The 72,089-nt window shown below is 43.0% G+C and overlaps 4 non-coding genes and 1 pseudogene across 4 annotated transcripts; 3 read left to right on the top strand and 2 right to left on the bottom strand.

Annotated features, from left to right (window-relative positions):
* Positions 1–15,946: 15,946 nt before the first annotated feature.
* TRNAN-GUU (transfer RNA asparagine (anticodon GUU)) lies at positions 15,947–16,020 on the top strand. The gene has a single exon. It is a non-coding gene; the product is annotated as a tRNA-Asn (tRNA).
* Positions 16,021–17,379: 1,359 nt separating this feature from the next.
* On the bottom strand, positions 17,380–17,452 carry TRNAV-CAC (transfer RNA valine (anticodon CAC)). Its single transcript has one exon. It is a non-coding gene; the product is annotated as a tRNA-Val (tRNA).
* Positions 17,453–20,812: 3,360 nt separating this feature from the next.
* On the top strand, positions 20,813–49,284 carry LOC126071375 (uncharacterized; annotated as a pseudogene).
* Positions 49,285–59,117: 9,833 nt separating this feature from the next.
* TRNAK-CUU (transfer RNA lysine (anticodon CUU)) lies at positions 59,118–59,190 on the top strand. Its single transcript has one exon. It is a non-coding gene; the product is annotated as a tRNA-Lys (tRNA).
* Positions 59,191–69,515: 10,325 nt separating this feature from the next.
* TRNAN-GUU (transfer RNA asparagine (anticodon GUU)) lies at positions 69,516–69,588 on the bottom strand. Its single transcript has one exon. It is a non-coding gene; the product is annotated as a tRNA-Asn (tRNA).
* Positions 69,589–72,089: the final 2,501 nt, after the last annotated feature.

The raw sequence follows: 72,089 nt of genomic DNA, 5'->3' as shown, positions 1-72,089 counted from the left end.
AGGGAGAATCAATAAGAATATGTTCTGACTACTCAGCAGAAACCATGCAGGCAAGAAGGGAATGGGACGACATATACAGAACACTGAAGGAGAAAAACTGCCAGCCAAGGATCATATATCCAGCAAAACTCTCTCTGAAATATGAAGGCGAAATTAAGATATTTACAGACAAACACAAGTTTAGAGAATTTGCAAAAACCAAACCAAAGCTACAAGAAATACTAAAGGATATTGTTTGGTCAGAGAACCAATAATATCAGATATCAGCACAACACAAGGTCACAAAACAGAACGTCCTGATATCAACTCAAATAGGGAAATCACAAAAACAAATTAAGATTAATTAAAAAAAAAAATACGCATAACAGGGAATCATGGAAGTCAATAGGTAAAAGATCACAATAATCAAAAAGAGGGACTAAATACAGGAGGCATTGAACTGCCATATGGAGAGTGATACAAGGCGATATAGAACAATACAAGTTAGGTTTTTACTTAGAAAAATAGGGGTAAATAATAAGGTAACCACAAAAAGGTATAACAACTCTATAACTCAAGATAAAAACCAAGAAAAACGTAACGACTCAACTAACATAAAGTCAAGCACTATGAAAATGAGGATCTCACAATTTACTAAGAAAAACGCCTCAGCACAAAAAAGTATGTGGAAAAATGCAATTGTCAACAACACACATAAAAAGGCATCAAAATGACAGCACTAAAAACTTATTTATCTATAATTACCCTGAATGTAAATGGACTAAATGCACCAATAAAGAGACAGAGAGTCACAGACTGGATAAAGAAACACGATCCATCTATATGCTGCCTACAAGAGACACACCTTAGACTTAGAGACACAAACAAACTAAAACTCAAAGGATGGAAAAAAGTATATCAAGCAAACAATAAGCAAAAAAGAAGAGGAGTAGCAATATTAATTTCTGACAAAATTGACTTTAGACTTAAATCCACCACAAAGGATAAAGAAGGACACTATATAATGATAAAAGGGACAATTGATCAGGAAGACATAACCATATTAAATATTTATGCACCCAATGACAGGGCTGCAAGATACATAAATCAAATTTTAACAGAATTGAAAAGCGAGATAGATACCTCCACAATTATAGTAGGAGACTTCAACACACCACTTTCGGAGAAGGACAGGACATCCAGTAAGAAGCTCAACAGAGACACGGAAGATCTAATTACAACAATCAACCAACTTGACCTCATTGACTTATACAGAACTCTCCACCCAACTGCTGCAAAATATACTTTTTTTTCTAGCGCACATGGAACATTCTCTAGAATAGACCACATATTAGGTCATAAAACAAACCTTTGCAGAGTCCAAAACATCGAAATATTACAAAGCATCTTCTCAGACCACAAGGCAATAAAACTAGAGATCAATAACAGAAAAACTAGGGAAAAGAAATCAAATACTTGGAAAATGAACAATACCCTCCTGAAAAAAGACTGGGTTATAGAAGACATCAAGGAGGGAATAAGGAAATTCATAGAATGCAACGAGAATGAAAATACTTCCTATCAGAACCTCTGGGACACAGCAAAAGCAGTGCTCAGAGGCCAATTTATATCAATAAATGCACACATACAAAAAGAAGAAAGAGCCAAAATCAGAGAACTGTCCCTACAACTTGAACAAATAGAAACTGAGCAACAAAAGAATCCATCAGGCACCAGAAGAAAACAAATAATAAAAATTAGAGCTGAACTAAATGAATTAGAGAACAGAAAAACAATTGAAAGAATTAACAAAGCCAAAAGCTGGTTCTTTGAAAAAATTAACAAAATTGATAAACCATTGGCTAGACTGACTAAAGAAATACAGGAAAGGAAACAAATAACCCGAATAAGAAATGAGAAGGACCACATCACAACAGAACCAAATGAAATTAAAAGAATCATTTCAGATTATTATGAAAAATTGTACTTTAACAAATTTGAAAACCTAGAAGAAATGGATGAATTCCTGGAAAAACACTACCTACCTAAACTAACACATTCAGAAGTAGAACAACTAAATAGACCCATAACAAAAAAAGAGATTGAAACGGTAATCAAAAAACTCCCAACAAAAAAAAGCCCTGGCCCGGACGGCTTCACTGCAGAGTTCTACCAAACTTTCAGAGAAGAGTTAACACCACTACTACTAAAGGTATTCCAAAGCATAGAAAATGACGGAATACTACCCAACTCATTCTATGAAGCCACCATCTCCCTGATACCAAAACCAGGTAAAGACATTACAAAAAAAGAAAATTATAGACCTATATCCCTCATGAACATTGATGCAAAAATCCTCAACAAAATTCTAGCCAATAGAATCCAACAACACATCAAAAAAATAATTCACCCTGATCAAGTGGGATTTATACCAGGTATGCAAGGCTGGTTTAATATCAGAAAAACCATTAATGTAATCCATCACATAAATAAAACAAAAGACAAAAACCACATGATCTTATCAATTGATGCAGAAAAGGCATTTGACAAAGTCCAACACCCATTTATGATAAAAACTCTTACCAAAATAGGAATTGAAGGAAAATTCCTCAACATAATAAAGGGCATCTATGCAAAGCCAACAGCCAATATCACTCTAAATGGAGAGAACCTGAAAGCATTTCCCTTGAGAACGGGAACCAGACAAGGATGCCCTTTATCACCGCTCTTATTCAACATCGTGTTGGAAGTCTTAGCCAGGGCAATTAGGCTAGACAAAGAAATAAAAGGTATCCGGATTGGCAAGGAAGAAGTAAAGTTATCACTATTTGCAGATGACATGATTATATACACAGAAAACCCTAAGGAATCCTCCAGAAAACTACTGAAACTAATAGAAGAGTTTGGCAGAGTCTCAGGTTATAAAATAAACATACAAAAATCACTTGGATTCCTCTACATCAACAAAAAGAACACCGAAGCGGAAATAACCAAATCAATACCATTCACAGTAGCCCCCAAGAAGATAAGATACTTAGGAATAAATCTTACCAAGGATGTAAAAGACCTATACAAAGAAAACTACAAAGCTCTACTACAAGAAATTCAAAAGGACATACTTAAGTGGAAAAACATACCCTGCTCATGGATAGGAAGACTTAACATAGTAAAAATGTCTATTCTACCAAAAGCCATCTATACATTCAACGCACTTCCGATCCAAATTCCAATGTCATATTTTAAGGGGATAGAGAAACAAATCACCAATTTCATATGGAAGGGAAAGAAGCCCCGGATAAGCAAAGCACTACTGAAAAAGAAGAAGAAAGTGGGAGGCCTCACCTTACCTGACTTCAGAACCTATTATACAGCCACAGTAGTCAAAACAGCCTGGTATTGGTACAACAACAGACACATAGACCAATGGAACAGAATTGAGAACCCAGACATAGATCCATCCACGTATGAGCAGCTGATATTTGACAAAGGACCAGTGTCAATTAACTGGGGAAAAGATAGCCTTTTTAACAAATGGTGCTGGCATAACTGGATATCCATTTGCAAAAAAATGAAACAGGACCCATACCTCACACCATGCACAAAAACTAACTCCAAGTGGATCAAAGACCTAAACATAAAGACTAAAACGATAAAGATCATGGAAGAAAAAATTGGGACAACCCTAGGAGCCCTAATACAAGGTATAAACAGAATACAAAACATTACCAAAAATGATGAAGAGAAACCGATAACTGGGAGCTCCTAAAAATCAAACACCTATGCTCATCTAAAGACTTCTCCAAAAGAGTAAAAAGACCACCTACAGATTGGGAAAGAATTTTCAGCTATGACATCTCAGACCAGCGCCTGATCTCTAAAATCTACATGATTCTGTCAAAACTCAACCACAAAAAGACAAACAACCCAATCAAGAAGTGGGCAAAGGATATGAACACGCATTTCACTAAAGAAGATATTCAGGCAGCCAACAGATACATGAGAAAATGGTGTCGATCATTAGCCATTAGAGAAATGCAAATTAAAACTACGATGAGATTCCATCTCACACCAGCAAGGCTGGCATTAATCCAAAAAACACAAAATAATAAATGTTGGAGAGGCTGCGGAGAGATTGGAACTCTCATACACTGCTGGTGGGAATGTAAAATGGTACAACCACTTTGGAAATCTATCTGGCGTTATCTTAAACAGTTAGAAATAGAACTACCATACAACCCAGAAATCCCACTCCTAGGAATATACCCTAGAGATACAAGAGCCTTCATACAAACAGATACATGCACACCCATGTTTATTGCAGCTCTGTTTACAATAGCAAAAAGCTGGAAGCAACCAAGGTGTCCATCAACGGATGAATGGGTAAATAAATTGTGGTACATTCACACAATGGAATACTACGCATCGATAAAGAACAGTGACGAATCTGTGAAACATTTCATAACGTGGAGGAACCTGGAAGGCATTATGCTGAGCGAAATGAGTCAGAGGCAAAAGGACAAATATTGTATAAGACCACTATTATAAGATCTTGAGAAATAGTAAACCTGAGAAGAACACATACTTTTGTGGTTACGAAGTGGGGAGGGAGGGAGGATGGGAGAGGGTTTTTTTATTGATTAATCAGTAGATAAGAACTGCTTTAGGTGAAGGGAAAGACAACACTCAATACATGGAAGGTCAGCTCAATTGGACTGGACCAAAAGAAAGAAGTTTTCGGGATAAAATGAATGCTTCAAAGGTCAGCGGAGCAAGCGCGGGGGTCTGGGGAACATAGTTTGCGGGGACTTCTAAGTCAATTGGCAAAATAATTCTATTATGAAATCATTCTGCATCCCACTTTGAAATGTGGCATCTGGGGTCTTAAATGCTAACAAGCGGCCATCTAAGATGCAGCAATTGGTCTCAACCCACCTGGAGCAAAGGAAAATGAAGAACACCAAGGTCACACGACAACTAAGAGCCCAAGAGACAGAAAGGGCCACATGAACCAGAGACCTACATCATCCTGAGACCAGAAGAACTAGCTGGTGCCCGGCCACAATCGATGACTGCCCTGACAGGGAGCACAGCAGAGGACCCCTGAGGGAGCAGGAGATCAGTGGGATGCAGACCCCAAATTCTCATAAAAAGACCAAACTTAATGGTCTGACTGAGACTGGAGGAATCCCGGCGGCCATGCTCCCCAGACCTTCAGTTGACACAGGATAGGAACCATCCCCAAAGACAACTCATCAGAAATGAAAGGGACTGGTCAGTGGGTGGGAGAGAGACGCTGATGAAGAGTGAGCTAATTATACCAGGTGGACACTTGAGATTGTGTTGGCAACTCTTGTCTGGAGGGGGGATGGGAGGATAGAGAGAGAGGGAAGCTGGCAAAATTGTCAAGAAAGGAGAGACTGAAAGGGCTGACTCAAGAGGGGGAGAGCAAGTGGGAGTAGGGAGTGAGATGTATGTAAACTTATATGTGACAGACTGATTGGATTTGTAAACGTTCACTTGAAGCTTAATAAAAGTTATTAAAAAAAATAAAATAAATAAAAAATAAAAATAAATAAAAAAAAAAACACTTGCCATTTCAACCCTCAGTGACAGTGCTTAGGTTCACCATGTTGTGGAACCATCACCACTATCCGTTCCCGAAGGTTTTCATTACCCTTAACAGAAATCCAGTGCCCCTTAAGCAGTCATTCCTGCCTTTTCCCTTCCACCTGCCCCAGGTAACCATTAGTAAACTTTGGCCTCTATGCATTTGCTGTTCTAGAGATTCCAAGTAGGTGGGATCATATAATATTTGTCCTTTTGCGTCTGGCTTATTTCATTCAGCATAATTTTTATAGGTTCATCCATGTCTTAACATATATCAGAATCTCCTTTCTCTTTACAGCTGAATAACATTCCATTGTATGGATATACCACATTTTGTTTATCCACTCCTCTGTTGATGGACACTTGTGTTGTTTACACCTTTTGGCTATTGTGAATAATGCTGCAATGAACATTGGTGTACAAGGATCTGTTTGCATTTCTGCTTTCAATTCTTTGGGGGTATATACCTAGTAATGTAGGTGTTGGGTCATTTGGGAATTCTATGGTTAACTTTACTGAGGAACCATCAAATGGATTTCCACAGAGGCTGTACCATTTTACAATCCCACCAGCAATGGGTGAGGGTTCCAATTTCCCACATCCTCAGCAATGCCTGTTTTCTGGTTTTGTGCCAAAAGGTTGAGCATTCGACTACTAACTGAAAGGTTTGTGGTTGGAACCCACGCAGAGGCGCCTCGGAAGGCAAGTCTGGTGATCTGCTCCTAAAAGATCCAAAACTCCAAGTGTTGCCATCTAGTCAATTCTGACTCATTGCGACCCTACAGGACAGAGTAGAGCTGCCCCATAGGCTTTCCGAGGCTGTGATCTTTACAGAAGCAGGCCGCCACATCTTTCTCCCACAGAGTGGCTGGTGGATTCAAACTGCTGACCTTTCAGTTAGCAGCCGAGTGCTTTAGCCAGTGCACCACCAAGTCACAGCCTTCAGAACCTTATGGATCAGTTAGTTCTGCACTGCACTCATGAGATGGTCATGAGTCCTAATCGACTCCATGGCAACTAACACCAAGTGGGGGAATGAATAAGGAGTAATGACATTGAACATCTTTTCATGGAAACAGGGATCATTTGTCTGGAACACCAGCTCCCTTAAAGGGGCCACCAAGGCGCTGGTCCGAAGCCCCAGGGTGAGAGCTTTCACAGCTCCTGGGCTGTGGGTAGCTGGAGAGCCCGAGAGCAGCTTAGGTCTGAAAATGGAAACTCTAGCGAACTTAGGGTTCCTGAAGCCCGGCGGAGCACCCCACCCCACCACCCCCCGAAGTCCTAGCTTCCGGGATAGGCGCAGAAAACTAATGCCTAAGGGAAGCCACAGACTCCTTTGCCTGAAGGGATTGTTGGTGTTTTCCCCGAGGGCTTTCTCCAGCACTTTGCTGCAGGCAGTTGAATTACAAATGTAGTCGAATTTCGTGTGTTGCAAGCTAAAGTACGTGGAGACTGCAGGGTTTACGATTTTCCTGGACAAATTCTTAGGCTAGCTCAGTCACGTGGTTTCCGTAGGGTAGTAGTTATCACGTTAGGCTCAGGCGGGCAGTGTCCCTGTTTAGAAGGCCGGCTAAAACAGGTTTCATTCCTGAAGGGTTAAGCGTTTGCCAATAGCCTTTAAGGAGAAAAAAAAAAAAAAAAAGGCAGAAGACTTCATTACGGAGTACCTAAGCCAGACCTCATTTCTCTGTGCTAAGTCAGATGGGAAACCAGGACACAATTCTCATCTGGTTCTTGGGAGGCTGGGCACCAAGCGAGACATGCCTTATGTTAGTTTTAGTTCCAGAGAGTTCTAAAGGTTCTCTTTGTTCTCTTCTATCACCTGAACCTTCTCCACAGGCTGACACTGAAGAAGAAAACGGCTTCAGGAAGCACGGAACGAACCCTTCAGGCAAAGGAGACTGAGCCTCCCGATATGCCCTGGCTTAGGGTTCCTCGCCTACCCTCGAAACAAGGACCATGGGGCCCCACACACTGGATTTGAGATCTCACATCAAAAGCAAACTGAAATCACAGGAACAAGAGAAAGAGATAACAAAGAGGCGTTAAAGCTAAGTCTTGAGAGAAATGACCAGTCAAGGCAAATGCAGTGAGCCCTGGTTCGCTTGGTGCTTAACGAGGCCCTTTCCAGGACTTTGCTGCTGGCAATCGAATTTCGAAATGGGATTGAATTTGGTACACTGAAAGTCACGAAAGTTCAAGAAGGCCGCCGTAAAGTTTTCACCAATGTTCCTTAAGTTATGTGAACTTCATGGTTTCGGTAGTGTAGTGGTGACGACTTTCGCCTCACACGCGAAAGGTCCCGGGTTGGAAACCCGGCGGAAATAGTTGCTTTTTTTACTCCTCAGAGCCCATTGCTACTTTTTCCCATTGCTTTAGATCTAGAATCAGACTCGAGTCCCAGTAAGTCCCAGAGGGAAATGCACAAACTGTGATGACCCATAGGAAGGTGCAATACCACCAGAAGTACTGCAAGATTTTTGCCACTTTATATGAACCTAAATCCTAGGGTTAATCTATGAAAATGGATCCTAAGGGAGTAGAAGCAGGGCGGAAGGAATATAGTGATGGATACGGCTAGGTTTACCGATTGATACAGGTGCACTAGGTAGAAATTCTGGAGCCACCGTATTAGTTTGAACAGCTGTCAGCAATTCTGCATTGTTCACTTGAACCAGTTCACTGAAAACCTGCACCCAGAGGAGGCCTACAGTAAATGAACTTGAAATGGCACAACGTCTTTGATACATTTCTTGTAGTGGAAAATATCTAAAGCCTTAGGGGGATTAGAAATCTGCAGTAAATTTACCATGTAAGACATGTTCATTCGCCCACATCTATAGCCCCAGGTATTATCAGGAAGACATAACCTTCAACAAGTCTGTGAGAAATATACTTATAGGAACTGTCCTTGCATCCTCCAAGCATTCTGTGGTGGCGATTTTATGAAGGACGGTGGGATCCGCTGCCATTTCCTGGGATTTCTGAAATTAATGGGAGTGTCTTAGTCAGGGTTGTTAAAAGACACAGAACAAGCGATTATAAATAGATAGCTAGATACCTAAAGGTGATTACAACTTTTTTATATTCATAAAACCATAGACCCAACTTGATTTCCAAAGTATATGGAAAGGGTTAAATAAATAATAATACCAAAACCAAACCTGTTGCTGTCCAGTCGATTCCGACTCAAAGCGACCCTATAGGACACAGTAGAACTGCCACACAGGGTTTCCAAGGAGCGCCTGGTGGATTCAAACTGCTCACCTTTTGGTTAGCAGCTGTAGCACTTAACCACTACACCACCAGGGTTTAAAGAAATAATAGTACCAGTACGAAGTGGAAAAAATTAGAAAAAAAACTTGTTAGTCAAAAGCAACTCCGATGATTCCTTTCTTTCAATCATTACTGAGTTCTCAGTTTCCAAGCAAAGAGGATAGAAGGCTAACTAAGTTGCTCTCTGCCTTTATATAGTAAGATGTAAGGAGCAGAAGCTCTGGGGACATCTTAACATTACAAAATCTCAGGCGTGTCCCGGGGTGAGCTCAGAACCACCAACCTCTCGGTTAACAGCCAAACGCGCTAACCGATTGCGCCACAGATAAACGTTTTCTTTTCAACAAGGAGTGAACGCCTGTGAAGCGCTAGGCGGTGCCTGACGCTTTCTGCGGAGCCAAAAGCGCAAAACCTCGGAAAACCCGGCAGGTTGGGGCGACAAATCCTGGTGTTGTTCGCGTTGAAATCAGTGCGTTTGGGTGAGTCTGAAGCTAGGAGGGCAGCCGAATGGCCTTCGCCGCTCCTTGCCCCTCGTCCGCCTCAGATGCCAGCGACCCCCGGAGACCCCAAGGTCTGCAACCCCCGCCTGAGCCCAGTGGGGTCCACGACAGGGCTGCTCCGCCTTCGGCCGCCCGCCCGCCCGCGCCCTGGACGCCCCGTGCTCTCCTCGGTTGCGGTCGGTGGGGCGGGAGCGCGGAAAATAAACGGGGAAAGGGGATTGGTGAAGAGGAGTGAAGGAAAGCCGGGAGGCGTAGGGGAGAACCAGACGTCCAGGAGGCCTGTGCAGAGACTCAGGCGAGGTCCTGGGGAGGAGAAAATGGTTTTTAAGGTGTAACACAACGGGGAAGGAGGAGCTGAGAGACGGCAGGAAATGGGAGAAAAGCGGAGCACCTGTCGCTGTTCCAGAACAAAACAGTGTGAATGTTTTCATGTCAATAAAGTTTAAGAAGATCAGCGAGGGCGGGTAGATTTGTGGTGCGCCATGATGGTATAGTGGTGAGTAGTCTGCCTTGTGGTCGCAGCAACCTCGGTTCGAATCTGAATCACGGCAGTATCTGGTACATGTTTTGTCACGTACCGGCGAGCTTCAAATGGCTTGGTTTGCATTTCATTCCCGCACTGCATTGCTCCCCACCTGCGGCTAGAAGACAGCAAGCCTTCCACCTAGGGGTCAGAAGGACAGGAACCTGACAGTGAGCATACCTGGAGCCTGGTCTAAGGGAAACCTTGCGTGAGCCCCATATCCGGGCAAAAGGTGAAATGCCTCTCACTCGGCTTTAGAAGCACCTGCCACTGTTGAGATGGTGTGGTCATAACCGTTTTCCTGGTAAAGGTATTTCAAATACCCGCTGGGCTTTTTTACACGAAATCAGAATTTACTTTTTTTTTAAATAGTTTTTATTGTGGTTTAAGAGAAAGTTTACAAATCAAGTCAGTATCTCACACAAAAACCCATATACACCTTGCTACACACTGCCAATTACTCTCTCCCTAATGAGACAGCCCGCCCTCTCCCTCCACTTTCTTTTCGTGTCCATTTTGCCAGGTTCTAACCCCCTCCACTGTCTCATCTCCCCTCCAGGCAGGAGATGCCAACAGAGTCTCAAGTGTCCACCTGATTCAAGAAGCTCACTCCTCAGCAGCATCCCTCTCCAACCCATTGTCCAGTCCAATCCCTGTCTGAAGAGTTGGCTTTGGGAATGGTTCCTGTCTTGGGCTAACAGAAGGTCTGGGGACCATGAACTCTGGGGTCCTTCTAGTCTCAGTCAGACCATTAAGTCTGGTCTTTTTACAAGAATTTGGGGTCTGCATCCCTTATCCCACTGCTCTCCTAGTCCCTCAGGGTCTCTCTGTTGTGTTCCCTGTCAGGGCAGTCATCCGTTGAAGCCAGACACCACCTAGTTCTTCTGGTCTCAGGCTGATGTAGTCTCTGGTTTGTGTGGTTCTTTCTGTCTCTTGGGCTCATAATTACCTTGAGTCCTTGGTATTCTTCATTGTCCTTTGGTCCAGGTGGGTTGAGACCAATTGATGAATCTTAGAAGGCTCCTTGCTAGCGTTTAAGACCCCAGAAGCTGCTCTCCAAAGTAGAATGCAGAATGTTTTCTTAATAGACTTTATTACGCCAATTGACTTAGATGTCCCCTGAAACCATGGTTTCCAAACTCCTACCCCTGCTATACTGGCCTTAGAAGGATTCAGTTTATTCAGGAAACGTCTTTGCTTTTGGTTTAGTCCAGTTGTGCTGACCTCACCTGTATTGTGTGTTGTCTTTCCCTTCACCTAAAGTAGTTCTTATCTACTAACTAATTAGTGAATACCCCTCTCCCTCCTTCCCTCCCTTCCTCCCTCCTCCTCTAGTAAGCATCAAAGAATAATTTTTCTCTCTTCTTGAAATAGTGGTCTTATACAATATTTGTCCTCTTGCAACTGACTAATGTCACTCAGCAAAATGGCTTCCAGATTCGTCCATGTTATGAAATGTTTCACAGATCCATCGCTGTTCTTTGTGGATACGTAGTATTCCACTGTGTAAATATATCGTAATTTATTTATCCATTCATCCATTTATGGGCACCTTGGTTGCTTCCAGTGCTGCAGTGAACATGCGTGTTCGTGTAAAGGTTTTATTCCTCTAGGATATATTCCAAGGAGTGGGAATGTTGGATCCTATGGTCGTTCTATTTCCAGTTTTTAAAGGAAGCACCAAATTGATTTCCAAAGTGCTTGTACCATTTTCCATTCCCACCAGCAGTGTTTAAGTGTTCCAGTCTCTCCACAACCTCTCCAACATTTATTATTTTGTGTGGTTTGGATGAATGTCAGCCTAGTTGGAGTGCGATGGAATCTCACTGTAGTTTTGATTTGCATTTCTCTACCGGGTAATGATCCTGAGCACTTCTTCATATATCTGTTAGCTACCTGAATGTCTTCTTTAGTGATGCCTGTTCATATCTTTTGCCCATTTTTTCTTTGGGTTATCTGTCTTTTTGTAGTTGAGTTTTTGCAGAACCATGAAGATTTTAGACATCAGAAATGTCACAGCTAAAAACTTTTTCTCAGCCTGTAGGTAATCATTTTACTCTTTTGGTGAAGTCTTTGTATGAGCATAGGTGTTTGATTTTTAGGAGTTCTCAGTTATCTTGCCTTGGCGATCTGGAACCCCCACACCCTTCTGGTTCAATCTGCAGAGACGCTTAAGGCTGAGCTGTATTCTGAACCCTGCCAAGCACACATGTGTGATGCGAAAGGGCGCACTGGGTGAGCTGTGGTTCCCCTGGGGCCGGCTGCTCTTTCTGCTCCTGTAAGGGAAGGACAACTGGCCCCTTCATCCTGTCCAAAAGAACATCAAAGGGACACCAGGATAGAATAGCAGTGAATCCTTTCCTCTGGGTGGGCAGGGGAAGAGGTGCAGGAGACAGATCAAAGAAGGAAGGAAAGGAAAAAAAAACATGTTATGAAATTTCCTGATCTAAAGCTACAGTGAAGTCAGAGTCCTCTGGAACTGGGCCCTCAGTAGCTGGGGGCAGGGGAACAGGTGATTTAGTCCACTTGTATCCCTGTCTCCAGTTTGAACCAAAGCAGAACAAGGCCAAGCACTGCATCCTGCCTTCCAGTGAGCAGGCAAGTCCTTGCCTTTCCCAGAGTGGGAACACTTGAACTTTGGGTGTGAATGCAACATGGTAAGCACTGCACCAAGAACACCAACTGCTGGAAGAAAGGGCACGATTTTCCCAACCAGTGGTTTTTGTTCGTTTGTTTGTTTTTGCTTTTTCTTTGTTAAAACTTAACTTTCAAAGGATGAAAATGCTGAGGTGCATGAAGTTTAACACACCTATCCAGGCCATACAAGGGCTGAATCAGATTCCTAACCCAGAGCCTGCGTTCTTGAACACAGATTAGACTAGGCCTCTCCAATTCTGTTTCAGTTTTTTTGGGGTTTCTCAGCTACAGAAAAGGAGAGAGAGAATGTCAGAGATGGAGGGGTAATAAGGGGGAGATGGAGGGACACATAGCTCCTGTAGCTGTCAGAGAGCAAAGCGGGTAACTATTGTGAATGTTTTTGCAATATAGAGAAGATTCCTGTGAGGCCAAGACAAGCTTATTGTGATCAGGAGAGGAATCTGAGATGTCAGAGATTCAAAAATTAAAACAACAATGGTAAAGTCCCTAGAAGAAAATTGGGGAGAATACATTCACCATCCTGGGGTAAAAAGATTTTTCTTAGAGAACACAATATGCCTTATACATAAAGAAAAAAAATTTTAAGATACATTAGATTTCATTGAAATTAAAAGTTTCTGTTCATGAAAAACCACCTAAGAAAATGAAACGGCAAGCCACGGACTGGGAGAAAATATTTACAACATGATTATCTGCAAAATGACTCAAATCTTGTATACAGAACTTTTAGAGATCAGCGATAAAAAGTCAACTCAAATAACAGTGTGCAAAATATTGAATAAACTTTCTCCACAAAGAAGGATTTCTAAATGGCCAAAAGGCTGAGGAAAACAAGACCCATGTCATTACTCATTAGGGAAACACAAATTTAAACCATGAAAAGGTACCCTTACAAACCCACCAGAATGGTGCATTTAAAAGGCAGAGAACACCAAGTGCTGACAAGAATGTGGAACAACTGCAACTGGCTTTGCTGGTGAGAAAACACACTAGGGGACAGTTTGGCAGCTTCGATCAAGGTTAAACTGGCACCTATCCTTTGATCCAGCAATTCCAGTACTTTAAGGGAAATGGGTGCACGTGTCCACACAAAGACTCAGGTGAGCGTACTCATAGGAGCGTTTTCACAATAGCTGAAACTGGAAATAGCCCAAATGTCCATCGACTGTGGTTTACTCACACATTGGAATAACATCAACAATACTACAATGAAGAAGTGATAGACGAACAACATAGACATATCTTGAAAACATAATGTTGTGTGGAAAAAAAGAAGTAGAATCAGACACAAAAAATGTGCGTTCATTCATGTGCATTTCAAGAACAGGCAAAACTAATCTCTGGTGAGAGACCTCAGAAGAGGGATTAATTAAACCGGGAGGGGGTAGGGGATGGGGATTACCCAGAAAGGAGCTCCTTGGACCTTGGTGGGATGATGGAAACTTTCTGTAACTTGATTACATTTGTCAAAATTCAGTAATTGTTCACTAAAGATTTCTGTATTATTGTTGTTAGGTGCTGTCGAGTCGGCTCTGACTCGTACTGACCGTATGCACAACAGAAGGATACACTGCCTGGTCCTGCACCATCCTTACAATCGGTATGCTTGAGCCCATTGTTGCAGCCACTGTGTGAATCCACCTTGTTTAGGGTCTTCCTCTTTTCTGCTGGCCCTGTACTTTGCCAAGCATGATGTCCTTCTCGAGAGACTGATCCCTCCTGATAACAAGTCCAAAGTATGTAAGATGCAGTCACGCCATCCTTGCTTCTAAGGAGCATTCCGGTTGTACTTTTTCCAAGACAGAGTTATTCCTTCTTCTGGCAGTCCGTGGTATATTCAATATTCTTCACCAACACCACAATTCAAAGGCAACAATTCTTCTTTGGTCTTCCTTATGCATTGTCCAGCTGTCACATGCATATGATGCAATTGAAAATACCACGGCTTGGGTCAGGCACACCTCAGTCTTCAAGGTGACATCTTTGCTCTTCAACACTTTAAAGAGGTCCTTTGCTGCAGATGTACCCAATCAATGCAGCGTGTCTTTTGATTTCTTGACTGCTGCTTCCATGGCTGTTGATTGTGGATCAAAATAAAATGAAACCCTTGACAACTTCAATCTTTTCTCTGTTTATCATGATGTTGCTCATTGGCCCAGTTGTGAGGATTTTTGTGTTTTTTTTTTGTTGTTGTTGTTGAGGTGCAATCCATATTGAAGGCTGTGGTCTTTGATCTTCATTAATAAGTGATGCTCATACACTTCAATAATGTACTGTTAGCATAAAAACTGAGGGACAAGCGGTGAGGGACATGGCCCGCAAACGGACTATGGCAGGAGGTTTGGATTTTACTGTAAACGCTTTAAAAGTTTATTCTGGTTTCGTGTACAAAAGCCCAGCTGGTATTTGAAATACCTTTACCAGGAAAACGGTTATGACCACATCATCTCAACAGTGGAAGGTACTTGTTAGGCTGAGTGAGAGGCATTTCACCTTTTGCAGGTTTCCCTTAGACCTGGCTCCAGGTATGCACGCTGTCGGGGTTCCTTCCCTTCTGACCTCTAGCTGTAAGGCCCGCTGCCTTCTAGTTCTAGGCGCAGATGGGGAGCGATGCCCGTGCGGGAATGAACTGCAAACCAAACGAAGCGCGCCAGTGAGTGACAAAATTAGCGCCAGACACTGCCGTGACTCAGATTCGAACCGAGGTTGCTGCGGCCACAACGCAGAGTACTAACCACTATACGATCACGGCGCACCACAAACCTGTCAGCGCTCACTGGTCTTTAAACTTTTTTGACATGAAAACATTCACACTGTTTTGTTCTTGAACAGCCACAGGTGCTCTGCTTTTCTCTCACTTCTTGCCATCTCTCAGCTCCTCCCTCCCCATTGTGCTACAGGATAGAAACCTTTCTCTCCTCCCCAGCACCTGGCCCGAGTCTTTGCACCTGCCTCCTGGAGGTCTTGTTCTCGCCCACGCCTCCCTGCTTTCCTTCGCCCCTCTTCACCGCTCCCCTTTCTTCACTTATTTTCCGCGCTCCGGCCCCACCTACCGCAAATGAGGCGAGCGGGGGGCTTCCATGGTGCGGGCGGGCGGGCGAAGGCGGAGCAGCAGTGTCTTGGACCCTATTGGGGTCAGACAGGGGTTGCAGACCCGGGATCTCCGGGGGTCGCAGGCATCTGAGGCGGAGGAGGAGCAAGGAGGGGCGAAGGCCATTCGGCTGCCCTCCTAGCTTCAGACTCACCCAACGCACTGATTTTAACGCGATCAACAACACCATTTGTCACCCCAACCTGCCGGATTTTCCGAGGGTTTGTGCAGGTCGTACTGCAGAAAGCCGCTGGCACCGTCCGGTGGCTCAAAGGCGTTCACTCCTTGTACAAACAGGTGGGGTTACCTGTGGTCTCTGTGGCGCAATTGGTTAGCTCGTTTGGCTGTTAACCGAAAGGTTGGTGGTTCGAACCCACTTAGGGACGGTCCCCAGGTTTTGCACGTGTTAAGATATTCCCAGCGTTTCTGCTTCATAAATCTTACTAGGGAAAGGCAGAGAGAAATGGTAGTCACCCTTCTGTCCCCTTTGCTTGGAAACTGAGAACTCGGAAATGACTGAAGCAATCATGGGACTTGTTTTCGACTAAGAAGTTCCCCCCCCCATATTATTTATTTGTAGTGTTATTTATTTAAGCCCCGGTGGAGTAGTGGTTGGAATCCCTGGTGGCGTCGTGGTTAAGTGCTACGGCTGCTAACAAAAGAGTCGGCAGTTCGAATCCGCCAGGTGCGCCTTGGAAACTCTATGGGGCAGCTCTACTCTGCCTATAGGGTCGCTATGAGTCGGAATCGACTTGACGGCCCTGGGTTTCTGGTTTGGGTTGGTGTAGTGGTTAAGTGCTACGGTTGCTAACCAAAAGGTCAGCAGTTTGAATCCACCAGGCGCTCCTTGGTAAACCCTGTGGGGCAGTTCTGTGTCCTATAGGTTCGCTATGAGTCCGAATCGACTCGACAGCAACGGGTTTGGTTTCAGCATGATTTATTTAACCCTCGCCATATACTCTGCAATTTAAGTTGCTTCTATGCTTTTATAATTACAAATAAAGTTGTAACCACCATTAGTTATCTAGCTATCTATTTATAATCCCTCGTTCTGTTTCTTTAGCAACCCTCACTAAGACTCCCATTAATTTGAGAAACCCAGGTCAATGGCAGGGTTCCCACTATCCTTCATAAAATCGCCACCACAGAATGCTTTCAGGATGCAAGGACAGGTCCCTTAAATGTATTTCTCACATACTTGTTAAAGGTAATGTCTTCCTGACCGTACCTGGGGCTGTAGATATGGGTGAATAAACATGTCTTACGTGATAAATTTCCTGTAGCTTTCTAATCCCCCTAAGGCTTTCGGTATTTTCCTCTACAATAAATGCATCACAGACGCTCTGGCATTTCAAGTTCATTTACTGTAGGCCACCTTTGGGTGCAAGTTTTCAGTCAACTGCTTCAAGTGAACAATTTAGAATTGCTGGCAGCTGCTCAAAACACAGTGGCTCCAGAATTTCTATCTAGTGCACCTATGTCAATAAGGAAACCTAGCCGTATCCAACATTATGTTCCTTCCGCCCTGCTTCTAACCCCTTAGGATCCATTTCCACAGATACACCCTAGGATTTAGGTTCATATAAAATGGCATAAATCTTGCAGTACTTCCGGTTGTATTGCACCTTCCTATGGGTCATCACAGTTTGTGCATTTCCCTCTGGGACTTTCTGGGACTCGAGTGTGATTCTAGATCTAGAGCAATGAGAAAAAGTAGCACTCTGCTTTGAGGAGTAAAGAGCAACTGTTTCTGCCCGGTTTTGAACCGGGGACCTTTCGCGTGTGAGGCGAACGTGATAACCACTACACTACAGAAACACCCGGAAAAACTCTATGCTGCTCTTCTTTAACTTTTGTGGCTTTCAGTGGACGAAATTCAATCCCAGTTCGGAATTCCACTGCCAGCAGGAAAGTCCTGGAAAGGGCCTCAATAAACACTGAGTGAACCAAGGCTCACTTCATTTGCCTTGACTGGTCATTTCCCTCAAGGCTTAGCTTTAATGCCTCTTTGTTATCTCTTTCTCTTGTTCCTGCCACTTTCGTTTGCTTTTGATGTGAGAACTCAAAGCAAACGTGTGGGGCCCCACTGTCCTTGTTTCGAGGGTAGGCGAGGAACCCTAAGCCAGGGAATATCGGGAGGCTCAGTCCCCTTTGCCCAAAGGGGTCGCTCGGTGCTTCCTGAGGCCCTTTTCTTTTTCAGTGTCAGCCGGTGGAGAAGGTTCAGGTGATAGAAGAGAACAAAGAGAACCTTTAGAACTCTCAGGAACTAAAACTCACATAAAGCATGTCTCGTTTGGTGCCCCGCCTCCCAACAACCAGATGAGAATTGTGTCCTGGTCTGCCATCTGATTTAAAGCAGAGAAATGAGGTCTGGCTAAAGATGCTGAGTAATTGGAAGTCTTCTTGCAGTTTTTTTTTTTTTTTTTTTCCTTCTTCTCCTTACAAGGCTATTGGCGAACACTTGTCTATCCGCAAAAGAAAACCTGTTTCCGCCCGGTTTCTAAACAGGGACCTTTCGCGCATAAGGCGAAGGTGATAAGCACCGCACTTCGGGAACCAGGTGAGTGAGCTAACCTAAGAATTTGTCCATGAAAATTGTAGGACCTGCAGTTTTCAAGTACTTTGGCTTCCAGCACAGGAAATTCAACTACATTTGAAATTCGACTGCCAGCAGCAAAGTGCTGGAGAAAGCCCTCGGGAAAAGCACCAACAATCCCTCAGGCAAAGGAGTCTGCAGCTTCAGTTAGGGCATAATGTAGTTTTCTGCGCTTTTTGTTTCTTATACGTAAAGCTAGGACTTTGACAGCTCATTAGAGTTTCCATTTTCAGAACTAAGCTCCTCTCGGGATCTTCAGCTCCCCACAGCCCAGGAGCTGTGAGGGCTCTCACCCCGGGGCTTCGGACCAGCGCCTCGGTGGCCCCTTTAATGGCGCTGCTTCCATGAAAAGATGTGCAATGTTATTCATCCCCCCACTTGCTGGTAGTTGCCATGGAGTTGGTTCCGACTCATGGCGACCACATGAGTGCAGTGCGGAACTGCCCCATAGGGTTTCAAGGCTGTAATTTGGTGCTGCCGTGGTTAAAGCTCTTGACTGCTAACTGAAAGGTCAGCAATTCGAATCCAGGAGCCGCTGTGCGGGAGAAAGATGTGGCAGCTTGCTTCTGTAAAGATCACAGCCTTGGAAACCCCATGGGGCAGTTCTACTCTGTCCTATAGGGTCGCTATGAGTCAGAATCGACTGGATGGCAACGAAGCGCCTCTGCGTGGGTTCCAAACACAAACCTTTCAGTTAGTACCCGAGTGCTCAACCATTTGGCAGAAAACCGGAAAACAAGCATTGCTGAGGATGTGGAAAATTGGAACCCGCACTCCTTGCTGAAGGAATTGTAAAATGGTACAGCCTCTGGAAATCCGTTTGGCAGTTCCTCAAGAGTTAACCATAGAATTCCCAGATGACCCAACACCTCCACTACTAGACATATACCCCCCAAAATTGAAAACAAGAATGCAAACAGATATTTGTACACCAGTGTTCACTGTAGCATTATTCACATTACCCAAAAGGTGTAAACAACCCAAGTGTCCATCAGCAGGTGAATGGATAAACAAAATGTGGTCTATCCATACAATGGAATATTATTCAGCCATAAACAGGAAGTTGTGATACATGTTAAGACATGGAAGAACCTAGAAAAATTATGCTGTATGAAAGAAGCCAGATACAAAAGGACAAATATTATATGATCCCTCTTACTTGGAATCTCTAAAATAGCAAATGCGTAGAGAACAAAGTGTATTAGTGGTTACCAGGGGCGGGTGGGAGGGAAAAGGCAGGAAAGATTGCTTAAGGGGCACTGAATTTCTGTTAAGGATGTGGAAAAAGTCTGGAAATGGATAGTGGTGATGGTTCCGCAACATGGTGAGCGTAATTACTGTCACTGAATTGTGCACATAAAGTGGTTGAAATAGCAAATGCTTTGTTATCTATTTTATCACACAGGCACACACGCAAAATGATCCACACGTCGGATCCTCCCAGGAACACCAGAACCCTCCCTCCAGGCCCTACCCTGCACTTTCCCTGGGGTCTGACCTGCACTCTTTCCTCAGAAGCCCTTTTGCCTCAGCTCCTCCCCTCTGTCCCCTCTCTGACACTTGTGCAGTCTCTTGTTCTGTGCCACTCAATTTCAGTCCACTACTTTAATCGCACCTTCATGTTTTAGCTGCACCTTAGCAAAGGCTGAAACATGCGTCTTAGGGCACTTGGCTCTTTGAAAATATCTAACAAGCAACACAGGCCAAGCCAGCCTTGAAGACCTGCATTGGATTCTTTACAGGGGCAGAGAAGAGCGGGCTACTGGAGAACCACAAACTCATGGCGTGCGCCCCCGCATATCGCACACCTGGGCAGGGCCCAGTTCAAGAAACGGAAAAACAGCGATTTTGAAGATTCTCTGCAGACAGAACCCGAAGGGAGTTGGTTTCTTGACCTCGAGAGGCCAGTCGAGCAAGGGGTCTCAAGCATGTCCCAAACTTCCCAAGACAGGGCAGGAACAGGCTGATTTTGAGGGACAGAGCCAAATAAAAGGGGGCAAAGGCAGCCCAACCCCAGGCCTTGCAATTAAGGGTCTCGAACCCTAAGATCTGAGCGAGCGGAGGGCCACGCCTTAAACTGATCTCCCGCCTTTATCAGAAGAGTCCTTCGTCCAAATTCATAGCTCAGGAAAGGGAGGAACAGTATAGACCAACGTCCACATTTGACGGACAAAAACCCAAAAGGTCTACTGCGTTCGAGTCTATTCAGACTCATAGGGAGCACAGTAGAACAGCCCCAAAGGGTTTCCAAAGATGGGCTGGTGGATTCCAACTATGGACTCTTTACATAGCAGCCTGAGCTCTCAACCACTGTACTACCATGGAGAACACGAAAATTTCCTAATAATTAGATGTGGAGTGTGAGGAAAAGACCTGCGCCAAGGAGAGCTTGCACTTTTTGCCTGAGCATATGAAAGGAAATCAACAAAGATGGGAAAAAGGCAGGGGCAGCGGAATTTCGGGGGAAAATCCGGAGTTCAATAAGGGGTCCGGGGGTCCTGGTTCAAAGAGTTATTCATCCAGACTGTCTCTGTTTCTGTATCCATCTGAACCCTTTTCGATGTTGGAGTTCTTGGGCGCACATGCTTGGCCGTCTTCCCACCCTGGGCACCTCCTCCCTGCAGGCTCGTGCCCTTCGCTGGACCCCAGCCACCGTCTCTTCACACGCTGCCACCGCGCAAAGGCACATCTCTATGTCAGGTCTGAAGTACGGCGGCGGGGAAGAGCCAGTTGACTCCGAAACTTGCAGAGACCTAACAGCCCTGGGTGTGCTGCAGGCTGACTGGCGTTTTGGAGAAGACAAGGAGGAAAGGGCCTTGGGGGACGATCCCAGGAGCAGAGGGTAGGCGTCCTGGCTTCCTGAGTTTGGTGAGAAGAGATGTACTATCTGGAGGAGGGGGATTACACCAGGCCATGCAGGTCCCTGGTGGTCTAGTGGCTAGGATCTGGCGCTTTTACCACCATGACCCGGGTTCAATTCCCGGTCAAGGAAATTTGTTTTGCGCCCTCTCTCCTCCGCCTTGTTTGATGCAGAAGAGTCCCAGAATTGCCCAGGCTTGGAGAGGTGAGAGGCGATGAGCAACTGTTCAGCGGCTTGGAGCTCCCAACAGCTGTATCTTGCCCTTGGCCACCAGGAACCTTCACCGCTCCTGTGGTCCTCATCTTAGAAACCTAACCTTTCGCTCTCAGAATGTTCATCTCCAGAGAACAAAGTAGAACCTGTGACAAGAGCTCCAAATCTCCTTTTTCAAAACAATTCCAAACATAAAATTGAAAGAGTAGTGACTTTATGCTTCACGCATTTACCAGTGAACATTTTCCACATTAGCTTTGTCCATCTCTCCATATGTATGTATTTTCTATTCCATTTCAAAGTAACTTGCAGATATCTCAGGATCCTTTGGTTACTCCTTTCCTTTGGCAATACCCCTCTAAACCAGCCTCTTGGGGACTTTTCCTCTTTATCCTCTCAAAGAGGTCCCTCTTGCTCCTTGAGCATAAAGTCTCAGGTGTGACCTGGAGCCCCTCCAGGAATTACAAAGACTCCAATCACTGGGAAAATCTCAGGTGTTTAGAGATTCTCTCTCAGAAACCAGGGAAAAAGTCCAAATCCTTTGAGTAAAAATTAATTGTACACTCCACAGACATGCTCATTCGCCCCTACTTTTATCCCCTGGAAAGGTCAGAAGACACTACCTTCAACAAGGCTGTGAGAAATAGATCGTACAGAACTGTTTTCACATCCTCAGAGAACTCTGTGGTGGTCATTTTATGAAAGACAGTGGGAACTGCTACCATGGAACTGGGATCATTGAAATGAATGGGGATGATGGGAAGATGGGATTGGAAGGGTCAAGTCACAACATTTAACCTTAAAGGACAAGGTGACCTCAGTTACTACATTGAGTACAAAGCTCAAGCAGTAATCAGAATGGTCTGTCCCTCAAAGCTCTTTGGCATTAACTCCCTGGTTGGTGTCTCTAGAAACACAATAGATGGGCAACCTATTAAAGTCTTACTTGATTTGCATAAGCAGAAACACACTAAGTCTGGTGAACATAGTCTGACTTGAATCACAGCAAGAGACAGTCACAGACCCTCAACAAATTCACAAGCACAGAGCTCTTTGAATGAAAGAGAGGTAGATCCCCTCAAGGAAGAACCTGTTTATACAGTCAAAAATCAATTCTCTTAGGGTTTTACCTAAATGGCGTATTCCCACCAAAGTTATCTGAGTAGGATGACCTCCCAGTAAATATTATTTTATAGCAGAATATTTGGAATTTACACCATAATAGTATAAGTACTCAGGTGTGTTATTAGTTCATTTTCATAAGCAAAAAAAATATTTTAGAAGGGTTGCCATCAGGGTTGATCATCAGTGAAACTAGAGTGAGGCAAGTTTAGAATGTGAACATCTATTTGACTTTGACTATCATGAGATTTACCTTTCCTAGGAAGGAAAAGTAGATTAATGTGTATTGAAACAGGACTTAAAATTTTTAGAGGAGTAGATAAAATTATTTATAGGTTGTTTTAGTTACCAATTGGGAAAATTCTTAAGGTAATCACTGGGTTGGTAATGTGTGGTGGTTAAGGTTGTGTGTCAACTTGGCTGGGCCATGATTCTCAGTGGTTTGGCATTCATGTAATGATGTAATCTGGCAGCTATATAGTGATGTAGTCATTCTGCATGATGTGATGTGACATGATAAGCCAATCAGAGTTAAGGGGATTTTGTTCAGAGGTGTGGCCTGCATCCAATATATGTATAGATGTTTTGCCAAACCTTGCTTGCTTGCTCTGGATCCTGCATCTAGCTGGTCATCGTTTGACGTTCAGTTCTTGGTACTTTAGCCAGCAGCCTGCCACCTTACCTGCCAATCTTGGGTTCATGAGCCCTTTCAGGTACGTGAGATGAGAGAAGCCTCCAGCCTGATGTCTGACCCATGGACTTGGGACTTGCTATCCCATACAGCCATGTGAGCAATTTCCTGGAGATAAACTTCTCTCTTTATACCCATATATACCTATATATGTATATATACACACACACAGTTATGTATGCATACACTCACACACACACCCCCATACACATGCTTCACTGGTTTTGCTTCTCTTAAGTATCCAGCCTAAGACATTTGGTGCTGAGAGTGGCTCCAGGGGAACAGAATCATAAGGATGAGTTTTCTAAACTGGTTCTCAAGTCTGACTAGTCCTAAAAAGTGCTGACGACTCTACCTCCAGTAGTAAAGTGGGTGCTGTTAATCCATGGCATGAGGTGGCAATTTTAATATGCCAAATATCAACAGAAATAGATCATGTATTGGTGAGAAGCGAGGCTCTGGGTGATCACACGTTTCAAAATTTTCCACAGTTTTGTCAGAATGAGAAGTACGGAAGCTGGTTGGTTGGTCCTCCTTTCATTAGATGAAGTGATAAGAGAGAGGAGCTCAGGGCTTCAGAGTTACAGTTCAAACGCCATAAAAAACACCTCAAAGTTGCAACTTGCTTCCTGAAAGAAAGCCTTATTTCTTGTAGTAACAGAGCTGATATTGCCAAAAATCTAACACAGAATCTTACTGTAAGAGTGGCTGAATTACAATGCCAATGAATTCCCAACTTTGAAAGGTGTCTGAAGTTAAAGTGAGGGCATTGATTGAGAAGAAATGGGACCCTACAGGACAGAACAGAGCTGGCGCATAAAGTTTCCAGGGAGTGCCTGGTGAATTTGAACTGTAGGCCTGTTTTGTGAGGAGACTTAGCACTTCAGCACTATGCTACCACACTTTGCATATTAGGTATGGGAGATAGGAAATAACATCGAAGATAGGGTTTTTTTCCCCCTTAATTGTGAAATATAAGAAAAGTGTACAGGTTTCTGCTTTGAGCCACATTGGTGTTAGAGAAAATGGTATTTACTGTTCTACCTTAAACCACTAGAAGACAAGACAAAATATGTGAAATAGCTCTTTGGAGGCACTGTACCACAGGAAGTATATGACAGAGCTCAGACTAAGGCAGTAACAGTGTGTGTTTCCACCAGGCTGAATGGAAAGAGCATCTAACACATGTGGCAGGAAGGAGAGTCTTCAGAAGGGTAATGCCTCAATACCCTGTCCACATTAGCCTAGAATGTTCTGAACTTGCCCCAACAAAGCTTAAAAGCAAGCCTGGAAAGAATGAAATTGTTTGCAAGTCACTTCACGGCATCCCAGAGCAAAGTCCTAAAATATTTAAAGGAGTATATGAAGAACAACTTTTTAGTAACCCTGATGTAGGAAAGCATGATCCATAAGCATGAGAAAAATCAATTAACAGAAGTAACAGATGACAGAATCAGTAGACAAGATATTAAAACAGCTATTATAAACACACTGTATAGGTTCAGAAAAATGGAGGAAAGCATGAGCTTCATGAGGAGAGAAATAAAAAATAGAGATTCAAATAAGTCCTGTTGGACTTCCTGGCAGCCTTTGTGACAGACTACATCTTGGTTCCAGCAACCTCTGTGAGGAAGTCCATCTTGAATTCTAACTTCCTGTGCATTTGATTTTCATAATCCCTCTCCTTCTCCTGGAAATCTCAACCCATCTAATGAATAAAGATAATGCCTTCTCCCCTCCCCCAAAAAACTTTTATAAGCCCCAGGATCTCCTTTCTTCATTGAGAGACTTGAGGCTGAAAAAAAAAAAGCTAGGCAGAAATCCCTCTCCCTCTCTCCTTCCGGAGCCTTTTACTTTCTTTCTGTCCCTAATAAACCTTTGCTCGTGTGGAACCTCTGAGCCTCTCCTGGTCATTCCTGGTCACGCAGGGCTTAGTCCTGAGCTGGGAAGCCCTGCCCTCTAACAATTTCTACAGATGACACAAACCCCAGAACCTTTAAAGAGTGATACATATGACTACATCAAAATTTCAATTCAAAAACAAACGACAAACTTTAAAAACATTCTACATAACAACGAAATTATTTCTCTTTTCATTGTTCCTGTTGTTAGGTGCCACTGAGTCGGTTCTGACTCATAGCAACCCTACTTAAAACAGAATGAAACACTGCCCGGTTCTGTGCCATCTTCACAATCGTTACGCTTGTGCCCATTGTTGTAGCCACTGTGTTAATCTGTCCTGTTGAGGGTCTTCCTCTTTTTCGATGACCTTTTTTTAGTATGTATCTTTATCAAAGTAATATATGCCCAAAAGTTTGTTATGAAAAACTGTAGTCCCCTGATCCCTTTCTACATTTCCTGTTCTCCAGAGAAAACCACTTTCAACTCATATAACCAATTATCTGGCTATTTCTCTCTTTAAAGAAACATTGTTACGCCTTGATTTTCCAGTCTACCCCCTGCAGACAGCCTGCAAGGTGAAAAAAGGAGTGCATCTGAGTTGGTGCCTGCATCAACTGCTAGTCAACACCAAGGGAGCCAAAAAAGTGCTTCACTTGACTTCCACTCAGTTGCCAACGGATTTAATCCACCTCACCCCTCCACACTATGAAAGGAAACTTTGCAAGAACAAATGCCAGGCAAGCTGCTTTGAGGTTTATCGGTGGAACAGAGTTTGGGTTTTCGGGCGGGTCAGGAAGGGATGGGATCGCTCCTGAGTGAGGAGCGCGGTGGTCCACACCCAGCAACTGAAACTGCTGCCATGAACGCCCAGTTCCTCTGCTTCCCCTCCCTACTTTCTCATTTTTTCTTCATTCTATTCTCCCCTTTGTTTTTTCCTGTCTCTTCTCCTTCCTCAGGTATTTTCTGAGGGTTTCTGGAATCTCAGTTTCTGAGGAGGAGAGAAGAGGACGAAGGGACAGGCTGCGAGGCCTAAAAGGCCGCGGGGAGCAAGAGGGAGATCTGGAGCAGCTCAGTGCTCTGCGGAGCCTGGGGCTCCCCTCCTGCTTCTTCTAGTCTGAAACCTTTCTGGCTCCTAAATGACCATTAGGAGGGGGAGACGGAAGAGGGTGTCAAGAGTTTCATTCAGTAAAGAGTTAAAAAAAAAAAATTAAACACTCTGTGTTCAGAGTCCAGAGGGCTCACCATTACGCCATGGAACACCCTGAGAAGTTGATCACTGCATCCCAACACCAGGCCTGATTTCCATTGCTGTCCAGTGGATTTTGACTCGTACCTATGAGTATCGCAGTGAAAACCCAGACCCAATAACACTACTGTCAAGTTGATTCCAACTGATATATATGACTATCTCAAAAAAAAAAAAAAAAAAAACAGCAAATCCGTTGCCATCAAGTTGATTACAACTCATCTCGATAACCCAGACCCAGTGCCGTCGAGTCAATTCCGACTCATAGCACCTTATAGGACAGAGTAGAACTGCCCGTAGAGTTTCCAAAGATCTCAGTGGAGGTGTGTAAATACTAATTTAGCATCCATAGTTTTCACAGACTAATCTCAAGGCAGTCCTCTGTCAGACAGGACTTGAGTACGGTTGACCTGTGTGAGTGGGCTTGCTTTCTCTCTGCCTTTCTCCTTTTATTGACTTCCATCATTTCATTCAGAGCCCTGGTGGCCCACTGCTTAAGAGTTTGGCTGGTAACTGAAAAGACTGGAAGTTTGAATTCAACAGTTGCTCCTTGGAAACCGTATGGGAGCAGTTCTACTCTGTAATATAGGGTCACTTTCAGCTGGATGGATGGCAAAAAAAAAAAAAAAAAAAAAATCATTCATATCTCAGGAAATGAGGTAAAATTCACTTTGGGTTTAGGGCAATAGCACAGCTCTTTAAGTCTCCATCATAAACCACAAACTCTGCCTCATTTGCCAGAGTTTCCTGTCCCAAGGTGAAATTTCTTCAAACAATAGTGTTATTTCCTTTTCTCCGCCTTCACCCATTTCTCATTGCCCAGGGAGGGCAGATGATTGTCAGGGCAGGACTTGGGACTTTGTGTGTCCCTTGGGCAAACAGCTCCATTACACTCCAAAGCCACCACAGCTTCCTAAGTAGAGTATAGAAAGGTGTGTCAGCAGTGGTTTATCTGGAAGTGGGTTCATGAGACAGGATAACTTTCATTTTCTTCTTTATACACTTCTTTTTTTGTAAGTTTTCTTACAACAAGCATCTATTTGTCAGATTTACAATAAAACAATTAACAATGCTTAACATTTACACACTTAGACAAACCAGACTAACCTCATCTGCTGTGACTCATAATTGATCACATGCTCTTGAGGCTGTAAAGACAGAGGTCCGACACTTATACAGCCACAGTCTGTTTTCTAAGAGCTTGGCCACGTCCATCACATTGCAATTTCTCAATATGTCATGCATTGTTTTTTTACATGTTTTCTAAAATGTAGTGTAAAGAATTTAACTTTATCCAAGGAATTTTATCTTTGTCCTTGATTTCTAAGAGATAACTCTAAACCAAAAACCAAAACAAAACAGCAAACTACTACTGTCAAGTCAATTCCAACTCATACATACATTTATGTAGTACAGGGCAGACCTGCCCAATAGATTTTCCGAGGATGTAAGTCCTTAGGGAAGCAGATTGACACAACTTTCTCCAGTAGAGTGCTAGTGGATTGAAACCACTGACCTTTGGGTTAGCAGCCCAACACTTACCCACTGTCCCACCAGGGCTCCTTGAGATAACTCTAAACTCTTGGAATTTGCTAAGTAATTGAGATTCCTTTGTTTACTACGAAGCCCTGGTGGTGTAGTGGTTAAGTGCTAAGGCTGCTAACCAACAGGTCAGCAATTTGGATCCAGCAGGCACTCCTTGGAAACTCTATGGAACAGTTGTACTGTGTCCTATAGGGTCGCTGTGAGTCGGAATGGACAACAGGTTTCTTTACTATAGGCCTCCAGACTACACTTGAAGGTTTATGCTAGTAAAGCAACTCAGATGGGGGCTGGCCAACCTAGAAAGACCACCTCCTGTTATCAGCCAATTTGCGGGGAGGTCGGTAAGTTTTGCTGGAACAACCATTATAGTGGATACAGGCCACACCCCTCAGAAAACTCTTACAACTGATTGGCCAATCACATGAGATCACATCATGGAAGTGAATACACTATATTACATTATGAAAAAGCAGTACATCCAACATCTGCCAAACCAATATGCTTGTTCTGCGTATTGCCTCATTTCCTTCCTGATGTCTTGAAGGGTTCTGTATATTAAACTTTTTGTATTCTGCATCTGGTAGTTCTAGGAATACGCTTTCATGTAGAAGATCCCTGGATTCTTTGTTTTGAGAGCTTGTTGAGGTGATCATGGTCTGTTTCTTTATGTGACTTGATATTGACTGATGTCTCTGAGCCATCTATAAGGTATTGTATTAGTTTATGCTTGCTTACTGTGTCGTAGCTGCTTGCTTTGTTTTGTTTTGGTATACCCCTATGGGTTGCTTGAGTGAGCTAGCTTGATTATTTTCGCCTTTGGAGCTCTGGTGTCCTGTCCCCAGCTGGCTAGAGCTGTTATCAGGTATATCAGTCTAGGTGTCCATTCAGTTTTCTTGTATGAATTCAGCTCAGGTTTCCAGTAGCTGATTATCAAGTGTGTGGTACAGGCTCTGTCTTACAGTCTTAGAGGGGCAGGGGTGATTGGCGTATATACCGGTATCTGATTGCAGCAGCAGGTCATGCTCTGAACAAGGCAGGGGACTGAGAACCGACCATCAAGTGTCTCTGAGGAAAACGTGTCCCTGTTCCCTAGAGTGTGCAGGTGGGTGGGTTCTGCAGACGGACCATGGGCACCCAAAGTTTTTGGTTGTAAGGACTGGGAGGTTATCGGTTATCTTTGGACCCCTATTTCGGGTGGCTGGATGACCTGAGTGGAGCTACCAGTCCTTAGGTCCCTGATGTGGGTAGGTGAGGACCTTGTTTAATAGGCAAAGCAATGTCAAACATCAAATACCCACCTCTCCACCACACAGCTGAAATTGTTGGAGTTTGCCAACAAGGGCCTATTCTCCTGAAATAGGCCCACACAGGTCCATGCAGAAAGGAAAGGTGCTCAAGGTCCACGGATGGTTTATGCCTGGACAGGAGCCTCTTCTGTCCTGAGCTCCCCTGGTTAGTGGAGGTGGCAAATTATCTTTTCCCCCCATTGCAAATTTTTTCCTTCCCCAAGGCCGGGAGGATGGCTCTTGGTGCTCAACAGGGCCTATCTCAGGCCCAGGGATTTTGCTGGTGAAGCCAGCTTGGGGGTGGGGGGGGGCGGTAAAATATAGGCAAATACTTAGCTTTTGCCTAGAGCACCATTCTTCTCAGGTTCTGGAGGTGTAAGTAGGCTGTGCAGCTGGCTACTTCTTCCTGAAGAAACTGTTGCGGAATGCCAGTACCAGCCCACCACCGCTGCTGCTGCTGCTCCGGGAATGGTGCCTGAGGGCTCCCCGCGATTCAGGTCCAAAAACTCCTCTCCACTTCTGAACAGTCTCTTCCTCCCCCTACCCCTCAGTTCATTGTCTAAGCTTGCCTTTGATGCTCAGGGCTCCCACCTTGTCACAAATATACTCATTTCCCTTGATTTTTTGGGACTCTGTTGTAAAGAGGGCTCACCAAAAGAGTCTATTCTGCCATCTTGGCTCTGCCCCACATAATTTTTGGGAATGAGTTTTTGCACAGGGCTCTAAAAATGCTGAGCACGGCCCTAAAAAAAATGGTGACCACTGGTTACTGCCACCCCAGGAAGGTCATATAGCAGGTGAATTTGGAGTTGGTGTGCCTGTACCTCGGCCTCCTGCCAGAAGAAGAAAGGAAACCTGGGGAATCAACCAATCATGGTGAGGAGTTGTAAAAGTTGTAGCAAAAATGTAACAAGAGTAGACCTTTCTGAAAAATGGCTATTATGGGATGGCCAATAACCCTCTGCATGCTTCAGAATTTTTACCAAAATATTGGTATGAGACAGAATTCTAGATCTATGCATGAGTCATAATATTTTCCAATCACCTATTCATATTTACCTGTTTATACAGGTTTTTCAAGATACCAAGCACACAAAGGTAAAAGCAAGTATAAAATTTGTTATCATAGCATTTTACATTTTAAGAATAATGAACACTAGATCTATCTATGCAAAGTGATTTGGTGAACCTAGTAAACTATTTAGAAAATCCAGAAGGAGAAACTCTCCAACCAGACAAATTTAGAAAAATGAGGGGAAACTTTTAGAGCTTGGATCAAGCAGATAATTTCTTACAAGGGAAGAGTAGGTTATATAAATGAGTACTTACTGATGAAATGAAAGAAAACCTGATAATGAGAGAGAAAATTATCAGCACCCAGGAGACACTGGCCCCACAGAGACTTCCTGTGCTGACCAGGGTGCAGTCTTTTCAAATGTAAGCAGAGTAAACTTTGAGTGCCCTGGCTTCCTGGTGGGTATGAAATTACAACACTGATCACTTTTCTCATTCCAAAACTCTTGGCCAAGAGTAAACCAAAAAAAAACAAACCAGTTGCTGTGGAGCCAATTCCAACTCGTGGCAACCTCATGTGTTGTAGAGTGGATAGAGTTTTATGTGGTTGTGACCTTTCAGAAGCAGATGGTCAGGCCTTTCTTCCAAGATGCCTTTGGGTGGACTCGAACCACAAACTTTCAGTTAGCAGCCCAGCTTTCAACCATTTGCACCACTCAGGGACTCTTTGGCTGAGAATGCTCAGGCTCTAATTTGGGGCTATAAAATGGGAGTCTGAAAAGAAATAAGGTAGAGAGGCCATGCCTTTCAGTGAGCAGTGCGTTTGCTTACTAGCCAGCAAAACAATGCCTGACGACCTCCCCCTCAGTTGCTTCCCCTGTGCAGGGGGCCAGGAATATGAAGCCACCACAGGACATAGGCAGCCAGGAATGTGTGCTTTGTGCCTTGCTTCCTCACCGTTTCACCGTGTGAACTGAAGAGTATTCTTTCCTTATTTATGAGTTTATTTCCCTTTGTATAGACCGAGATAATAATACCCACTTACTTTCCTTCAAAGGTCTCAGGGATGACTCACGAAAATGCTTGTTCAATTTAGCCAGCGTGCTCACATGTTTTAAATAATAAATAATTTCTTTAAAGTCTGCAGAACCTTTCATCTGGTTATATATAACTATTACCTAGAATCTCAACTGACTTACCCTATTTCTCTTAGATTTTCAGGAGTTTCAACTGTAGGTGGTCACAATGTCCTGACCTCTTTACAGCTGTAGATTTTCTAGCCATGTGATCTTACAGTCAACTTAGTGCAGTGAAAGTAGCTCATTATGGTGTCAAATGGCTCATGTTCAAATTTCAACTATGCCTTTCATTAACCCTGTGACCATGGCTAACTTAAGGCATCCCTCTGAGCCTCAGTATCTTTATCTATAAAAAGGGAAAATGATACCTGTCTGCACTTAATCACAGGATGGCTAGGAAGCTCAAGTTGACAAGTATGCAAAAATGCACTGTAAATCATCATTATATACCTGTAGCAGGATTTTTAACAGTGTTTTAAGAGTTTCTTGTGGTCCTTTCTTACCTATTGGTCAGCTATAAGTACTGTTAAGATTTTCATTTATATTCTCCAAGTCTTTTTCCAGAGTATGTGTATGCGTGTTTGTGTTTATGAGGGGATTTACTTTTAAAAATATAATTATTTCATTATGGTATAATTATGCATTATAATAACTGTATATGTTACGGTATATGTATACATATCCAAAAAACCACACCTGTTGCTGTCAAGTCAATTCCAACTCATGGTGACCCCATGTGTGTCAGAGTAGGGTTTTCAATGGCTGTAATTTTATGGAAGTAGATCATCAGGCCTTTCTTCTGCAGTGCCACTGAGTGGATTTGAACCACTAAAATTTCCATTAGTAGCCAAACACAAACCATTTGCATTACCCAGGGACCAAGAATGTATTCATAAATACTTAGGTTAGTAAAAGTTCTTTCAAAACGTGGTTAATAACGGCTTAGCATAACAAGCCCATCATATACACATACATATATATAAAAAATATTATGTATGAATGTTTGCATTTTCATGTTATTGAGAGTTATTTCCAAATATGGTTGATGGCTACAACAAAAATATTGTGGCTAATAATTCTACCATGTGAGTGAACATTAATTTATTTGATCATTTTCTATTTTTAACTCATTAGGAATATCTGTTTCCAGTTTTTTTTGCTGTGGTTGTTTCAGGGCTTATTTTGTTTTTTTGTTGTCATTGATATGGTTGGGGTTTTTGCCACCATAAACAAGGCTACAGTAAACAAATGATTTTATGAACCTCTAATTCCATAGAGATTTCCAGACTTGAAATGTCTGGCTGAAAGGGTATGGACTTTTTTAAGGCCCTTGCTAACATACTGTCAGATTCTGTTCCTGAATTATACTATTTAAACAGTGTAAGAAAGAATAAATCTTATGGTAACCTTGCCAGAACTGTTACCTATTTTAATCATTACCAGCTTCATAGGCAAAAAATAGTATCTCTTTATTATTTGTTTATATGATTACTACTGCAGTTGCATTTTTTCATGTTTATTGATTTTAATTATGTCTGCTATGAATTATCCCTTCTCATCCTTGCTCCATTTTCAAGATTTTCCTTATTGATTGGTCAATGTTATTTACACATTCAGGAAACTAATTTTTCATTTGTCATAACTCATAAATATTTTCCAAATTTGTTGTCTGCATTTTAATTTCACTTACGATTTTTGACATTGAAGTTTTTTAGGATAAATTTAACAACCAGTGTCTTCTATTGTTTTCCTTTCGTATACTTTGTAAACTAAGTACAAGGAAAAACCGAAAAACCAAACCCACTGCCGTCAAGTCGATTCTGACTCACAGAAACCCTAGAGGACAGAGTAGAACTGACCCATAGGGTTTCCACGGCTGTGATCATTACGGAAGCAGACCGCCACATCTTTCTCCCACAGAGCAGCTGGTGGGTTCAAACCGCCAGCCTTTTAACACCGTAATCACTGCACCACCACCAGAGCTCCTTAAGTAGAAGCAAGGCATCCGTGTATCAATTCGCCCTTTTAATAATAACTAGCCCGTATATCAAAGACTTAGCAATCTAGAACAAAGTTCCAAGTGTGATGATGCTGTTATTGTTGTTCTGTTAGGAAGCCATTTTGGAATCATCAGCAAAGAGATTGTTAAGTAGTTCTGGTGCAGGAGACCTTGGGCTCCGTTTTGTGATGTGTTGTAAATCCTAGCCTCTGTGCCTGTGGGTATGGTCCCATTTGGGAGGCAGCTGTCTGCTATGTTAATAAGGCAGGATTAGATCATGTTAATGAGGATTAGTGTGGGATGAAACACCTTGACTCAGATCACAGTCCAGATCTGATGTAAGGAGAGTTTCCCTGGGGTGGGGCCTGTAGTACCTTTTATCTTACAAGAGATAAAAGGACAGTGACTCAAGCAGAGAGAGAGAGGGACCTCCTACCACCAAAAAAAAAAAGAGCCAGGAGCAGAACACGGTCTTTTGGACCCAGGGTCCCTGAACTGGGAACCTCCTAGACCCAAGGGAAGAAGGTTGATGCCAAGACACATGCAGATCTCCAAGGGATGCTGAGCTCACAGATGCTGAAAGGAGGCAAGGACCTTTCCCCAGAGCTGACAGAGAAAGCCTTCTCCTAGAGCTTGTGCCCTGAATTCACACTTTTAGCCTCCTAAACTGTAAGAGAATTAATTTGTTTGTTAAAGCCATCCACTTGTGGTATTTGTTATAGCAGCACTAGATAACTAAAACAGTAAGCAAACTCAGCAGCATGAATATTAATAATGGTTAATAATAGTAATTAACCCTGATTAAACTTTTACTATGGAACAAAACCTGATTTAAGTGTTTTATGTTTATTTCATCCTTCAAAACACTTTAAAGCAGGCAGAACTTATAATTTTTTCCATTTTATAATTGAAGAAATTAAGGCACAGAAAGGTAAATAACTCATCCAAATTCACACAACTAGCAAGAAAATTAGCCAGGATTTGAAACCAGGTAGCGTGGTTCCATAGTTAACATCCTTGCACACTATGATACTTAGCAGTTATTATTAAAAATTTCAAGAACACATTTAATTTTTCTTTATGTATATGGAAAGGTATATATGCATGAAATAGAGAAAATATATTTTTAGTGTTTTAGTATTAAACTAGAGAGAATATATTTCCTAGTTTTTTATAGCTGTGAATAATCTCTAGTCCTTGAAACACATTTACTTGCTCTAAAATGTGTCTCATGATTGTTCCTTTAAAGAAAAATGAGGTAATCAATTTTTTGTTGTTGATTACACTATGTTCCACTCACAGGGGGAAAAACACACAAGACCGAGATAGCTGAACAAAACTTAGGTCCACCTCAAAGAGGAGTCAAAATTCCTCGAAATCTCTAAACCCGACAGAAACCAGGACAGTGTGAAGAGACTGGCAAGACTCCACGATAACATGAAGAGACTTACAAGGCTGCAATGATAGATCATGATGTCCACCTCAAAGAAAAGCCAGGATTCCTGGAAATCTCTAAACCCTGACCTTTCCCCTATAAAAGCCTCCAGTTAGCCCTTTCACGTTAGACAGAATTTGGGAGAAATTTAACCCCCTCTGTCTCTTGGACACCGGTGTTCAATAAAGCCCTCTTGCAGCCTACCTCCTCCTGTCTCAGTGTTGGCTTTGCGGCAGGTGGCTCGAATCCGCGATTTGCGTGTAACTATAGTTTTTTTTATAGAATTTATATATATGGAAAAGTAGATACACAATTTCCTTTGGTATCTGTTTACTTATTATGGTCAATTGGGGAGAACAATTAGGAATTGATTGAAGAATTGTTGGATTATCTAGGCCTCTGGCTTTCCCACCTTCTCACACTTCTCCCAGAAAGCAAAGATTAGAACAAAGGAAAAACACAAACATGACCAATTCTGCTGCTACAATTTGATGTTAGTTCTGCTTGGGATTGATTTAAAAGGGAAAATAAACTGAATGAAACAATCAAAATAAGATCAGTTTTATATACCCACCTATTATATTTCCATCGTAACAGGTGGTTCCCTGGGTACCAGCTATAGAGCAGACCAGTAGAGGGTGTGGCATGTGGGGGCAGAGGGGTGAATTCCCAATAACAACACAATATTGCAGTCTCTGAGTGAGCCTGGCCAGCAGAATTGATAGGCTCTTCCCCCACAGTCCCTCTTTCTTCCCTCCCTGGTCTCAGAGCAGACTTGGGCTTTCTCTTAACTGCAGTTTCAGGATCCTTCATGGCCAAGTCACTGTCTGAGGCCTCACATAGTGAACAGCAGAGGCTGCCTTGCTGCCATGAATTTCCTTCCCATCTCCATCCTCCACAGCCCTGCTAGATTGATATTTTGGATGTGTGAACTTAATCACATCCACTCCTTCAAATCTTCCCTAGATTCTATCTCCTATGGGAGAAGAACAAACAAATAAGTGTTAGAAGAAATATAAGCAGAATGCTCCTTAGAAGCCAGAATAGTGAGGCTTTGGCTCTCCCACTTTGGGCACATCATTATGAAAGATTAATTGCTAGAAAAGGACATCATATCTGGTAGAGGGTCAGCGAAAACAAGAGAAACCCTCAATGAGATGAACTGATGCAATAGACAAAACAATGTTGAAAGGAGGCACAGACCCTTCCCCAGAGCTGACGGAGAGAGAAAGCCTTCCCCTAAAGCTGGTGCCCTGAATTTGGACTTCTAGCCTCCAAACCTCCAAACATCATGATGGCACAGGACCATGCAGCTTTTCGGTCTGTTATACATAAGATCTCCATGAGTTGCAGCCAACTCGATAGGACCTAACAAAAACATGGGACAAAATCTAAGCTCCTTAACATGGTGCACAAGACCCTTGATGATCTTCCTTCGCCTCCCTGTGTGTCCCTCTCCTACCCTCACCACCTTGAGGTTTGCAAGCTAGGTTGAATGATCTACCTGCAAGTACTCAAATGTGCTATAATCTCACGGGTCCATGTCTTGGTATAATCTGCTTACTCTCCTGAAATATCCCCCACCTACCCCTACCCACATCAGCCTATACTTATATGATTTACATCTTTGGGTCTCATTTTAAATGCTGCCCCTTATGTGAAGCCTCCCTGATTGCTTCAGGCACCTTAAGTCGTTCATATAAACTAATTATATTCAGAGCCTGCCTCCAGGTATATTCATCAAGTTTTGTGGTGATTGTTACTTTGTCTGTCTCCCGCTTTAATTGCAAACTCCTTAAGGGGAAGGAACCATATTTTTCACCTTTGTGAATGGCATTAAATAAATACTTAATGGATGAATGAATCACTCAATGAAAGAATGGATGTATGGTGTCTTTTATGCAATGATAATTTCTTACATTTTTAGTGTTCTTTAGATTAGCAAAGAACCTCAATATTATCTCCTTAAAAATGACAACATATCTCTGAGATAGGGATTATAGCCCATTTATACATAAGAAAACAGGCTCAGAGAGGTTAAGTGACTTGTCAGAGGTCACAGTTTCAATCACACCAAAACTTATGACCTTTCTATTATACCACAGCTCCTTTTCATAATATATTAGATGATTCAGATGTACTCATTCAATGGTCGATAGAATTACAGAGTTTTTACAGCAGAAAACTTCCTTAGTCAACCCTTCTTATTTGAAACATGAGGGACCTGAGTCCAGAGATGTGAAATGGAATTGTTGAAATTTACACCACTCAGTAGTAGCAGAAAAAGGGCTGGAAAATGGCTTCATGGCTCCTAGTACCAACTTGCTAGTTTTTAAATCCAGGCTCTGCCATTCATTGGCTGTTCGGCTTTGGGAAAGTCTTTTGACCGTTCTGTCCCAGTTTCCTAGGTTAATAACTGGAGATAATAATAGTATCTGCCTCACAGAGTTATTATGAGGATTTAAATGAGATAATTCATGGGAAACTCTTAGAAGAGTCTGTGGTGCACAGTGAGCACTTTGCAAACATTAGCTATTAAAACCAGAAAACGAAACCCGTTGCCACTGAGTTGATTCCGACTCATATGACTGAGTAGAACTGCCCCACTCGGTTTCCAGGGAGCACCTGGTGGACACAAACTGCCAACCTTTTGGTTAGCAACTGTAGCTCTTAACCACTACGCCACCAGGGTTTCCATTAGTGATTAAGCATCATCATTTGACTTAAGTGGATTCTTCCCCTTACACCATCAGTAATGTTACAGAGGTGCTAGTATACTGATAACAGTCATGTTCAAAGGACAAAGGTAAAAGACAAAGATGTAATATAATGCATGTGCAGGAATGGTAATAATAATTTATAGGACTGGATGAAACTATGGAAGAATCACAAAAACAAAACTACCCTGAGGTCACAGGCAAGTCGTGTTAGGCTTTTTCTTCCTTGAAACAACCCACTTTTTTTGAGTAGAGGTGAATTAACATGAATCACATTGCAAGTCTGAAACCATTTCTCATCAGTTACTCCCCCTCTTTGAAATCATTAGATTTATTCCACTCTCCAATAACTGAAAAAGATAAATGCACAAATAAAAAAAAAAAATACAACTCCAGCAGTGAGTGTGCACTTTTTTTTTTATCTATGGAAGAACAATTAGATTACGATCACTGTCTCTCCTATTGCGTTCCCTTCAGCTGGTTTTCTCTAGAAGGAGGGATTTTCCAGAGTTCTCATTAATCACACTCATCAGCATTGCATTTAATCATTGATGTGTTTCTAATGTAGCTTTCAGCAGCAGTCAGATTAGGCAAGGTTATGCTGTAGTAACAAAATTGCATTAATTTACAAGAACAAAGGTTTGTTTCTCACTTATGCTTCATGTCATGGCAAGTCGCCTGCAGCTCTGCCCCTCTTCTTACTCTGGGATCAAGCTGACAGGGCAGCCTCCATCTGGAATGTTGTGAGCATCAGTGTAGAGAAACAGAGAATGTGATAAAACGTGAACCAGTTCTTAAAGCTTCTGCCTGGGTATTGACATGCATCACTTCCATTCACCTTCATTGGTCAAAGCAAGTCACATGGCCAAGCCTATTCTCAGCGGGGTAGGGAAGTGGATACTGACGAACATAATACAATCTACAACACATTCCTACTTGGTACAATTATTCTTTTTTTTTTTTTTTTGACCCTACTGAGCTAGGGTGCAATTCTACTTTTCCAAGATCAATATAAATTGTCTTTACATGTTTCCTGATTACTTCTGTGTGACTCCTGATTAGTTCTGTTTTGTTTAAATCTGAGACTGAACATAGTATTACTGTCCCATACGGGACATATTTTGAAAAGGCCAAGTTTTTTTTTTACCACGTTAGGTTAGCAGATCACTACATGAATCCATTCTAAAGCAAATCTTTATGAGTTTCTATGTTGTTTTCCAGTTCTCTATTAGACCAGTGAATGTATCATCTATGTCTTTTCCCCATGGGACCTGGCACTTGTAATAATTATACCTGTCTTAGACTGGGTTCTCTAGAGAAGCAAAACCAGTGAAGCATCTATGTATATATACTTAGAGAGAGAGAGGTTTATATCAAGGAAATGGCTCACGCTGTTGTAGAGGTTGGAAAGTCCCAAGTCCGTGGGTCAGTCTGGAGGCTTCTCCTAACTCACATAACTGCAGGGGCTGTCAAACCCAAGATCAGCAGGTTAGACAACAAGCTTCTGACTCACAGACTCTGTAGGCTGACAAATCCCAAGATTTGCAGGTAAACTGGCAGGCCGCTAGCTAACAGACTGTGGAGGGTGATGAATCCCAAGATGAGCAGGTAAGCTGCTAGCTCAAGTCCCAAGAACTGGAGTCAGATGAACAGAAGCCAGCTGCAGGATCCAGAGCGAGCAGAAGCCCACAAGCCTTGCCAGAAAGTCTACAAATGTTGGATGTAGGCCACACCCTCAAGGAAACTCCCTTTCAACTGATTGGCTACTCACAGCAGATCCCATTATGGAGGTGATCAGATTATATCAGATCTCATCATGGAACTGATTACATCATTATATGACTGCCAACCTACATCATAACTGCCAAACCACTGAGAATCATGACCCATCCAAGTTGACACACATCCTTAATGATTGCAATACCTTTTATGTTTTTATAAATATTTGCTAATAAATTGATAAAAATCAAATTTTAGGGCATCTCTTAGAATAAAAACCATAACCTTGATTCCTAGCTCTATCTCCACCTGCTCTGCAATATAAAAGCAGCAGGTTCATGTCTTGTCTCTGGGTTTAGATAATGATGATGTCACTCAATGGAATTGGTGAGATTGTGAGAGTTCATTATTTAATGACTGTAACCATTTCTCAGAGCATTCTGCAATCCATGTGGCTTATAATACCAAGCTGCCAAAATCAAAGGGAAGGCCAACATTACTTTGGAAGTCATTCGCTCCATGAGTCAGGGAAGAACTAATTTTTGCATGGTTTGACTCACACACAGTTTCCATAATTATGTTAACCAATTTGAGTTTGTATTTTTATCCAAATTACCTACATTCACCTCAACACAGAAACTTATCTCCACGAAACAGACCTGAACAAGAACTGAGGAAAGGCAAATTACTTTCTTCAGGGGGCTCCATAAAATTCACCATTTTGTCAAAATCCATCTATAGCAGTGTTTCCCAAACTTTTTCCTTATTGTGCCATTAGAGATACTTTTTCGACATTTTTTTCCCAATCGCCACCTAAGTGATAACAATATCACAGAAAAACTATATATCTGATTATTGATTATACTCATATCTGCATTTTATATCTGAAAAAGTAAGAGACATTTATCACCCCCATCGAGAATGCATGATCTCAGGACCAAAAAAAAAACAAACCCAGTGCCATTGAGTCCATTCCGACTCATAGCAACCCTCCAGGACAGAGTAGAACTGCCCCATAGAGTTTCCAAGGAGCGCCTGGCAGATTCCAACTGCTGACCCTTTGGACAGGTGCCTAATTCTCAGTCTTGTCCTTCCTGTGCAACGCCTACTTAGTTTACACTTTAGTCATAATGTTCTGCTCTTCTTCCTCAATGTTCCCTGCTGTATTCTCTCACCTCTGAATCTTTGTCATGCTGTGCCTTCCCTTTGCAGTAACCTCCTCATTGTTGTCTATTGATATCCAACCATTTTCCAAGTACCAGATCAAGCCCTACTTGCTCCAAGTAGAATTTTTTCCAAACGTTAATAGTTGGAATTAACCCCTTCACCCTACAACTTTTACATTTATGATTATGTTTATTGTCTTTATTGTAACGTCTCAGTCTTCTTTAGACTAAAATTATTTAAGTATATGACCCCCTCACTAGATTGTAATCTTTTAGCTGGCAAGGACCATTTATCTTCGTATTTCCTACTATTCTTAGCACAAGAATTCATTCGAGACTTCAACCATAAATATTTGTTGTATTGAAAATTATTAATCTGTGGCTTAATTTATTCCTACTAGCATTTTATATTGATGATAGTCTTCAGTGCCAGAGAGCTCATGTCATAAATTAGACACATACATTGACACAGATGCACAAATACACACGTGCCATATACCTTGAGTGGCGGAGTGGGCTATTCCTTCATCTCTCCATCCTTCTGCGTATAAAAAGTGAGGTTCCTTCTTAGAAGGTTTCCTGAATCTATCAGCAGCACCACTGTTCTTCATATTGCACAAATTCAGTACTTCAGAGGCATTGTAATGTCTCCCTCTCCTTCATCCCCCATATCTAAGTAGTCGCCCAAACTTGTTGCTTTCTTCATTTTCCATGAATGTTAGATTTCTGCTTTTCTTCAGGATCCTTTTGCCAGCAGCTTAGCCCAAATCTATGGCATCTCATTCCATGGTTGCTGTCTCTATCCAATGTTCACACTCTCCACATCTCTAGTCATAATCACCTTGAACCCTCATACTCACCCAATAGTGACTTCCTGAAACTTAGACTGTGATTTTATCGTTCTGCTTGGCTGCTTAAGAATCAGCAGATGCTTCAGAATAAATCCAATTATTGCAACATGCTCCTCAAGGTCCTGCTTCAAACGGATTTACCCAACCAACCCTACCAGCCAAGGGTATTTACAAAGAGTATTCTTGGTGAATACTCTTTGTATAGTTAGGCCTATGTCTTTTCGGTCTTCCACACTCTAGGATGAAATTATGTGGCATCTATTTTTAAATTAGTTAAAAAAAATTTTTTTCCAAAAGAATTGATTTCAATACAATTGCTATTGTTTAGACTGCCTTTCTAAGGAACATTCTTGCTAAAGCATTCTAGAAGTTTCAACAATTGTAAAATTTATAGGTTGTGGTCTACCCTAACAATCAGAGAAGTATGGTTGTATCTAAATCCAAAAACCCATTAGCTTCTTAAATTGAAAGTAATATTAAGAGGGGCAAATGTGATCACTTATTTATTCATACATTTTACAAATATTGTCATTCACCTATCATAAGTCAGAGCCCCAGCCAGGTGCTATGAATACAATGGTCAAAATGGGCAGTTTCTACCTCCATGGAGCCTACAGCCTAGCCTGACAGATAAGTCCAAATCTACTCTTAAGCAAGTGTAGAAAGTAGCTTCCATTTGCTTGGGAAGAGATTTACAGGTGGTTTTATCTTTGTAACATGGAGAAGCAATTAAGTGGTGTGCTCCTTCTCTCTTTTATTTTCATATCCGAGGCTATGTTTCTCTTTTTTTCCCTCTGTCTCTCTTTCTCTCACTACCTTCCTCTTATGTATGGATGAATGAAAGAAAGTTCTCCCCTGCCCCGTCGACTATTACCTCATTCAACTACAGAAGAGAAGACTGAAGAGACAATGCTCCAGTATACTTAAGCAAGACTATCTGGAGAATTGCCAGACTTTCTTGGAAACTCATAGCAGGGAATCATTGACAAGAAGCTAATGGAAGTTTTCATGCCTAAAGATTTACTCCCTATGGACTTTTCAAAATAAACTAGCTAAGTAGAATAGTAGGTATCTAAGAAACCAAGCCTTATTTCATGTTTTGGAGGACATTTTTTCCATTCTACAGTTTAACATGTACTCTATAAAAGATATGAATTTAGAGAGAATATTTTAAATTCAAATCTATGAATTTTCTAGGTTTCACCAGAAAAAATGCAGCAAGATCAAAAAGAGCTGCTAGTTAAACTAGTATTTTTCTGTAATCTCAGCTTGTTTTATGGTATTCCCAAATGCAATCGCCTAGAAGACATAGAGTGAAAGAATTTTTTTTCCGTTTTCCTTCCCTGCTCCAAAGTCAAATCTAAAATGTGTTCAACTTTTCGGCCACCCTACATTACCATAAAATTGGAAAATCCTAAATTTTCTCAACGCTTATGAACATGCATCCACAAAGTGAAACCTCCAAATAATAGCTTATCAATCCTTGCAATCTACAAGGCACTTCTACTATTCCTTGCTCTTGCAACACCTCTCCCCTTCCCCCGCCAGGAGTTGGGATTTATTGTTCCCAATTGGAGGATTAGGATACTAAAGCACAAGGCCAACCAGTTAGTAAGTGCTGGAGCCACAATCTAATTATTTAATCTTCTGAACCCAAGCCCTTTGTTCATTCAGAACTGCATGCTTCCTCAGCCTCTTTAAAGGAAACACTTTGTTCCCTTTACTGATCTCAGTTGTCCATAAAAAAGCAAAGTAATCCAACAGTCAGGATACATGAGGAGGACAGAGGAACCCCTAATTTTTCTTTTGACAGTTATTGAATGACCAGGAGATGAAGCAAATGGTCTATGGGCCTCCAGATTGCCTCCTGTGAAATAGACATTCTCATTGCCTTCAAGAGAAGGCAGTGAGAGCAGGAAGGGAGGAGATGAGAATGGGAAGGCATATCACATGGTAACTGCTCTTGAAAGATGAGGAGCTGACTTCAGCCTTTCCAACTGTGTGGTATAGCACAGACCTTGGCAGATGGTATGAACAAATGCAGAGTGGCTAAGAAGAGATGGTTAGCAGGATTCCAACAGAATACCAACAAGCATTTCTTATTGGCTATGAATCTAGCATCAGGCAGAGCAACAGCAGCCTGACACACTGAGTCTATTAGTCAACTCTGGTTGAACTCCCATGTATGCTAAGCACAGTACCGGTGCAGTGTGAGTTTATCTGAGAGGATAAGGGATCTAAAGAACAAAGTGCCCATAAAGTACTTTGAGCTCTTTATAGACAAGTACTGCTACTATGGGACTCCATCAGCAATGACTGTCTGTGGTACTAGAAGGGAGATGTTAACTCTGTATTATAGTAAGCTTGTTTTGCTTACACCTACAAGAATTAAAAAATAGTGACTGATAAATCTGACTCACTAAATAGACATAGTTTATAATCTCACTCTCACTAGTACGCAAGGAGAAGGGTTTAACAGCATCATTTCTTTTCTTTCTATGTCATAACTTAGAGATTGGTCACCTTCATCATATGCTTTACGAGCTATGTTCTTCCTTTTTCCCCAAAGACCTGCAATGAAGAGCTCTGCCTCCAGATATGATCTTCCCTTCTTCCCCTTTTAGCTATCTCTTCACCAATCCTTTTGCTAATATCCCCTTTCCATTCTTGTGCACACCATTACACAGATACTTCCAAATTTAAGAAAGTTTAAGATATAAAAAAAATTGAAATTAGAAATGTAATAACCATGAATGATGTTTGCAAATATTTCCTTAGTGTTACAAAAGATTTAACATAGAGTATAAATAATCGTCTTCCAAAATATATTTTAAATGTACTTGTTGTTGTTGTTGTTAGGTGTTGTTGAGTCAGTTCCAACTCATAGAGACCCTATGCACAACAGAACTCAACACTGCCTGGTCCTGCACCATCCTCACAATCGTTGTTATGCTTGAGCCCATTGTTGCTGCCACTGTGTCGATCTACCTCATTGAGGGTCTTCCTCTTTTCTGCTGACTCTCTATTTTACCAAGCATGATGTCCTTCTTCAGGGACTGATCCCTCCTGATAACATGTCGTGCCATTCTTGCTCCTAAGGAGCATTCTTTTTTTTTATATATAATAATTTTTATTGAGCTTTAAGTGAACGTTTACAAATCAAGTCAGTCTGTCACATATAAGCTTATATACACCTTACTCCTAAGGAGCATTCTTGTTGTACTTCTTCCAAGACAGATTTGTTCGTTCTTTTGGCAGTCCAGGGTATATTCAATATTCTTCAGGAACACCACAATTCAAAGTCATACTCAGTGAGTCAAGATGCACTCTAAGGGAGATAGTTTAGGGGTGGACTAACCGGCACCCATCTCGTTTATAGATCTTCACTCCTTCTAATTAGCTGGCCAGAAGAAGGATCTATTGGAGAGGCCCTGGCTATATGGAGGCACGGAACTTGGTTACCCTGATAAATAATCCCTGGCAGCGCAATTCAAGTACCACACCTTCCAGAGCCAATATTTGTAAGAAGTGTATTTTGTTCCAACTAAGACTGCAAGACTCAGTATCTAAAGTAAAAAGACTCTTCAGTACACACCTTAGAAGAGAGATAAAAATTGTCCTGCACAGGGAGGGTCCTGGGTTTGAGCCAGTTGAATCTCCCTAACTAACACACGAGACAAACAACGGGGCCCAAGGCAAAAAGACAATATTTCTTAACCAGATCTTGACCAAAACAAACAGAAAAAACATGCAGGGATCGAGACAAAAGACCAGATGGAGACCTGTGCCCTCATGCAGGTGGGGACTCGGCCTCTGGACAGTGACAGGCTCCCAGGTGTCCTCCGGATGCAGGGATCAAGGGCTGTGCTCTCATGCAGGTGGGGACTCAGCCCCAGGACACAGCGAGATCACCACAAGGCCTACACCCATTACAGAGGACACAATCCACCACTTAGTAGCTATTCCAAAATAAAACTTAAAATAGGTACGTATTTCACTGCGCTGTCAGAATGTTTCTGTACTCCAACGAGGGACTTGCGGGTTGTCTGGTCAGGGTTGATGCCGCCCAGAAAGTCCTTCAGAGGAGGTTTCAGGACCTAACTTACCCGGAGCCCTAGTGTCCACTGTGTCTCACCTGGGGTACCAAAATGAAGTGGTCAACTAATAGGTTCTTGACAAGCAGACTGGTGAACTGAAGTCAACCAGAGGCAGGGTTGGAAGAACAGAAAAGTTTATTCACAGTTTGCAAACTGGGAGCCAGGCAGGGTCTCAGGACCTAAGGCTGCCTGCTCAGCTTAACCAGGGTAGATTCACTCTTTTTATAGGGAGTAATTTTTTTTTTTAATATACATATGCATGAACAGAGAGGGGAGGATCTTCAGTCTTGTGATGTGTGCGCAGTCCTCATAATTTTATAAATAAGTTTTTGCACATGGCTCTAAAAATATTGTGCATAACCCTAAAAAAATGGCGATGGCTCGCTACTGCCACCCGAGGTAGGACGTATTTCAGGGAAACTCAGAGTTAGTGCATCTGCTCTTTGGCCTCCTGCTAGGAGAAGAGAAGAAACCTGGGGAATCAACCAGTCTGGGTGAAGCGCTGGAAAGGTTGTAATAAAAATGTAGCCAGAGTAGACTTTTCTGAAAAACAGCCATTATGAGATACCCTTAATAACACTCTCATGGCTGCCTGCTTCAATTCCGTGCCTTCTTCCAGGTTTCCCACCTGATTGGCTTGTGGGAAAAAACAGACAAGCATAATTTAGGAGTCACACCTAAGGCCTGAAAGGCTACCAAATTGTTCTTCTGCTCACAGACCTAGATGAACCCATATCACACATACAGTTTATTTTCCCAATATAAAAGAATATACATACTGATACACTTTTTTTCCACTTCTATGGAGTTCTTACCCAGTATTCTGACATCATAAATGATTACAGTTTATCTTCTATTTCCAGACCCTCCACAATCCTTAAATATCTAGCAACACTCATCTAGCTGCTTCAGAGAGACCAGAAAAAGTCATTTCTATGTTTTGATCTTCTGAAATACATCCAGGTCAAAGGAATCTGTCACTATTAACAGGTCCCAGGTATGCTTAGTACCACCCTCAGTACTGCTATCACAATATTTACCACTTTTTTTTTTTTGCCCACCTACTCATCCAACACCGTGTCCAAAAAACCACCAATATCAAAAAAAATTAAAAAGGAGAATATTGCAGCATCTCTCCTCTTCCTCTCTTAGGCTCAAGTTTATCAATTGTTTCTTTTCCTTCCATGACTCCTCTTAATGTTCAAATGACAATAAGCAAGCACTTCCACTATCGCATACCCAGATGCCATTTAGCAGTAAACAGGGTAATTGCTGGTATCCAGGATGGTCAAGGTTAAGCAGACAAACACTACCATGCAGTAGGTGTTTGGTTGGCTCTGCAGTGGCTTGCTTGGCATGTGGCGTCTGCAAATACATTGTACCCTCCCACCATTGTGGACAGCTTGGCCTGAATTAAAAGGAAAGGCCTGCATTTTAACTTACTTTATGGTAAGACATCTCAGAAAATATCCCACATTGTATGCTCATCTCCTTCCTTTGTCCTCCCTTTCCTCCATTTCTTGCTGTCCTCAGTCTGAGCTGGGGTTGGGGGGAGGTGGGAAGAGCTGGCAGGAGATGGGGGCAGCGGTGCGGGCGAGCCGCCCGCCCACCCCTTCACTGCTATCAAGCCACTGACTTGCAGCCTGTGACCCACTCAGGCCAGCAACCCTAGTCAGAAGTACTACACCGTGATCAAGAGCTTGACGGTGCAGGACCCAGGCCATGGCAACCCCGCTTACATTCTGCATAGACCATGGGCGCTACGGGATGGAGTCACCCAAGGCCGAGGCCGCAGGCCAGGTGGTGGCCTCACTGCCCAAACACGGAGTTCCTGATCATCTGGGCTGTGATCCTCAAATGGGGTTCTTTGTTCCTCCTAATAGCAGTGTATCACCTTGCTGCAGAGGGGAAATTGTACATTTAAAGAGAAAATACCATGGCCTGCTTTCCACGATGCAGTTGCTGTAGTCATCTATAATAATAAAGCCAAAGAGGAGCCAGTCACCATGATTCATCCAGGCACTGGAGATATTATTGCTGTCGTGATTACAGAATTGAGGGGTATGGATATTTTGAGTTATCTGGAAAAAAAAATCTCTGTACAAATGACAACAGCTGCTGGAGCTCGTATGCCAACAAAGAACTTCAGCTGTAGCTCTCTAGTCTTCATGTCAATATCCTTTACTGTTTTGGTGATTATCTCTTCAGCATGGCTCACATTCTACTTCATTCAGAAGATCAGGTACACAAATGCAAGTGACAGGAACCAGCGTCGTCTAGAAGATGCAGCCCAGAAGGCCATCAGCAAATTGACAACCAGGACAGTAAAAAAGGTGATAAGGAAACATACCCTGACTTTGATCACTGTGCAATCTGCATACAGAGCTATAAGCAGAATGATATTGTCCTAATTCTCCCCTGCAAGCATGTTTTCCTCAAATCCTGCATAGATCCCTGGTTTAGTGAAAACTGTACCTGTCCTGTGTGCAAACTTAATATTTTGAAGGCTCTGGGAATTGTGCCAAATTTGCCATGTATTGATAATAGAACATTTGATATGGAAAGGCTCACCAGAACCCAAGCAGTTAACCAAAAATCAGCCTTGGTGACGTTGCCAGCAACTGCTCCCTTGGCCTCGAGCCACTTTGAAGTTTGGGGATATCGCCTCTTCCTCAGAATGGGGAACGTACTCCTAGAACAGGCGAAATCCGAGGATCCAAGGTGGCAGCTCTAACTGCTGGGACCCTGCTGCTCCTGACAGGCGTCCGGGCAGCATCTTGGGTCATTGTGACTGTTCTACTCAAGAGGAATCAGAAGCAGCTGTATCTGGTGCAGGTCAGCCCAGGGGACTCTCCGCTCATGTTGTTTGATCAGACAAGAGGGACATGGTGGCTGCTGTGCTCCTCGTGCTCCAATGCCAGGGTGGCCAGGCTCAGCTGTGAGGAAATGGGCTTCCTGAGGGCACTGGCCCACTCAGAGCTAGACGGGCAGATGGCACACTGGGCTTCTGAGTTGATGAGGGAAAGTTTTCCCATTGCTGGAGCTTGCTAGAGGTCATCTCTGTGTGTGACTGTCCCAGGGGTTATTTTTTGGCTACCATCTGCCAAGACTGTGGCTGCAGGAAACTGCCTGTAGATCGCATTGTGGGATGCCAGGACACCAGCCTGGGAAAGTGGCCATGGCAGGTCAGTCTTCCCTATAATGGGGCACACCTCTGTGGGGGGTCCCTACTGTCCAGAGACGGGGTGTTGACGGCTGCCCACTGCTTCCCTGAGCAGAACCAGGTTCTGTTCAGATGGTGCGTGTTTGCTGGTGCAGTGGCCCAGGCCTCGCCCTATGGCCTGCAGCTGGGAATACAGACAGTGGTCTACCATAGGGGCTGTCTTCCCTTCTGTGATTCCAACAGTGAGGAGAACAGCAATGACACTGCCGTTGTCCACATTTCCAGCCCCCTACCCCTAATTTTTTTTTTTTTTTTTTTTTACCCTTTACGGAGTACATCTAGCCCGTGTGCCTCCCGGCTGCTGGCCAGGCCCTGGTGGATGGCAAGCTGTGCACCATGACTGGCTGGGGTAACACGCATTACTATGGGGAGTCGCTGCTCTCTGCTATGAAGCCACCAAAAGGGAGACTCTGACCTGGGGCTGCTCAAATGACTCCTGGGCTCTGGGGTGGAGGGACCCTGAAGGACCTGCGGTGGGCACCAGGAGGGAAAGGGGTTGTGCATGCTCCCATCTCTGGCCAGCCTTGCCTGCATGACCCCAGGCCAACAGGCTGGGATAGTCCAGGATGCTTGAGTCCCCGTAATCAGCAATAATATCTGCAACAGCCCAGACTTCTATGGGAATCAGATGAAGCCCAAGATATTCTGTGCTGGCTACCTAGAAGGTAGCACTGATGCCTGCTAGGGTGACAGGAGCAACCCCTTCGTATATGAGGACAGCATCTCTTGGACCCCACGATGGCAGTTGTGTGGCATTGTCAGATGGGGCACTACCTGCACGTTGGCCCAGAAGCCAGGTGTCTACAACAAAGTCAGCTACTTCTGGGAGTAGATCTTCCAGGCCATAAAGACTCACTCCAAAGACAGTGGCATGGTGACCCAGCTCTGACCTGAGACTTCCCAAGTGGAAACCACTCATCCCTGGTACCACCCAAGTCACACCCTCCTGATGCATATGTCAATATTTCCCAGCCCTACATGGACCTGTATGGCTAGGCTAGGCTTAGGCTAGGTTTAGGCTAAACCTTTAGGGAACGTATTACATATTTACATTTCCCATTCTCTATAGTGGCATAAAAGGAGCTATGTAGGTGGAAATGGTTAAGCACTCAGTTTATAACCTGAAGGTTAGCGGTTCCAAACTTACCCAGTGGCTCCATGGGAGAAAGACCTCACCATTTGCTTCTGAAAAGATTACAGCCAAGAAAACTTCTTGGGGCAGTACCCTGGTGATATAGTGGTTAAGGGCTATGGCTGCTAACCAAGAGGTCAGCAGTTCGAATCAGCCAGGCGCTCCTTCCAAACTCTATCGGGCAGTTCTACTCTGTCCTATAGGGTCACTATGAGTCAGAATCGACTCGACGGCAGTCGGTTTGGGTGTTTTTGGTTTTTGTACTCTGTCACATGGAGTCAGTATAACCTGAAATCCACTCAAAGACACCTAACAACAAAACACAATGGCGTAAATTACTTAAAAAAACAAAAACTGTTTAGTGGTTCCTCAAAAAAAAAAAAAAAGATCACAGAACTACCATATGACCCATCAGTCCCAATTCTAGGTATATACCCAGAAGAAGTGAAAGCAGGAATGCAAACTAGAATGTGTAATCCAGCAGGGACTATCCAAGTACAGTTCCACCTTTTGCAGATGAGGAGACAGTGGTGGCAAGAGGGTGAAGATCAGGTAAACCTGCATGACCTGCAAATGACAAACTGGGACCAGAACCCAGGTCTTTGACCTTTTCCAGTGCATCTCAGAGTTTAGGGAAAGGGAGAGTAAAAGCTTCAGTCTGCTTAAAGCCAATGAGCACCAGAGGCTATTGGGCCATCTTGGTAAGGAAAGGAAAAAGGCTTTACAGAAGGGGCTTGCAAGCGTTCTTCTAAAGAGATCAGGGAAAAAAGGAATCATCGGAGAGAGAAAAATGCGAATTAGCAGGTAAAGAACAAGGCTTTAACCTTGGACCAATCCATTTTCACCCCGTGGAGGCCAATATTCTCCAAAGTCATTTCCACATTCAGGTTGTATCTTAGGGGAATTTCTAGGAATATTTTCAATAGATTAGCAAAATTTTGAAGTGAAAAGTGAAAAACTACTAATTTCTTGTTTTTACGTGGTCTCTGTAACCTGATACATTTCAAATGAGTTCTTAGGGGAAAAGAATTGTTTTTAAGCTGTGGTGATAATATACACAACTAAACATATGCCAGTTTCCTAATTTCTACATATATATCATTGGCATTGATTACATTTTTCCACTTGTGCAACCATTCTCACTATTCTTTTCCAAATTATTCCACCACCACTAACATAAACTCAATGTCTCCTAAGCAAAAAACTCCCCATTTCCACCTACCTTCCACCCTTGGTAACTAATAATTTTTGGTTTCTACATATTTCCTTTCCCGACTTATTTGTCAGTCTGTCAGTGGAACAAGGGATATCATTGCTGATATCAGAGGATCTTGGCTGAAAGCAGAAAGATATTTACCTGTGTTTTATTGACCACGCAAAGGCATTTGACTGTGTGGATCATAGAAAATTATGGATAATATTGCAAAGAATGGGAGTTCCAGAACACGTAATTGTGGTCATGCAGACTCTGTGCATAGATCAAGAGGCAGTCATGCGAACAGAACAAGGGGATACTGTGTGGTTTAAAATCAGGAAATGTGTGTGTCAGGGTTGTATCCTTTCACCATACACATTCAACCTGTATGCTGAGTAAATAAACCGAGAAGCTGGACTATATGAAGAAGAATACAGCATCAGGATTGGAGGAAGGCTCATTAACAACCTGTCATATGCAGATAACACAACCTTGCTTGCTGAAATTGAAGAGGACTTGAAGCACTTACTGATGAAGATCAAAGATACAGCCTTCAGTAGAGATTACATCTGAACATAAAGAAAACAAAAATCCTCACAACTGGACCAATAAGCAGCATCATGATAAACAGAGAAAAGATTGAAGTTGTCAAGAATGTCATTTTATTTGGACCGACAATCAATGTCCATGAAAGAAGCAGTCAGGCGATCAAAGGACTTATTCTACTGAGCAAATCTGCTGCAAAAGACCTCTTTAAAGCATTAAAAAGCAAAGAAGTCATTTTGAGGACTAAAGTGTACCTGACCAAGCCATGGTATTTTCAGTTGCCTCACATGCATGCAAAAGCTGAGCAATGAATAAGGAAGAGTGAAGAATTTGATGCCTTTGAATTATGGTGTTGGCGAAGAATATTGAATATTCCATGGACTGCCAAATTTGTCTTAGAATATATACTGCCAGAATGCTTCTTAGGAGCGAGGATGACAAGACTTCGTCTCACGTACTTTGGACATGTTATCAGGAGGGACCAGTCCCTGGAGAAATACATCACGTTTTGTAAAGCAGAGGGCCAGCGAAAAAGAGGAAGACCCTTGATGAGATGGACTGACACAGTGGCCACAACAATGGGCTAGAATATAGCAATGATTTGAGGATAGTGCAGGAGCAGGTGGTGTTTCGTTACGTTGTACATAGGGTCACTATGATTGAAGTGACTCGACAGCACCGACCAACAGCGCATATCTTGTTATTTCATTTGAGTGAGATCGTATGGTAGCTGTCCTTTTGAGACTGACTTATTTCACTCATCATAATGTTTTCAGGGTTCATCCATGTTGTGGCATGCATCATGACTTCATTTCTCTTTATGGCTGAGTAATATTCCATGTTGTGTATCCATTCATATTGACAGACATTTCAGTTGTTGCAACATTTTGGCTGCTGTGAAGTGCTGTAAGAACATTGGTGTGCCTCGTTCTTTATCTGCTAATTCCCGTTTTTCTCTCTCCGATGATTCCTTTTTTCCCTGATCTCTTTAGAAGAACGCTTGCAAGCCCCTTCTGTAAAGCCTTTTTCCTTTCCTTACCAAGATGGCCCAATAGCCTCTGGTGCTCATTGGCTTTAAGCAGACTGAAGCTTTTACTCTCCCTTTCCCTAAACTCTGAGATGCACTGGAAAAGGTCAAAGACCTGGGTTCTGGTCCCAGTTTGTCATTTGCAGGTCATGCAGGTTTACCTGATCTTCACCCTCTTGCCACCACTGTCTCCTCATCTGCAAAAGGTCAAACTCTACTTGGATAGTCCCTGCTGGATTACACATTCCAGGGATCTTCTCTTGGCACCACCCTCCTATTTACAAAGAATAGGGCATGAATTTGGGAGGCAGATTTTCCTGAAAACATTCTTCCCTATAACCAGCTGTTTCTGCAAGGGCATGTTTGAGGCTATGCACATCTCTTCCCAGGAAGTGTGAGAGGGCTTCATTTTCCTCCAGGAAAATACAATAGAGAGTAAACTGGCAGATGAGGAGGGATCTCACCAATCATCAAGCAGTATCTTTGAGCAGGGCTATCACCAGCACCGGGGGTAGGACCTAAGTATATTTCAGACCACACTTCCTCTCCCCTGCTATCATCACTAACTCCTTCCAGACTGTGGCTCAGCCACTTAACTGCACTCAGTTTGCACCTGGCCTCCATCACCACTGAGTCCTTACTCTAGCCTCACTTAGCTATCAGCAGCACCTGGTAGAAGATTCTCTTTTGGATTTTTTCCTTTCTGTTTCAGGTAACAACTAATGCTGGAACTATGAAAAGAGCTTGTCTAATTTCAACAAAGCATAGTCATAAACTTCAGCTTAATTCTCAAATTGTTGACCAAAACTAATACGACAAGTGACAGTCCAAATCTGAAAGCAAGATGAGAATCGGATGTCACTACCACTTAGGATTTTTGCTCCAGACAGCTGGTTTCATGGCAGAAACTGCAACCCCTCAGCCTCCTAATGTGATAACTTCCTGAAGGGCACTGATAACTAGTTCCACAGATAATCATGAGAGAACCAGATCCTTTTCCCTCCTCAGCCCCATCCCGTAGATGACAGGAGTTAGCGACAGCTGGAAGAAAATCTCGAGGACTTGGGAATAATAATATCACTGCAGACTATTCATCAGCTCTTCGGCACATGTCCATTTCCCTTGAAAGATGAGGGTTTTTAAATCTCTGAAAATGAACTATTTTATACATGTTCTGTTGCCTAAAATTTTCTTTGTAGATATCAAAATTATAAAGTTTTCTTTTCCAAGCTAATATAAGAAAATTCCATCATTAATACATCCACTACATTTATATCTCAGAGCAATAGCAACCCAGTGTAGATACATCACTTCCTTCCAAAGTTAAAATATTACTAAGCACCTGGTATTACTTAGAAAAACAATACTGGGTCTCACACCTGAGAACAGAGCTAACTCAGCCAACACCATCTATCCTTGTGGTGAGGTGCCTGTAATCAGGGCAGCAGACTCACATGTGTCCAAGATTGGGTTCTCAAAGAAAACAGCGATAGACTCTCTGCCAGGGAGGAATCCTGAGAGCTTGCCGTTCACACATGATAAAGAAAAACCTTCCTGTACATTTCTAGCAGAAGTTCCATCCTAGAGGTCTCTGCTGAGGTCTCCCAGATGATACTGGGAGGTTTCAAATAATTTTACTATCCTCTTGTTGTTGTTTGCTTGTTTTTCCCCAGGAAACAAATTTCTCATAAACATTGACTTGTCTTTTGAAATCAAGTAAAAAAGCAGGACATCTTATTCAGAAACTTTGAAACACACAAAGTAGCCTCAAACTTACCAGACTAAAAAAAAAAAAAAAATTTTTTTTTTTTTAGAGTAGGCTAATTCAAGGAAGAAGGACAAAGGAGACATGTCTCCCAAATCCTGTGTGGCAGGAAGGGATCCCTTCAGAAGAGTTTGTACAGCAGATTAGTGATCTTTGTTAAACTGTAGCAGTGAATGGTAGTGGGGACTGTCACATCCTCCAGCAAGGAGACCCATAGGAGTCAATTTTAATCCAGGATGCTGACAGCTCTCCATAGCCGACCTTATTTTACAATCATCCTGTCCCTACCCCCAGCAACGATTGGAAAATTTTTAAGCCTAAAAAAAAATTGAAAGAGTAATACGATGATCGCCTCACATTGCTCTACTAAGTTCAGCAATTGATATTCATTTGCCTCTTTCTGTATTGGCACACACCCACACAAACATACGTATTTCTTTAGTAAATTCAGACAAAAAAAAAAAAAACTTCTAGATACTTCTCACTATCCTGAGATTAAGGGACAGTATTATATATCACCATAATATAATTCAATTATTAAACTTAAGAATATCAACATTAGTTCAATAAAACCTAACATAATGTCCAGGTATAAATTTCCTCCATTGTTTTACAGACAGATATAAATATATCATGAGAGTGAGAGTGAGAGAGCTAGAGGCAGAGAGCCAGAATGAGAGCAGATTGAGAGTTGTGGTGCTGTTGTTTCTCCAACCCTTCCAACAAGGCTCCTAAATGGCACTTGATTGTTATACCTCTTTATTCCTAATTACATTGAACTGTTTCCCTACCCCCTTTGTACTCCTTTGTTGGTGTGTTTTTTGATGATATCAAATTTTTGAAGAGGACAGAACCACTGTCTTGCCCTACATTCTGTTCAAGCTAAACACTTTGGGCAAGAACACTGCATATGTAATGCTGTGTGCTTTGAACAGCATCCTGTCAGGAAGGAAAGAGGGGTCAGTGTGTTCCTCACTGTTACTTACCCTTAGCTTTCTCCCTCTGCCACATCTCTCTCCCACAGAGCGCCTGGTGTGTCTGTCCTCTCCACTGTAAAGATACATTTTTTTACTTTGTAATTTTTAGATAGTTTGTGGGATGATACTTAGAGAGTATGTAAATACATTATATGTGTGCACATGTATATTTTTAGAAGTTTTAATGTTTGTTGATGATCCCTGCCTGCATCAATTGTTTTATTAGCACTTGCAACATGGAGACTTCTATGTCTATCTACAATTTTTAACCAAACATGTTGTGAGGTGCCATCGAGTGGATTTTGACTCATAGTGACCTCACTTGACAGAGTAGAACTGCCCCATGAGGTTTCCTAGGCTCTAATCTTTACAGGAGCAGATCACCAGGTCTTTCTCCCTGTAGAGACAGGCTTCTTTCCTGTGCAAGAGTAACAGCCCTCTGGGGTAGAAAGCAACCTTGTAGGTCCCTCAAGTAGTTTTTTCAAACAACTAGGGATAAAGTAACAACTCAGCAAGTCTAGGAAAAAACCTCTCAAGCTGTTTTTCCTGAAGATCCAAGGCAAAAGACCACATAAAGGAACTCATTGCACCACAGATGTATAAAAAAATTGTTGTGCTGGCATATGCACAACGAAAAGGACTCATTGAGTTAGAAAAATAAATTGAAATACAAATACATTTATACAACTATTGAGCTCAAATGAAAAACATTTAAACATATGCCTTCCACTTTTTGCAAACATGGACTAACGGAAACCAACCCTTTGCCCTGGAGTAGATTCCGACTATTGGCGAACCTTTTATACAACTGTCCCAGAGGGTTTTCAATGCTGTGATCTTTACGGAAGCTGATTTCCACATCTTTCTCCCGCACAACGCCTGGCGGGTTCAAACTTCGGACTTTCGGTTAGCAGGTGAGCGTGCTTAACCACTGCGGCAACGGGGCTCCTGAACAACAACAAAAAAAAAAAAAAAGGGGAATTTTATGAAACACCGGTTTTCAAAACACTGGAAATCAGGCAACAAGGGTGACCAACCCTTGAAAACCAGGAAACAAACAAGGTGAGCCCTACGATTGCCCCAGCATACTGCCTTTTCTGCAATTGCTCTTCCAGACTGTACCCTATAGAAATACTTGCACAAGTCGCCAAAGATATGTGTACAAGAATGAGGAAAGTGTTCAATAAATAACAGTACAAACAAACAACAGGAAAAGCTCGTTTAATGTTGATGATTTTATTCTTTCAAGCATTTCCGGATTCCCAGGCGCATTCCTAATTTGTTCTGAATGACTCTTCTGGGAGGCTCTGAGATGACAGGAGGGTAAGGGAGGTCTCCGCTTCCCGGGGTGGCCTGCGAACTACCAACCTTTCGGTTAACATTCGAATGCGCTAACAGGTTGGACCACAGAGCCTTCAGTTGCCAGTGTTTCTGGTGTCAATAAACAGGGATTTCTAACTAACCACGATGTCTGCCGCACAATTGCGCAGGCTCCACAGCCTCGGAAAAACCACAAGGGTTAGGGCGACAAATCGCGTTGGTCTGCACATTTGAAACCCGTGTTTTGGGTGAGTCCCAAGCTAGAAAGACCGACGAACGGCCTTCACCCTCCTTGGTCCTCTCCCGCCTCAGAAGCCAGAAACACCCGGAGACCCCTAGTGCGACCTCCGCCTAACCCGGGCGGGGCCCAAGACATGGTGAGCCCCAGTGGGCTTGGGGACGTCTCTTCGCATAGCTTCTCCTGCTCCTCCTTCGCCCGCCCGCGCCGCTAGACTCCCCGGGCTCAACTTGGTTGTGGTCGGTGGGGAGGGAAATGGGAAAATAAGGGGGAAAGGGGAACCGTGAAGGGGAGCGAAGGAAAACAGGAAGGCGTGGGTGAGGACAAGAGCTCCAGGAGGCCCTGTGCAGAGACTCAGGAGGCATTCTGGCGAGGAGAGAATGGTCTTTCTGAGGAAGCGGGATGGGGAGGCAGGCGAGGGACGGAACCGAGAGAAGACTTGGAAGAGAGAAAAGCAAACTATCTGTGGCTATCCAAAAACAAAGCACGGAAATACTGTGAAGGTTCTTACTTCAAAAATATTCAAGGAAACGCATCATCTGTTAACATGTTTATGGCATGCGATGATCAGACAGTGAGTGGTTGGTACTCTTCGTTTACCCACAGTAATCTCGGCAGTGTCAGGAGTCTGTCTTGGCAGGAACTCACTCCTCTTGAGGTTTGCCTTTAGTTCTTGCGCAGGCTGCATGCTTCTATGAGGCCATAGAGTGGCAGGACTCAGAGCTGCGAGTCAAGAGAAGCGAAAGCAACGTGATAGTGCACAAACCTGGGGTCTGGTCATTCGGAAAGTATAGCTGTTCCCCACAAGTGAGGAGAAAGTAAAATGCAGCCTCTCACTTAGTCTGAGTTGTGGTCATAACCGTTTTTCTGACTGAGATATTTCAACTATCAGTATGACTTTTTTAGACTAAACCCATTAAACTCATTGCTGTCGAGTCAATTCTGACTCATAGCGACCTTTTTAGACTAAGGGAGAATGAATTTTTAGTGAGTTTAAAATGTAATCCAAGCTCTTTGTCATGCTCTACACAGTCTTATCCCCATCCTCCATCCCCAATGTTTATCCCAACAGTTAATTATTCAAATATAACTCCCGTAGTGTGAAATGTAAAAACCTTAACTGGGCGGCGTATTAAAATGGAAAATGTAACCATCACCGAGATCAAGTTACAGGGAATTTCCATCATCCCAGCAAGGTCTGTAGAACCCTTTTCCAATCAATCGCCGCCCGCCCACGCTTAGTTATTTACTATAATCATTTCTATCACCAGAGATTAGTGTTGCCTACTCTTGGAGTTCACATTAATGAATGTATTATCTGGTAATAGCTGGTTTCGCTTTGTTTTGTTTTTTTCAGTCAAGCATTGTCATGTGTTTGAAATGTATTCATACACATTGTTGCCTGCCTGCTTCACTGGTTAATTTCTACAATATTAATGCAGGTTATTCCAAAGTGTGAATACAGCAGTATTGATGGGCAGTTGGGTTACTTGTAGTTTTTGGTCGTGACTAAGGCTGCTATGAATATTTTCAGATGAGTCTTTTGTGGACGTGTGCATCCATTTTCCTGGGGAACTTAAGTACAGTTGTCCTAAACGAGTGGCCTTGATGGTACACTGGTTAGGACTCTGCACTGTGGCCTCAGCAACTTTGGTTCAAATGCCAGTCGCGACATGTAGTTAAACTTCTTTCTGCAGCCCAGTCTTTTAAAAGTTGTAATGCTACTTTTGCTGGAGGCAGCCTCTCAGGAGTGCAGCCAAAGAATTGGCAAATAGTAGTTTCCACCATCCATACGGAGAGACACTTCAGGGCAAAACGAAAATCCATGGAAGCAGTAACCAAGGCTGCAAGGACAGTCTCCTTCACCTTCACGGGAGCAGCGGAGAAGACCCTTCTAGAGGATGACCCCGGAGCTCCAACCTTTCAGAAGGTAGAGATTGGAACGCTTTGGGGAGAGGAGCCAAGGATCCCGAGAGCAAGGATGCATGAGGCCCTGAATCCCATCTGAGTTTACAAATCGATACTCCCAGTTTATATATTTAAAAATTGTGCTCCCAAATATATAGGAACGCGTCGCCCTCTTCCCTCTGCCCCCACCCGCATCATGGTTTAGGAGAGAAAAGGGTTTTGGACCGGGAAGACGGAGCTCGGGCTGCAGCTCGAAGGTTCCAAGAGCAAAAGAGTGTCCGCTTTTCCTCCTGCTCCCTGAGGTTGTCTGCGGCACTCATCCCCCTCCCCTCGAGCTCTTTCGGAGCCGGAGTCCTCGAAACCGGGTTCTCAGAATGACCAGGTCCAGAAGGAATTTTCGTAAATATCCGGGTTTCAGGACTCTTGAGTCCCAAGTCTGGTGAGTCCGAGGAACCCTGCGCAAGCTCTGTCTTTGAGCCTCGAGTGTTTCAGCGGTAAAAGGTAGAGACTGCGTCCATGAATTTGTAAACTCAGGAATTACTGTCACACTGAGTAATTATGACTCTAGCTCACTAAAGATAATGACAATTATGTAGAAAGTGAGTGGCTGTGGTGCCCGACTAGCTCAGTCGGTAGAGCATGAGACTCTTAATCTCAGGGTCGTGGGTTCGAGCCCCACGTTGGGCGGGTAGTTTTTATCCTCCTTTCCATTGTTAGAGAATCTTCTCTAGCCGCTTACCAAGAGAATTAAAAAAAAGAAGAAAAACCCATTGCCATCCTCATGGCCATCAAGTGAATTCTGACTTATAGAGACCCTATTCAACAGAGTAGAACTGCCACATAGGCTTTCCAAGGACCACTGCTGGATTTAACTGCCGATCTTTTGATTAGCAGCTAAGAGGTCTCAACCACCTAGCAACCTAAGCTCCACCAACAGAATCAGGAGCTTTTAAATTGTCAGTTGCTGCCACTGAGACTTCCTCTCACTTACTTTGGACATGTTATTAGGAGGGACCACTTCCTGGAGATGAACATCAAGCTTGGTAGAGGGCCTGCGAAAGAGAGGAAGACCCTCAAGGACATGGATTGAAACAGTGGCTGCAACAATGGGCTTAAACATAGCAACGATTGTTAGCATGGTGCAGGACCTGGCAGTATTTCATTCTGTTGTACATATGGTGGCCAAGAGTCAGAACCCACTCAAGTGCACCTAACAACAGCAACAATATATTTTTGACACATTACGAAAAAGAGAGAGAAGAAATATAATTTTGAGTGCATGTGGTGAAAATCTACATAATAAAACCTACGCCTATTCAATGATCCCTCCAAGTACAATTCTGTGACATTGATTACATTCTTCAAGCTGTGTAACCATTCTCACTATCCTTTTCCAAATCATTTTCTGGGAAATGATTTATCCTTAAACATAAAAAGTGATTTTCCCAGAACAAGAGACCTTGGAGGCATGTAAAGAACCGCCATGAGGCTTGTGAAGAACTACCCTGAGACCATCTCTCCACTTGCCTCCCTATCTTCTCTGGGAGGCAGTCATGGGACAGTTTCTCACCGCCTTCCAGGTTCTGATGTGAGATACGAGGTTTTATGGTCTGTTCACCTTCAGGCTACAGCTGCAAACTATAAAACTGCTTAGCTGCAGTCTAGAATTGGCTCATCAGCAACAGATATCCTACAACTCTTGCTGTAGTCATCAGGCCCCTTTTGTTTCCATGTCTTCCTTTTTGGCGTGTGGGATTAGAACCCAGGCACCTTTGGCTACTCATCTTTTTGTTGTCTACATAAGTAATAAATTGTCTGAATCTGAATCACCCAGACCTTGGCCTTGTTCGGTGTGATGGATCACATTTGTGTGGCCTCTCTAGACATGATCTTGTAACTCCCACCCAAGTGATTGGGCAGAAGTGTGTAATAGGGTAATTGTGGCCCACCAAGGGGATTGGTTAGTTCTGCCATCTTGCTGGACTGAAAGGAGCTACCCCAGAGGTGGAAAAGAAAGAATCCCACTACCACCAATGGAGAAACAGCCAAGAGCCAGCACACCCCTTGGACCCAGGATCCCAGCCCTGAGAAGCTCCTGGAAGCAGGAGTCTAATCTGTTACTTCCCTCATAAACCTCATAATCATGAGTATGGTCTATGAGATCTGAGTGGCCATTGCAATGAATTATTGGACCCAACAGAGAAGTAGAGAGCACCACGAGAGGGCTGGTTGGTGTCAGAATTGGTAAAGATGCAAAGAGAGGAGGCAAGTCTGCCTCATAGGGATCAACTCTGGGCTGCTAATCTTGACTCTCCTTCCACCTTGTGAAGTTAGAGGGGGTCAGATACCACCCCCACACCATTCTTACACCTTGTCTGCTGCTGTGTGCTTGACAAATTTCTTTATGACTTGTTTTTTGTCATACAAATTCTTAAAATTTTTATGTAGCTAAACATATCAGTCTTTCCCCTTAAGGCTTCTGAGTTTTCTGTCAGGCTTAGAAAGGCTTTTCAAGTATTTTGCCAGTTTGTTGTCTCTTGACTTTTGTAGGGGAATTGCTCTGCCTATGAGACTATGAAATTTTTATTGCAGGTAGTTTTGAAGGAAGAAGGGTGTGTTTATTCTTGTGCTAATGAGTTGACTAGAGATACAATTAGCTCCCAGATAATTCTGTGGTGCATCCCCTGAGCTTCTCTGAAGACCCTACCTGCTGAGGATTGACGCTGTTTCCTGGGACCTCCATCTCAAGATTACTGGACTTTGTCTAAGAGGGGAACGCAGTCACCAAAAGATGGTGCAACATCCCAGCACTAGCAACAGTGAAGAGTCATTACCATCCCTAGACCTAGTGGGGCAAGGAGAGAGAGATATTTCTGGAACCTGGATGAAGTCATAGTTGTAGCTAAGCCTGCAGCTGTCACAGAGTGTCCCTGGACGAAAGCTGTGGACTTCATGGATGGAACACAACCTCTGCCGGCCTGCAGGGGATAATTACCCCCCGTGTCATATTCTTGCATCCCATTGGCTGTATCCACCAAGAATCAAGTGGGCAAGGGAAACCTTTTATGCAGGGGTCAGCTTCCTGGGACATAAAATGGGGTGGATAATGGTGAGAATGGATCTAGAGGGACAAATGCAGAATACCCAGCACACATGACTTTATCATTCTTAAGATTTTGTTGTGATTAATTTTGTCACTGGCTGAATTTGGGTGTCAAATAGGCTTTTTTTTTTTTTTTTTTTTTGAAAGTCTGTATTTCCTGATTTATATGAGAATGAGCTTGCTGTCTTTGGGCCTGTATCACATTTTGACTGGAAAGCTATCTGTCTGTATGTACTCATCTTATTCACTCTTTCTTTCACGGAGATCATTATAAACACTGAGATAAATTTTTCCCCCAATCTAAAGCAGAGACTACCAGCCTGAGAACAGAAGAAATAGACAGTACCTGGCTTACCACTAATCACTGCCCTAACAGGGAACACAACAGAGAATCCTGGACAGAGCAGGAGAAAAGAGTGGAGCAGAACTCAAATTCACTTAAAAAGACCAGACTTAATGGTCTGACAAAGACTGGAGGAACCCCTGAAACTATGGCCCCCGGACACTCTGTTAACCCAGAACTCAAACCATTCCTGAAGCTTACTCTTCAGACAAAGATTAGACAGGAGTATAAAACAAAAAATAATACACGTGAGAAATGTTCTTCTAGGTTCAATCAGACATACAAGATCAAAGGGGTGGCTCCTGTCCAGAGGCAGGATGAAAAGACAGGAAAGGACAGGAACTGGTTCAATGGACACAGGGAACCTGGGTGGAAAGGGGGAGTGTGCTGTCACATTGTGGGGATTGCAACTGATGTCACAAAACAATACGTGTATAAATTTTTGAATGAGGAATTAACTTGAACTGTAAACTTGCACCTAAAGCACAATAAAAGTAAATGAATAAATTAGTAAATAAAGGAAAACAGCTAAACAACAAAATTTCCAAAAATCATGGTCAGAACCTTTATATTTTTGTCAGAGGCTGCCTATTTCATTAAAATAAAGTTATGTTGCCAATGTATGTTTTGAATACCATAAGTGGATTTTCTTTTTCACAAAAAAGTAATGGTCATGTTTCTAGAAATTCAAAACAAAGGTTTTTGTTTTGTTTTGTTTTGTTTTGCATCTGTTGGCTTCTAGCCCAGAGAAGACTGGAAAAACCATGGAAAGAAAATCCTGTGGAAACTTCTGCATTATGATGCATTAAGAAGTCCCTAAAGACTGAGACTTCCCTGAGCTCTCAGAGAAAGGCAATGATTGTGGGTTAATGGCCTGCCTTGTGGCTTCCGCAGCCTGTGGTCAACTTTGAGTCATAGCAGATCAATATGGTCTGGTTTGTCTGAGGATTTTAATACATACTTTTAAAGTCGGTCATTTATTTGTTATAGAAGTAATAAAGTCATGCTTGGTGTAAAACAAACAAATCCATACACTACAAAGAAGAAATTAAATTTCCCGTTTCTCAATTCCAATCATAAGAGGTAATTCTCATTAATATTTTGCTATATGGCCTTTTAAAACAATAGTACAGGTGTACAACTTTATCAGTTATATGGATGAAGTGGTAATTGGTTGAGATGCTAGTAGATGCTGTTTAGCCAAGAGACGCAGGAAACCCTGACTCTTACCCTGACAATAATCTGTCTACCCTGATCAATGGAATAAGGAATGGTACCATTTTTTATAGGGCTTTTCATCCTACTCAGGATTCTTATAAACTGAGGGAGAACACGTGTCTTGGCTGAAGTCCTCATGTGTTCTTTCTTTCCTTCTCCTAAACCTAAACTGGGTATTATCTCATTATCTCAGATATACTTGGATGATAGGAGTCAACAAAAGGAGGTGGGAGGGAGAAAGTGAGAGGGGGTGGGGGACTCCTCCCATGCAAGAGTCAGCCATAGAGCCTCACGCCTGTGCTTTTGCTCCACACTCCTAAACACTTATCGAACTTCAATACATAGTCTGCATTTGAAACAATGAGGTTAATATTTGTTCAGTCATTGGGAACTAGCAGCTTAAGTAGAGAACTGAAAATGTCCTCACCGCATCTGACTTTCTGTATATTCCCTGAATTTTCTGTTGTCAGACAACTATATGCCTATCACTCTGGAAGGAAAAGATCACAAAAGGGCAAAAAAAAAAAAAAAAAAGTCCTACACCCACCTCATGTGACTCTTCCTAAGAACTTGTAACCTGGTTACTATGGCAACTTTAGACATTCAAGGGATGTCTCTTTAATGTTATCACCCAAACCTCTAAAAGAATCAAACTAGGGATTAATTCTAGGTAAAATTATGTGAGAATTCATCCTCTATTTCCTGTGACAAGTTTTTGTTAGCTACTTGTCCACCCCAGCTCACCAGACAAGATTTTACAGCCGGCACTACATACCAGCATGGACCAAACAATTCCGCAAGCAAAACAGAACACCCTCTAGTATTAAGTTCCCTGAAAATAAAGTCTCAAGGATGCAATCTTTCCTCTAGTTGCCACAGAAAATAAGAAAAAATCCATTATTTAAAGTTCTAATCTCATGGAAGATTAAACTTGAGAGTCTTCCCTTTCCAAAACACTTAGTAGACAATAGATAAGAGGTAACTTTGGTGAAGGGTAAGACAGAACACAATACTGGGGAAGCCAGCACAACATGTACAAGGCAAGGTCATGGAAGCTCCATAGACACATCCAAACTCCCTGAGGGAACGAATTGCTGGGATGAAGGATGTGGGGACCATGGTCTCAGGGAACATGTAGATCAACTGGCATAACAGAGTTGATAAAGAAAATGTTCTACATTCTACTTTGGTGAGTAGCGTCTGGGGTCTGAAAAGCCTGTGAGGGGCCATCTAGGATGCTCCACTGGTCTCACCCCCTCAGGAGCAAGAAATACTGACAAAAACTAAAGACACAAGACAAAGATCAGTCCAAAGGACTAATGGACTACATCTACCATGGCCACTACCAGACTGAGTCCAGTATGACCAGATGGTGCCCGGCTACTACCACTGACTGCTTTGACAGGGATGACAAAAAGGGGCCTGGACAGAGCTGGAGAAAAATGTAGAATAAAATTCTAACTCAAAAAGAAAGGCCAGAACTGCTGGCCTGATGGAGACTGGAGAAACTCTGAGAGTATAGCCCCTGGACACCCTTTCAGCTCAGTAATGAGGCCACTCCTAAGGTTCACCCTTCAGCCAAAGATTGAACAGGCCCATGGACAAAAACAAGACTAAAGGAGCGCACCAGCCCTAGGGCAGGGACTGGAAGGTAGGAGGAAACAGGAAAGCTGGTAATAGGGAAGCCAGGGTTGAGAAGGGAGAGTGTTGACGTGTCATGGGGCTGTTAACCAATGTCATACAACAGTGTATGTACTGTTTGATGAGAAACTAGTTTATTCTGTAAATCTTCATCTAAAATTAAATAAAAAGAAAAAAAAGTCTTCCCTTTTCCATTTTTATTTGGCTCAGGAGCAGCCATAAAGGTCCCACTATGGAGAGTGGGTGAGTTCTGGGTTCCTCAGAAGATGCAACCTGTACTCTCTGTCACAGGATCAATGGGAACAGGGTTACCTCTGTCCACCCCTCTACAGTCAGGTCAATGCGAGCTCAAGTCTCTCCTGGGAACCACTTTTCCAGAATCCCAGGGGTCAGGACAATACAGAAGAACATCACAGAGCCAGCCTCTCATCCACAAAATTCATAGTGTGTGAAACCAGCAAGCAATAGCATTCTCCAAGCAAAAGTTATACGCTTCAGCTGCTATTAAAATGCCAGATCCTCTGCTGCCCAGAAAAGAGCATTCTCTCAGAATGTGGGGATATGACTAGGTACAGCGCCTTTGGAGGGCAATTAGACACTAACTAGCAAAATTAGAAATGCACAAATACTTTGATCAGGCAACACCACATCTGGGAATGCATTTGAGAGAAATACTTGCACACCCAATTAAACATATCTGTATAAGCTGTCCTCTGAAGAATTATGACAATAAACATTAGAACCAATGTCATGTCCATCAATTCAGAAATGCTTAAATATACAATGGTCTATCTGTGCTGTGAAAGGATATGCAGTTGTGAAAAGGATGCGATAGATAACAATGGTGATGATGATGCCACTGAAAACAATTTTAACAGCTGATGTCAGTGAGCCTTTATTAAGTGCTAAAATGCTTTATGTGCCTCTCTCATTAAAATTTAGATTAACCCATGAGGGAAGTACTCCCATCTGCCCCTTTTTATACACGAAGAAACAGGGACACCCAAAAAATTCAAAAACTTTTTCCAAGTCCCACCGTGGCGGAACCAAGATTTCCTCACAGAGCTTGCAGCTGCACCACACATGTGGGGTTTTCTTATTCTCCATTATCAGGACTCTTCAGGTTTCTGGGCTGCACAGTGTAAAACCTCAGCATCAGGAAGTGAGAGAATCCGTGCAGTGGCTCTGGAATAAGTAAACACTGAAGCTGCTTTCGCTGGCTTTTTGGAAATACACTTTTTGCAGAAAAAAAAATCCTTCCTTTAGTCACTTTTATGGGACTTGAATCTTTGTGCAGCAATTTTGGCGTCTGATTCAAAGTGAATAGAGATCCAGAGGACTCTGAGAATAAAAGTCGCTAACGGCCTAAAGCTTCTGTTGTTGCTGTTAGGTGCCATCGAGTCGGTTCCGACTCATAGCGACCCTATGCACAACAGAACGTAATATTGCCCGGTGCTGCGCCATCCTTACAATCGTTGTTATGCTTGAGCTCATTGTTGCAGCCACCGTGTCAATCCACCTCCTTGAGGGTCCTCCTCTTTTCCGCTGACCCTGTACTCTGCCAAGCATGATGTCCTTCTCCAGGGACTGATCCTTCCTGACAACATGTCCAAAGTATGTAAGACACAGTCTCGCCATCCTTGCTTCCAAGGAACATTCTAGTTGTACTTCTAAGATAGGTTTGTTCGTTCTTTCTACAGTCCATGGTATATTCAATATTCTTCGCCAACACCACAATTCAAAGGCGTTAACTCTTCTTCTGTCTTCCTTATTCATTGTCCAGCTTTCACATGCATATGATGCGATTGAAAATACCATGGCTTGGGTCTTTGGGGTCAGGTGCACCTTAGTCTTCAGGGTGACATCTTTGCTCTTCAACACTTTAAAGAGGTCCTTTGCAGCAGATTTACCCAATGCAATGTGTCTTTTGCTTTCTTGACTGCTGTTTCCATGGCTGTTGATTGTGGAGCCAAGTAAAATGAAATCCTTGACAACTTCAATCTTTTCTCCGTTTGTCATGATGTTGCTCATTGGTCCAGTTGTGAGGATTTTTGTTTTCTTTATGTTGAGGTGTAATCCATACTGAAGGCTGTGGTCTTTGATCTTTATTAGTAAGTGCTTCAAGTCCTCTTCACTTTCAGCAAGCAAAGTTGTGTTATCTGCATAACGCAGGTTGTTAATGAGTCTTCCTCCAATCTTGATGCCCCGTTCTTCTTCATATAGTCCAGCTTCTCGTATTATTCGTTCAGCATACAGATTAAATAGGTATGGTGAAAGAATACAACCCTGACGCACACCTTTCCTGACTTTAAACCAATCAGTATCCCCTTGCTTTGTCCGAACAACTGCCTCTTGATCTATGTAAAGGTTCCTCATGAGCACAATTAAGTGTTCCGAAATTCCCATTTTTCGCAGTGTTATCCATAGTTTGTTATGATCCACACAGTCAAATGCCTTTGCATAATCAAGAAAACACAGGTAAACATCCTTCTGGTATTCTGTGCTTTCAGCCAGGATCCATCTGACATCAGCTGTGATATCCCTGGTTCCACGTCCTCATCTGACACCGGCCTGAATTTCTGGCAGTTCCCTGTCAATATGCTGCTGCAGCCGTTTGTGAATGATCTTCAGCAGAATTTTGCTTGTGTGTGATATTAATGATATTGTTCTATAATTTCCACATTCGGTTGGATCACTTTTTTGGGGGAATAGGCATAAATATGGATCTTTTCCCATCAGTTGGCCAGGAAGCTGTCTCCCATATTTCTTGGCATAGACGAGTGAGCACCTCCAGCGCTGCATGTGTTTGTTGAAACATCTCAATTGATATTCCGTCAATTCCTGGAGCCTGGTTTTTCGCCAATGCCTTCAGAGCAGCTTGGACTTCTTCCTTCAGTACCATTGGTTCCTGATCATATGCCACCTCTTGAAATGGTTGAATATCGACTAATTCTTTTTGGTATAATGACTCCGTGCATTCCTTCCATCTTCTTTTGATGCTTCCTGCATCATTTAACATTTTCCCCATTGAATCCTTCACTATTGCAACTCGAGGCTTGAATTTTGTCTTCAATTCTTTCAGCTTGAGAAACGCTGAGTGTGTTCTTCCCTTTTGGTTTTCCATCTCCAGTTCTTTGCACATGTCATTGTAATACTTTACCTCGTCTTCTCAAGAGACCCTTTGAAATCTTCTGTTCAGTTCTTTTACTTCATCAATTCTTCCTCTTCCTTTAGCTGCTTGACACTCAAGAGCAAGTTTCACAGTCTCCTCTGACATCCACCTTGGTCTTTTCTTTCTTTCCAGTCTTTTCAGTGACCTCTTGCTTTCTTCATGGATGATGTCCTTGATGTCATTCCACAACTCGTCTAGTCTTCACTCACTAGTGTTCGATGCGTCAAATCTATTCTTGAGATGGTCTCTAAATTCAGGTCGGATTTACTCAAGGTCATATTTTGGGTCTTGTGGACTTCCTCTGATTTTCTTCATTTTCAGCTTGAACTTGCATATGAGCAATTGATGGTCTTTTCCACAGTTGGCCCCTGGCCTTGTTCTGACTGATGATGTTGAGCTTTTCTGTCGTCTCTCTCCACAGATGTGGTCAATTTGATTTCTGTGTTCCATCTGGCGAGGTCCATGTGTATAAAAAAAAAAAAAAAAAATTTTTTTTTTTTTTTGTGTACAGTCACTACTGTTTATGTTGGTGAAAGAAGGTATTTGGAATGAAGAAGTCGTTGGACTTGCAAAATTCTATCATTTGATCTCCAGCATTTTTTCTATCACCAAGGCCATATTTTCCAACTACTGAGCCTTCTTCTTTGTTTCCAACTTTCGCATTCCAATCGCCAGTAATTATCAATGCATCTTGATTGCATGTTTGATCAATTTCAGACTGCAGCAGCTGATAAAAATTTTCTATTTCTTCGTCCTTGGTCCTAGTGATTGGTGTGTAAATTTGAATAACAGTGGTATTAACTGGTCTTCCTTGTAGGCATATGGATATTATCCTATCACTGACAGCGTTGTACTTCAGGATAGATCTTGAAATGTTCTTTTTGACAATGAATACAACACCATTTCTCTTCGAGTTGTCATTCCCAGCATACTAGACTATATGATTGTCCAATTCAAAATGGCCAATACCAGTCCATTTCAGTTCACTAATGCCTAGGATATCAATGTTTATGAGTTCCATCTCATTTTTGATGATTTCCAATTTTTCTAGATTCATATTTCGTACATTCCAGGTTCCGATTATTAATGGATGTTTGCAGCTCTTTCTTCTCTTTTTGAGTCATGCCACATCAGCAAATGAAGGTCCCGAAAGCTTTACTCCATCCACATCATTAAGGTCAACTGTACTTTGGAGGAGGCAGCTCTTCCTCAGTCATCTTTTGAGTGCCTTCCAATCTGGGGGGTTCATCTTCCAGCACTATATCAGACAATGTTCTGCTGCTATTCATAAGGTTTTCACTGGCTAATGCTTTTCCGAAGTAGACTGCCAGGTCCTTCTTCCTAGTCTGTCTTAGTCTGGAAGCTCAGCTGAAACCTGACCTCCATGAGTGACCCTGCTGGTACCTGAATACTGGTGGTGTAGCTTCCAGCATCACAGCAACACAAAAGTCTGTCACTTTGTCGTACTGTGGGGGCTTGTGTGTTGCTGTGAAGCTGCTATTAAGCAACTACAAAGAGCTTAAAGTAAAGCATAACGTCCCTGGGTGGGCTCGAACCACCAATTTTTGGTTAACAGCCAAATGCGCTGACCAATTGCACCACAGACACACAGAGCCCTCTTTTTCCAAATTTACTATCTGATGTCAGGAATTGTCCTTTAAGCTCAGGCTGAGGACATCTTAACATTGTTCTGGCCTGTTCAACCACGCGAGCTCCAGAGACTGGTAGTATAAGAGACACTTAGGCCGAGAGTCCTGCCTTTGGACACATTTGGGCATTGACATCGAGCCCGAGTGAGCTGGGGGACTCCAATACCCGCACCCTCTCGCAGTGGGAGACGCACAGTGGCTGCTCACCACCAGCAAGGGAGGACGCACCACAAGCCACCGCCCTGCAGGGCTCCGCATTCTGAAGCCTCTGAGATCTGCCCCAGCCTCCCTTGCCGGGGCCCACGCCCCAACCGCCCACCCCCGCCCCCTCTTTGAGCTCTGGGACTTTCCGTGGACGTTGAGAAACTAACTAACCAAGTGAAGTGTGAAGTGCATTATTGTCATGGGCAACCGTAGGAGGTACTGGTAAGGAATTACGATGGGCAGAGCGTCAGAGTAAGGTTCATACCAGCTTAACTGGAATAAAGCTGATTGTTCACTAACAGTAGGGTAAAGTACAGCTGTTACTTTAATTCCATATGGAGCTTCAAAACCAGTATAGCTTTGTAGGCCTTTGTGTGCTACTTGCAAACTTGTATTCTCTCTCTTTTTGGATCGATAATAAACTTAACTAAAGTTATGTTTATTAATAAGTGTGTTTCTTTTGCTGTAGTATTTCTCCCAGAGCCTTCAGAAAAGAAGTGAAGAGCCTACAGCTCCGACCACGCAGTAAGGAAGGGGAGGCAGACAAACAGTAGGTGCACTTGGAGCCCCGGGAACTTTCTCTTGTGCCTAAAGAACTGGGAGAAAAGTACCCACGATGGTCGTGGAAAGCTTGCACATTCCAGTAACAGGACCAAGAGGGTGGATCCGTGGTAAGTCTCGGTAGGACCTTATGGGGTAGGTTGGAATAGACCCTTAGATCCTGGTCGTCCTTTCTTTCCATGAACGCCTGGAGTTCCACCTGGAGGAAAAGAGCACAGGCGGAGGCCATTCTCAGAGGCCCAAGGGAGAGCGGAGTCGCTCCCGCAGTCAGATGCCCCTTCTGCGCAGCAGTTTCAATCCGCTGCCCGGCTCCCCTCTTGGGCTCTGAAGCAAGACGTTCAGGGGCCTGGACAGTGACTTAGTCCCTACCAGTCCTGGAACCGAGGAAATCCATTAAACTCCCTGCAAACCTCACTCTCGTCATCGGCAACGCGCCCAGGTATCTTACATTTCGGCAACTGATCTCAGGCTGCTAGCTAGGGAGAAGAGAAGCTCACAGCTTTTCATCATCCTGCTTCTTCAGTCTGCACGGTGCAGGGCTTCTAATTTCAAGGTCTTCAGTACCGCCCAGCTTCCAGTCAGTGTCTTTTATTTGGATCAGGGAATGGCTGCTCCTGGGGCCATGCAAATCCCTGGGGTGGCCATGAGGGGTCTGGTGGTCCTTCCTCTTGGAACTGTACTGCTGGGAACTACTGCTTTTTTTGTTTGGCCAGTAAAGAAGAATGATGTCTGAGAGTTTAAATTTCCCTGAGAGTGACCGAATTTAAGATTTCTTATTTTGGACTACCCCAATTCTGGGGTCTTGGGTCTATGGTGCTTCCTATATTTGGAAGGTTGGTGCTATTTCACTCTCCTATCAGACTTGGAAGGCTCACAAAGATAACTAGATTTGACAGTTACCTCTTTTTGTGGTTCTAAATGTTCTCTTCTACACATTAAAAGCCATTATTCCAAGAAAGATGTACAGGCTTCAACAGGCCCCCAAAATGGGTCCCTATAGAAGAAAGGTTAGCTTGTATGGGAGAGAAGATGCAGTGGGACCAGACCTCCACCTCCACCCTGCCTAGACAGTGATGGAGAAGATTATCCAGAGGGAGGTTCAGAGGGAAGAGGGACAGGATTGTGAGAATGAAGAGAAAAGTGAAGAAGACCCCACCTATTCAATGTGTCTATTCACTATATCTATTCACTGGCCCCAGTAAAGGCAGCTTGTCTCTCTGGGCCTCTCCTCCCCACCTTTGCCCCTCATGGTGGCCTCTCATCCCTCCACCTGCCTCCCCATTCTGGGAATGTTATCATTTTCTACTGCACCTGCCCAGCCTAGGCCCAGCCCTCTCTAACAGGACCAGTGTTGGTGCTTTACAGGTCTCCTTTTGCTAATCCTCTCTCTTGTGGTCCTAGGAGAGTTAGAAGTATTGAATTATCCCCAGAGGACAGGATATTCAGCCTAGGTATTGTGAGACCATCATGCTGAAAGTAAACCCAGCAGTCCCAGGTCATCTTTTATTGTACTCATTAAGAAAATAAAAAGAAAATCCTTGGTCCAGGTCATTTGTAAATGCGGAAAATGATGCTCAAATTATTTTGAAATCAGTAACACATGTGATTAAACCCTCATTTGCAAAGGCACTGACAAGAATCAGTCATCAATGTGGAAAAGCCCCCGTTTAAAGGTGGTCTGCTGAAGCCTGTGCA

Source organism: Elephas maximus, chromosome 3 (genome assembly GCF_024166365.1).
Source record: "Elephas maximus indicus isolate mEleMax1 chromosome 3, mEleMax1 primary haplotype, whole genome shotgun sequence".
In the NCBI taxonomy this organism is placed as follows: Eukaryota; Metazoa; Chordata; class Mammalia; order Proboscidea; family Elephantidae; genus Elephas; species Elephas maximus.
The sequence above is the reverse complement of the archived record's forward strand: the minus strand, read 5'-3'. Positions and strand labels throughout refer to the sequence as shown.